A 66,542-nucleotide genomic window follows, 5' to 3' on the forward strand; every position below is an offset into this window, starting at 1 on the left:
CTCACCCCGTCCTCCACGAGCCTGAAGCCTGCTGCACAGCCACATCTCTGCATAGCAAACGCCAAACACAGGTCAATCAGAGGAGCAACATCTTCATTACACACTGATCAGTGGACAAGTTACTATACTAAGCTTGCCATGTTCATACTTGGAGCTGATCAGCACAACCTGTTTTTTATTTAGTTTAAAAATCACTAGATTGTTTATTCGTTTATTTCTAATCATGGTCGATTCTGTCCTCCACTGAGCAGCTCCACTGGAACAGTTGGGCGTTAAGTGCATTATCATGGGGACATTGACAATAGTTGAGGATGGGCAGTGCTTTACTCGTTCACTTTCACCGTCCAGGTTTTCCCAGTTCATCCGGTAACCTTTCATCACAAGCCTGCTTCTCTAACTCTAGGTTACCACCACCCTCAAGTCAACATCAAGGTAAGCAAGACTAGTGTGGAGCTGCAGGATCCTCACTGTTCCCTGTGGCGTGCTGTAGCAGCTCTGGGAGCAGCGGCTGCTCTCTGGACACTCGGTCTGGCAGCTCCCTCCCTCGTCGGAGCCGTCCGCACAGTTGGTGATCCCATTACACACCAGTGCCGGATCCAGGCACTCCTGACTGCCGCACTGGAACTGGTGAGGGAGGCAAGTCGACCCTCCACCTGGGTGCACACACACACACACTTTAACTCACCATTTTCATATCAAATTCAGAAATTTATCCCCATCAACTAAAAATATGTAGTGAATGTAAATTTCATTTGTAGGTACTGTGACCACATCAATTATCCAGAGTTTGTTTCATTGTGGACTGTGAAATAAGTTTTGTTTATTATGTAAATTGTGTTTGCCGTCAATTTATTTTCTTGAACTTTTACGATGTACACCAGTAACCAAGGTCAATTTTCAGTACATGCAAATGCAGCAGGCATTCCAGCAATTCCATTTGTATGACAATACAGTACATCATCTGAATTTGGTTGCAAAAGGATAAAAAAGATGAGATGATTTATTTTAGTTCTCTTACCATCTATGCATTGTCATTTTCCCCACTGTTGAGTTTTGTTTAGTTCATTTTTTGTCATTGTGAATGTCCAAATATGTTACTCACACTCATTCTCGTCACTGCCGTCGTCACAGTCCTTCATACCATCACACTTCCAGGCTGTGGGGATGCACTTGGTCTTGGAGGTACAGGACCACTGGAACGTCCCACAGCTCAGTGGAGTCACAGGACAGTCCTGGAAGAGTAATCAACGGGTCATCTTCAGTAATTAAGTTAAGATTATATGGAAGTACACATTATCTAAGTTACAGTTTCTGGTCAAGTTTATGCAGGCAATTAAAATTATTTTGCATTTCCTACTAAGAAACTGAATGGATGCCAACACCTTTCCCCCCCCCTCACTGTACCGAAAAAAATGTACCTCAGTAAATTAAAAACTGACAAATACATATGTACTGAATTGTGAGTTGCTCCACACCTGATTTGAATATCAGGGAATATGGCATGAATACGGTACTTCAACCATCTCAGGGATTTCAATTTGATGAGCTTATAGGATTGCAATTTCTGATCCTAACTCAAAACTTTTAAAACATTGAACTGGTGGGGACATGTTTATACTTTTTCCCAACCAAACCTTTGTTATTTTTGATGCAAATGCATCCCAACCCCCACCTTCTCATCAGAGCCATCTTTGCAGTCCTGGTCTCCATCGCAGATCCACTCCTGCACCAGACACTCCTTGCTCTGAGGGCAGAGAGGCTTGGTAGTGCAGACCGGCGGTTTGGTGCAGCGCTCCTCATCCGAGCGGTCCCAGCAGTCTGGGTGGCCGTCACAGCGCATAGTGGCCGACACACACTGGCCACTGGTACACTTAAACTCACTGTCACTGCAGTCCACATCAGCTACAGAGAGGGGGGGCAAGGGCAGCATTACACAGGGTTCCTATATAAGTAGGTCTGGAAAGCATGGACAGTGATTCCTGTGTAGTAACCCTGATGATATGTTCAATTTTGTCACTCACTGATCTTTGCCACATTGCCAAATAAATCTCTCAGTGAGTCTTAATCCAGTTAGTACATGTCTTTTTCCTAGTTCAACGTATGACAACGTACCGCAGTTTGCCTCGTCGCTGCCGTCCAAACAGTCCTTCTCCCCGTCACAGAGGAAGCTGTTCGGAAGGCAGCGGCTCTTGTTGTCACACTGGTGGGCACAGCCTTCCACGCGCTCGGCACACCCCACTTCATCAGAGAGGTCCTGACACTGGGGCACACCGTCACACACCTGGCCCAGGTCGATGCACTTCTTCCCGTGAGCACACTGGAACTGGCCTGAGGCACACATGGACTAGTTAGGACAGTGGCAGGGCTTTGCACATAGAAAACATTGATGACTATGGAGGCCATTTGTTGAGTCTACATGCTGTATGTCCTGCATTTGAGTCTGATGGGCTATAATTGAAATGGCAGTAAACAATAAAGCTCACCAGAGGGCAGTAAAGTCATGTTGACAACCCCTGCTAAATGTTCATGCGGTAAAAGATGAACCCGCTCATTCACCCGTTTGACATTCTGATGAGCATTCCCCCTCATCTGAGCCATCTCTGCAGTCTGCCTCTCCGTCACAGATGTGGTTGTAGAGGACGCACTCGGTGTTGTCTTTGCACAGCATGGAGCCCAGGGGACACTTGACGGGGCCGGCGGGCACAGAGGTTGTGCCGGTCCCTTCACCCCTCTCATCTTTGCTTGCTTCTGTGTCCTCTGATTCAGGAGCCATATGAGAAGGAGGATGAACATTAGGATTCAAAGCTTCATAATCAAAGAAGCATAAATGGTTGTAGCAGGGGGTTGATGGATAATCAAACTAAATACGATAATGATGATTTTTACAAGATGTGTAATGTTTTCCCCCTCCGTAACACACAATCTCTCTTCTCTTCCTCTCCTTCAAGAGACACCTCATTATCATTTCCCTTACATGTCAGTTATGTATTTTTTTTATACTCTTTTCGGCCTTGCTGGTATTTGTTGCCATTTGATTTGTTATCAGGGATTTAGTGGAGGGTAAACCCACCTAAACTCTACCTAGCTTTTTAGCCTGATAAATCTTTATGGTATAAATTCATAGCATACATCATCTAAGTAGTGTCAAAGTGATTTAAATTGCATGATGGGGTATTTTAAGGGGTAAAACCATTAATTAATGCTTTTGAAAATAATGGATTTTTGTTTGTATTGGTGCTTGTGTCAGCTTATGATGATCACTTACTAAAGGCCATAGTTAGCCAGCCTTTTTATTTACTAGTACATCACTTTTTGTTATCCAGTTGAGATGTCCGTCATCTTGAGTTTTTTTTCCTTTTGAGGCAATTTTACAAGCCTTTATGGTTCATCTTATCTGCACAGTATATTTTTTCCTGTGTTTTACCATTAGTATGTGCAAATGAGTTAAACAAAACTAAGGCTCTATCCTCAGATCGTTACAACCTACCACAGTTGGCCTCATCCGAGCCATCCAAACAGTCCTTCTCCCCGTCACAGAGGAAGTTGGCAGGTAGGCAGCGGCTCTTGTCATCACACTGGTGAACACAGCCCTCTGTTTTCTTCATACACTCCAGTTCATCAGAGCGGTCCTGACACTGGGGCACACCGTCACACACCTGGCTAAGGTCTATGCACTTCTTCCCGTGAGCACACTGGAACTGGCCTGTTGGGTTGGAGGGAACATTTAACATAAACAGACACGCAGTGGTTTCCACCTAGACAAAGGTTAATAGAGGTCAACTATGCTTGCATTCAAATCGTTATGTCATAGAAGTTACACAGAGCATTGAAACATAACATGAGGTAGGGATGGGCCAGAATAGTCGACTAGTCAGTCAGATTATTCGACTAGGCTTATTGAATGTTTCTTGTTTTGTTTCATTCTTGACATGGACCTAAGGTTTATTTTGACTAACAAAGTATATTGCACACTATGTTACTAGTGTTTTCATGTCTACTAATTTGATATAAATCAATATGGCCTAAATCTTAAAATTTTGAACCTGCGCATGGCGGCACTGCATGCTATACCCTATTCATCTTTTTTGTGACAATGCCAAAGTTGCCTAATCCCACCAGTTTTATAAAGGTTGTGGAAAGCCGTCTTAAATATGCCCTGTTAAAGTCTCATCATTCATCTAAAATATGTCATCACAGAGAAACTCTAAACTAGACCAAGGCTGCAGGTTTATGTTCAACAGGAGCACAAAGGAAGGAATAGACCAGGAATATCTTACTGCCTCTCCACAGTACAGCCCATTTTAAATATAAGCCTTTCTTGAGACTGACTAGTCGAGTAATTGTTCTGACAACCAACCGACTAGTTGACCTTGAAAAAAATGTTTTTACTTCTGCACATCCCTAATATGAGGACGTATTTTGCACAGTTACATCTGCCAGAAACCCACTTGTTTATTGTTTACAGCCCTTAGTATTTTTCTTATTTTAGAGAGTAGGAAGGCTGAGCGAGATCTATTGGGGAGACGCAGAAGAAAGGTTTCTAGCAGAATTTGTTAGGCTAGTGGGGGTACATGTGGTTCAAGAGTCAGGAGTGTGAACCAGACCTGGGTCAAATCATGTTTTGTTGCTGCCAGGAGAAAACCTTGTGTCACCCATCTGGCTGAGCAGGCTAAAACAAACCACAAGACGTATTTACAGATATTATTTGACCCAGCTCAGGTCACAACCATGCACCATCTGTGGACACCATCTAGTAGCCTACCTTGTTCGCATCCTAATGCACAGTCCTCTTCATCTGAACCGTCACTGCAGTCGGGCTCTCCATCACACACATGGCTGTAGAGTACACACTCTGAGCCATCCTTGCACAGCTTGGAGCCCAGGCCACACTTCAAGGGAGTGCTTCCAGCTGACACAACTGTTAGGATCAAGTGAGCAGAAAAATGACAAAATTTATTCAGTGTAATAGTGAAGATTTCAACTGCTGATATGCCCCTCATTTTATGTCTGAACTTGTAGAAATACTACTAATAGAATTACAGTCTAATCAGGTTATTTGTGTAGAAAGTAACCGTTTTTTCTACACCTGGCTCACCTTGCAAGGACCCTGATAACTGCAATATCACTACACAAAGAAGCAAACATACAGTCATGGCTACAGATAAAATAAAATTGACCAAATGTTACAAAGTGCTTACTGATGCATTTTATAATGCTGCCAGGTGAGGTCAATACAATCTAATTGAACGCCTGAATGGGGGGAGGAGCTATTGGTGCTTGCCGAATATTCAAGAGACCATCATGAACAACCAGTTTTTATGGGCAATACATTAATGTAAACTCGTGTTGGAGAACATAATCTTCAAACAATAAACATATTCGAGTGTAACAACCACAGTTCGTTTGTGTACTTGTAATCTAGGCTATAGTTCTGTTTTGCAGAATGCTGCAAGTATTGATTTATTGGCCTGTCAAAATGCTTTCTTTAGTAACAGAGAAAAAAATCCTACAGCAAATTGCTGTAGCTTCAAACCCTCTCCAATGACAGATAACAAACCATGCTGTCAAATAAACAATAAGGATTGTCACTGACACGAGCCAGTCTTGTGCATTATTGAGCCTATCTCTGCTTAAAATCCTCCAATCATTTTTAGGAGGCGGGATTAAGACTTCCGACGTAGCTAGCACGTATGTCTGAGCGTTTTGTTCCGGTCTACCTAACCGGGCTAACTAGCTTCAGTAGCACTAGTAGCAACTTGAGAAGAGCCAACAAGCCCCTTGTCAAAAAAATTAGCTGCAATAGAAAACAATTCAGGCACTTTCATGCCAGCAAGGTGTTTATTGAGCTGTGCACATCTTTTTCTACAAAAAGTGGAGGTTTGGAGTCTAATAACTGGGGTAACTACCAAAATACTTTTTGTTGTTTTGTCGACTTTGAAGCGTGTTGTGTTTTGTGTGAGCGACCTAGCTCCGTTAGCTAGCGGGAGCCAGGGTTCAGTTTGGAAGAGTTCCGTTCAAGATGCTAACTCGTTTTCTCTCCGGTTCGGTGCCGTGTCTCTATTTTAGTACAAGTTCCAAACATTCAATAGCTGCATTGAAATACAATGTTTAAATTGACAATAAGCTATTTTAACTTTCTATGATTAGTTAGACCTTTAATTTCTTTGACGAGCTAACGTTAGTGAGCAAAGTAGCGCGACTTGACTGTTGCGCACAGGAGGCTTTTTCGTGGATCACAACAAAAGGATTTTTGATAACAAGCTGGCAGCTAGCTTAGTTGAGCTAATGTTAGCTGGCCTAGCTAGATAAGGAAGCCTCCACAAATAGTGGAGGTATCTGTTTATGGCTTTTTCAACAGATTGTAAATTTAATTTTAATACAGAATTAAAATGTAAAACGCAATTTCAATGATATTCGTTCGCTAACTTTAAGTGCAACAGAAAGCTAACGCTAGTGAACTTATTGTTGTGATTTGACTCAAAGCTAGGCCCCCCCCCACCAGGTAGCTAGCAGCCGGCCTTGCAGCTAACTTGCCAAGCCAGTTGGTGCTAGCAATGGGGGGCCTGTCACAAATACTCTCCTTGTTTAAATTCATTTGATTGCGCATACTAGCCAGCGTTATTCATTATGTTAATAGCTGGTGGTGAATGCTTGCATCCACGGAATGCGACACATTCAGGCACACCCTGTTTGTTAACTTTGTAAGTTTGCAAGCTAGCTACATGTCCAGCCGTATTTGTGACAAGCTAACGTCAAGTGGACGGTCTGCTTGTCCAACTCGCTGAATGCTCCACTTTCCATAAGAGGCAAGAGGCTCTGTTATGTAACGTTACCAATGTTGCTGCCAAAACAATCTTATCTTATTTCTCTATTACAATTTCCATTCATTTAAAACATACCTCGTTCATGGCGTGCGCTTTTATTATTTGGATGTTAGCATGATCCTAGATATGGTTACTCTTAACTGTATTTTGGTTATAATGATATACTTTATGTTTGACTTTCTCCCAAGGTGTCCATCTTTTTTGAATATATCCAGCTAGCACTGGCTTCCGCCCTGTGACTCCTTGGTCAGTAGAGGGGCCACACCAGAGCAAGGGCCCAAACTGTGCCTCCAGGTCCCCTCTGCCTCTGTGTGTGACCGTGTGTTGAGTTCACTGGAGACTCTCGGGTAGCCCCACCAAGATGTCCTCCATCTTGCCGTTCACTCCTCCTGTGGTGAAGAGGCTGTTGGGCTGGAAGAAGTCAGCCAGTGGCCCTGGTGGAGCGGGCGGCGGAGAGCAGAACGGGCAAGAAGAGAAATGGTGCGAGAAGGCAGTGAAGAGCCTGGTGAAGAAGCTGAAGAAAACAGGCCAGCTGGACGAGCTGGAGAAAGCCATCACCACACAGAACTGCAACACCAAGTGTGTCACCATCCCCAGGTATACCGACTGACACCGACTACCGTCCAAGTTAGTGTCAGAGGAAAGGCTGCTATTGTGCTAGTTAGACACTTGTGTCCCATGTGTCTGCAAGCCTACCTGCTTAAGACCTCTGTCTAATGCAAAACATGGAACGTCATGTGAATAGATAGGGATCTTGCACTTAGATTTTTAAACTTTTATTTCCTTCTACGACTGTCGAGATTGTTAAACTCCCAAACATGTGAAAAGGTTTGTTCAGGGATGTGATTTGGGATACAAAAAAGTAAAACAAAATCCATTTCCCATTAGAAAGGAATGGGAGTTGGAATTCCAAAACATGAAGTCCTGGTACAGCCGGGAAAATCACATCCCTGTTTGTTTTTAACAGCGCTGACAGTGAGGCTGATGTGTATTGCTCTCATAGGGGGAGATGTTAAAAGGGGTGAGAGAGGATGTTCTCTTTATCAACCAGCCAGCCAGCCTTGATGGCCTCCCTAGACTCATGTTCACTGGGAACGCTGTGTTAACAGACTCATTCCTCACTGATGTGCCGCCAAGTACCACGTCAGATGTTTGTATGTCTATAGATAGCTGGACGGTCGTTATCGCCTGAGAATTGTTCTAGGCTGCACTGTTGTATTTTTGTAGAGATATAATGGCTGGTTTGATGTGAATGAAATTTATTGTAGATGTCTCTGGAGTAGTACAGGATTTCTGCATGACAGAGGGTGGGTTATGAACCCCAAATAATGCCAGGGTGGGAAATTTCCACCAGCCATATGTTTGTGAATTTTGGTTATCGCTGATGAGTTTGTCTACCCTGCCAGCCACTTTGGCAGGTAACCATTCATCATTTGGTCTTATTCTATTATAAACACCTTGTTTGCTGGTAACACAGTGAAAGTAGTTGTTTGTTTTTTTTTAAGATTTTAAGATGTACAAGTCACTATGGCTGGTGGACAAAAGTTGGTTTCCCGCCCTGTTATGAACCAGAATATTGTGGTTTTGAATGGTAGATGAGATCCCACTTGAATTAATTAGTACATGGTGTTGTGTTTTTAGCATTACACAGAGTCTGTTCTTGTCCTGTTATTCAGAAGCAACTACTCTGTCATTCTTCCTCATTCCATGTTTTTGATTTCTTACCATTTTCTTGTGAATGTTTTGAGAATGTCTGAAAATGGAAATGTACTCCTTTCCAAGGTTGCCTCCTCCGTTTTTCCCCCTTTTGTCCCATTGTGTGTCTTCAGTGTTTGTTTGAATGTCTCCAGATAAGTTCACTGCCTCTGACATAAACGGCTGTAGTGAAAAAGTTTGAGTTATTTTCAGTGTTTGATACAATGCCACAATTGTTTAAGAATGCTCTTTGTCTCACCAACAGTCTCATTGTGTGTTAGTGAATTCCATGTTATATTTTTTTTCCTTGATTCTGTCAAAAAGGCTTCTCTTATTTGAAGTTCCCATCTTTCATTTCCCCAGCTGAAAATGAATTTGATGTCTTTTTTTTCCCCATAAGACTCCAATAAAAGAGGCCTTTTAATGTTTACATTACCCATACTGATATTTCTGAATGATCCATGTCCCATGTTTATCATTTGTTTTTTGTTTTTGTTTTGTTGTTTTCTCTGTGCACAGCAATTGCTCTGAAATATGGGGACTGAGTACACCAAATACGATAGAACAGTGGGATACATCAGGCCTATACAGCTACCCTGACCAAACCAGGTGACTATCCTCAACTATTGTATGGTGTTGCATACAACTTTGATGTGGGAAAGTTGTCATTACAGTATTGGGGGGGGTGACGGACATTGAGAACATCTTTGCCTCTCGTTCTCGTGACTACCCCATTCGATCCATCTCCATTTCCCTCCCCTACCTGGCCATATTATGCATCATCCTCCCCTTTTCCCATCTCCCCTCCCCTGTGTACTTCCCACCTGTCTCACCATCATGTCCTGGTTGCTGTCCAATCAGATCCCTGGATGGACGCCTGCAGGTCTCCCACAGGAAGGGGCTTCCCCATGTTATCTACTGCCGCTTGTGGCGATGGCCGGACCTGCACAGCCACCACGAGCTGCGCGCCATCGAGGCCTGTGAGTATGCCTTCCACCTCAAGAAGGACGAGGTCTGCATCAACCCCTACCACTACCAGAGGGTGGAGACTCCAGGTGAGCTGGCACTGTCCGGGGGACATTTGTCTCCCAAGCATGAACCCTACCATAATTTTGTAGAGATGTTTTATGGAACCAGAGAAACATATTTCAATGCAGGGAAAACAACGTTTCTGGCTTTTTCAATTTCTTTTGCCTGATTGTTGCCTGAAGTACCCTAAAAATCCATTGGCCCCCATCGGGATTAGTAAAATTTAACTGAATGTTAGGTGTTAACATTCTAGATTCTTGTTCACTTCAGTGCCACTTTATTCAACAGCTTCAGGAATGGCAATCTGTAAAACCTTAAGTGAAACCTTAAGTAGATGTAAACCTAAGAAATTAATTAATATAGGTTTCAATAGAGTTTCAGTGTCCCGTGATAATCTTAATGCTGTTTCAGAGGCTTTTTCACTCGGGCAAGAATAAAATTCCATTCAAAACACAGAATCTTTTTAAAATTTTGCACAAAAATGGTCAAATTTAACAAGATTGATATTGACACAACATATTGGCTATTTACAGCTTCAATCCAAAAGTATTAGTATCAGCCTTCAAAAGCCTACATTGCTGTAACTGTAATCTCTACTGATACTTTTCTAGTGCTGCCTCCTGTTCTCGTGCCAAGACACTCGGAAATCCTGACAGAGCTGCCACCTCTGGATGACTATACTCATTCCATACCTGAGAACACAAACTTTCCTGCAGGAATCGAACCCCCAAACAACTATATACCAGGTTAGTCCATCTCAGGTTTGCATGGGAACAACTGTATGACTGATCCGTTATGTGATATTATTTGAGAGCTGAAACAGAAACAACTGCTTTTCCAGGGCTCATCTACTGTATGTTCTGTATCTGTATAGGTGAAATTATGATTTGCCTTTTTGACATTTTATCATTTTACAGTTTTTCTGAATCACTTAAAAGCAATCCTAAAATGACTAACTCCACAGCCCACAACACTATATAATTTCTCATTGCTTTCACACAAAATGCAAAACACACTGTAAACACATGTACAATTGACACAACATCAATAAAGTAAGTTTTACTAATCAAAATAGATTATATTGATTTCAGTCAAATTCTATCACCCTCACATGGATTCAGACGTGTTCATTATGTAAATCCGTACATACAAAATACTATGTACAGCATGCATTGTGTTTGTACAAAAGAAAAGGCCAGTGTGACGTGTGATTCCAGTGAGTCACTTCCCCACTGAGTTTCTGACAGTTAAGCAAAACCTGCCCTTTGAATGCTTCTTACAGTACTTGACTGTAATTATGGCAACATTGCATAGAAATGTGTTTTGTTTTCAGGACTGTAACAAGGCTTGCCTTTGTTTCATTTTGTCATTATCTGGAATTTTGGGATATATGAATACTGTATAAACATGTTCTTTTCATATTTGTGTGTGGGACAATCTTTTGAATTGTCAACACTTTACACAATCTGTCCAGTTTTGATGCGAATACTTTGCATTTTTGTGGCAGTTTTTACACAGTGATCAAAGGCTATCCATTAGTGTTGTAGTGATTGACCGACTTTATGTGTTTTGACATATGTGGTTACTGTTTTGAGTGTTTTAGGTTCTTTTGCACGAGTGGTATAGTGCTGTGAGAAACATTTTTACTGTTTTGGGAATTGCACTTAGAGTTTTGAGAATGAGGTTAGCGTTGGGGAAAATGCATCTAAGCGATTGAGGAAAACTGTAAACAAACCAGGGGAAAATTGTCATCCTCTATATCCTGGGTTGCACATGCGGTTGTATCTTTCTGGCACATGCAGCAAAAGAGATGAGACTTACCTCTGCATTTGTTATTATATTTAAGATTAGTAAGTCACTTCAGACCAATAGTTGATGATAAACCACAGCCAACAACTCATGTCCTTCTCCCCAACATCATTGCCATAGAAACTCCACCACCAGGCTACATCAGTGAAGATGGGGAGGCCAGCGATCAACAGATGAATCAAAGTATGGACACAGGTACCCTAGACTAGTGCCTCCCTCTGTGTTTCTCTTTCTCTCTTGTCTGTCTGCCTCACCACCCCAGCTGAGTCAAAGTCAAGTCTTTATTGTCCTTCAAGGAATAAATCTGTTTTCAGAAAATACAAAAAACGCATACATGATATATAAACATATTACAGTCAACAACACAGCAGTTGCTCGTTAAGAAACAAACCCTGTACAGGACTAATATATAACAAATAATAAAGCTACTATTCCTCCTGACTAGTAAAGCTATTCTAGTAAAGGAATGTACATAATTTTGTCCCAAAATCAGGAATCCATTTGGAAAAATTGCATCACATTATACAGTCCTGATTTTCCATCTGTTAACAAATCTAACTATATGACCTCCTGTTTTCTGTCCATGTCAGGTTCTCCTGCAGAGCTGTCCCCCAGCACTCTGTCCCCTGTCAATCACAGCATGGGTAAGGAAAAAAAAACATTAAACCCCACCCATCTGGTACTCTAGCCAGGTGAAATCAAGCAGAATTGTTGATACTACATCACTCAGGTCTGATCAACACTGTCAAATGCAAATATACCAAAGACTGAAACAAAACAAACAGCAACCACACACATTACGAGTTCCTACTCATGTCATCATTTTCTCAAGAGCATGAAGAATGTTGCTCCAAAATGAGATGGTTGTGATAACATTTACTGACCTGATCTTCTACCCTAGACCTGCAGCCGGTGACCTACTCTGAGCCAGCCTTCTGGTGCTCGATAGCCTACTATGAGCTGAACCAGCGTGTGGGCGAGACGTTCCACGCCTCTCAGCCCTCGCTGACAGTGGACGGCTTCACAGACCCATCCAACTCAGAGCGTTTCTGCCTGGGCCTGCTGTCTAATGTCAACAGGAATGCCACTGTGGAGATGACCCGGAGGCACATAGGTAGGCACAGTCTTCCCCAAGAGCATTAGATGTCTCTGGTACTCTATTGGTCAGATGGGTAAACCGTTGGTCTATTTCCATGTTGGGCTTTTAACTGAGGTTCTTTTCAACTTGACATCACTGCAAACAGAGCGGGGAACTTTAATCCACAGGCCACAATGACTGTTAAACTTTACCAGCCACTTTCACTATTTCATTAGCCAAATGATTTTTAGAAAATAACCTTACAGAGGGGTGCCCCGGTGGCTCACCGAGTAGAGCGCGTACCTTAAGGCTCAGTCCTTCCCGCAGCGACCCGGGTTGAAATCCTGCATGTCCTCCCCCTCTCTCTCCCATACCTTCCTGTCTCTCTCTAACTATCTCCCTATCAAATAAAGCATGAAAATGCCAAAAATAAATCTTTAAAATAAAAAAAATAACCTTACTGAAAACCCTTACGAGCTGCAGCCAAAAATCACCAGCATTTGGCCAATGGCCTGTGTTAATTTCCCACCTAGCACAACAGAGATCCTAGATCACCTGCATTTCTAGCAAGTAGGGATGTAACAATATTGCATAATTTTTTCACCTCCACGATGCATATTGTCAAACTTTTGTATCACAAAATTTCCCTTCACAAACTTTTGTTTCATCCCTACAAGCACATAAGGAGCGCAAAAGTCAAGGCCACAAGGCCTTCCCATGACCCAGAAATGCAGTAGGCACATAACACTGCTCTTTCCAATGGCCTAAGAATAAAAAAAGAGCAAAACTAATTTGCTTCACATCTTTAGCCATCCATTTACACTCTTAATCTTTCTATATTTTATAATAAATGTAAAGCTTGTATGTCGTGTTGGTTATCAAATCACAATGGTGTCATCAGTGTAGCTAAGATGTGAAAGCTCACACATCCTATTACTTCTTGTATGTTTATTGTACTTGGAAACTAAATGGAATGATTCTGATGTGTGTGTTGGTCTGTTTACAGGAAGAGGAGTTAGATTGTACTACATTGGAGGAGAGGTATTCGCTGAGTGTCTGAGTGATAGCGCCATCTTTGTCCAGAGTCCAAACTGCAACCAGCGGTATGGCTGGCACCCAGCAACGGTGTGCAAAATCCCTCCAGGTAAGGTGTTGAAAATGTTACTCGTATAGCAATCAGTCCGGACGATTAATTTAACGTCTAGCCAACTAGTGTAAAATTGTCTCAGTTCTTTCTGTGCCATTTTGGAAAGCCAACTGGTGAGTGGGCATGGCCAAACAATGCCCTGCAATGCAATACTTCCATGGTTTCAATCCCCTGACCAGCTGGGAAAGTCAGTGATGAACATTCTCCCCCTCAACCCTCAACTCCATCAACTGTTGGGAGTGATGTACCCTTGAGCAAGGCACCGAATACCCAACTGAGTGAAGTTGACCATTGGCTGAAAAGACTGTGATTGTACTAAGCAGCTCCTGGGTGTGAATATTTGATTGCTTCCATGTAAAGCAGAGCAGTGCTGAGCATGCTCAGCAGATCTACCCTAGATAAATAAAAGGTTTTTAAAAAGCCACTGGGACAACTGACACAAACTGCCTTCTGTCCTTCTTTGTCTCTCCAGGTTGTAACCTGAAAATCTTCAACAACCAGGAATTTGCAGCCCTGCTGGCCCAGTCAGTCAACCAGGGCTTCGAGGCTGTCTACCAGCTCACCAGGATGTGCACCATCCGCATGAGCTTTGTCAAAGGCTGGGGAGCCGAGTACAGGTGAGCACTGCAATGTCTTATGGAAGGAATGTGTGACACTGCCACTAAAACTATATTTGAAAATATCCCTTTATTTTTTTTACACAAGGGAAAGTTGATACTGTCTTTGCAAAATAGTTAGAACTCATGAACATTGTTTATTATAGTTTTTATCCATTGTAGCTCAAGAGATAGAACATGCACCTGAAACTGTCAGTTAAGGGTTTGACTCCCGCTGGGGCCTCACACACTGAACATAAATGCAGTTGTGGGACAGTAAGGTGCTTTAGATAAAAGTGTCTACCAAATGGCATATTTTCTCTCTGATCTGTGAATATTTGGGATGACTGAGGAATTGCACTGGTACACAGGACTGTCCACATCAGGGCTCCTTGCTACCGCCGAAGACATGGTCAAAATTAAGTCACGCTTTGCTTCCTTTACTTGAATTGTAATGTCAATCTTACATTTACATTTAAGGAGTTTAGCTGATGCTCTTATCCAGGGCAACTTACAATGAGTGTTTACAGTAGAACCTGCAGTAGAATAGGGTTAATTTCCTTCCAATGTTCCAAAGTAAATCAACAGAGCCCAGACATTAGATGTTTGTTTTTGTCTCCCAGGCGGCAGACTGTCACAAGCACTCCTTGCTGGATCGAGCTGCATTTGAACGGACCCCTGCAGTGGCTGGACAAGGTTCTGACCCAGATGGGTTCCCCGTCTGTGCGCTGCTCCAGTATGTCCTAAACAGCTAAGGAAACACCCAAAAACGTCAGCCCATTACAAAGATCATGAAATTCTAAACTTGTGAGTCCTATCATGAAAAAATAGAAACCCCACAGAATGAATTTCTGTAACATACTTCATAGTATTTGTGGCCCAGTTCCACGTCCCTCTTTTAACTTTACACACACACACATACACACACACACACACACACACACACACACACAAACAAACGCACCTACACTCGCACTCACACACATACAGACTTTTCAGTATAGAATTTGGCACTTTGTTACCCATCTATGTCATGCACCTTGTTAAATTGCTTTTCCCCAAATCCTTAATATTAGATCTATTTGTGGTACAAATAAAATGTATATTGGTTTTTAGTCCAGGAAGCAGGGGGAAATACCAAAAATATCTGTGAATAGTTTCTCAGTATTGAAGATTGCTTGTATGAGTAACACAAGCTTGAATGCTAAAATGATTTTTGGTCCAACCCACCCCAACCATTGTTCTGAACCTAAGTTTACTTTTCTCCGGGAAACTAGGACCCATCTTTTGTCAGGGGGAGTTGGCTTGGTTAAGAAACGATGGCCTTGGTGGCCGTTCTCCTGTGAGGGAAACGCCACATTGTGTTTATGAAATTTGATTGCTGAATTGACTTCACTCTTTGCCAGAATGGCCCTTTTTTAACTCTTGATGTGTGTCGTTATAAGACATACCTCTTAATGGACAAATAGGAATGTTAGTAAAAACTAAATCAAAAACCCAAAACAAACTGCAAACTCGGTCTGGCTGTAGTTTACTTCTTTGTCATTATATGGCACTCTTCCGTGTCCTTGGTTTAGTTGATTTGCACCCCCACTGAACAGCCTGGTATGGAAGCTAATGAGATCGTGGCCAGGGTTTGCCAGGTGCACTGGGCAGGGACCAGAGAATATCAGCTGTTAGCGAAAGCTTTTTTCTCTTCTTGACACGACACTGGGAGTCCTGGGGCTCTCCAAGGTGAAGCATTAAAAAAGTCTCTCACCAGGAGAATTTGAAGGTATCAATGAATTTCATTCTATGTTGTTTTTAGCCTATATCCCCTTTCTTTTGCTACTTTTTTTGTATTCTCATGTATTTTTATATATAAATATACTTAAAATTTTCTGTCGTTCACTTTTTATTAAAGTAATATTTTCAAGACCACAGCTGTTTTTAAAGTGACATGGAGAGCATGGATCATTCCTTCGTTTTACCCAAAAGGTTCAGCTTGAATCTATTTCCAATTGAAGCCCTTCGTCTTGGTAAGAAAATCACTGCCCCACATGATGTAGCTTGTTTTTATCTTTTGTTTTTCCAAAGAAAATCTGGTGCATTTAAAGTACACAAAACAATTGATTTGCCTGTAACCCAAATCTGCTTTCCTGTAATGGTTTTAATGATTCCAGAGGCATGTAAAACATATTAATGGACATTCATCTCTTCACCTTTTTGAAAACCTCACATTTGACCTCTTGAAGCCTTTTGGTGCTTAGTTAAGCGGGTAAAGGTCAACCAGATATAATTGGCTTTCAAAATGTTACAGAAACATGGCAGTATTCCAGTTTCTTACATCAGAAAGGAAGAGCGAATGAGCCTGCACACTGGGACATTCTGTGTTAATGTGTGTATTGTATTCGTTCCTGTCTATAAAATACAGTATGTACAACAAGACTTATTAGCTTGCACTCTGCCATTATTGTCATTATGTGGCTGTTGCGAGTTTAACATCTGTTTTTCCCCTTCCTTCTCCTTTTATTGATGTAAATGTGTTTACCTTACGGCACTAGTGATTGTACTTTAAGTGCACCTAGTGAGTTTGGATTTGGGGAACTGAACCATGTGTTAGGGTCCAGTGTTACATTGTTTTTATCTTTGGCCTACAACATATGAATGTGAAAAAATACATTACAAAACTGACGTGGACCAGACGTACATATACATAACAGTAGTACAGTATGTGTGTATTTAACAGTAATCTTTTGCAAAGCAGTCAGTACAGTAGATGTCGCAGTTGTTTTACCAGTAGAGGGCGGTATTGATAGAGCAGTTCTTTTTCTGACCATAAGCTTCTCAGGCGTGTGGCATATTATGCAGACTTCATAAAACACTAATAAAGATTTTTATTCTCATGATGATTCTGACTTTTGTGTGAGCCTTTTTTTATGTAGATTCACTCACTCATCACTACGGAAGCCGAGAACGGCCGTGCTTGCAATTATTTTTTTTAATGCCGTTATGTCGAGATCACGAGTCACTTATCTCGTTATCTCGAGATAACAAAGCTCGTTTTCTCGAGATAACGAGTTAATTATCTCGTTATCTCGAGAAAACAAAAGTCGTTTTCTCGAGTTAACGAGATAATTTATCACGAGAAAACGACTTTTGTTTTCTCGAGATCACGGGATAATATGGAGACCTCGAAAGAGTGTCTGATTCATTTGATCACACCTGATTTCAGCCTTCAAGATCACTGTCATGACTGTCGGGGAGGATTCATAACTGAACAGGAAGCATAAATGTGTAGTTTTGTTTGCTGCAGTTACATTTCTAGCTTAAAAATCAGTTGCTACAGTTGTCAAAACGCCCTATGCATGCTGGCATGACACTCCTGATCTCTGATAAACATTATAAGTAATAGAAGGAAACGACATTTTGTTTTCTCGTGATAACGGGTTGATTATCTCGTTACCTCGAGATAACAAAGCTCGTTTTCTCGAGATAACGAGATAATTAACTCGTGATCTCGAGATAACGGCATTAAAAAAATAATTGTAAGCACGGCCGTTCTCGGCTTCCGTACCCCTCATCAGTCACTTTGGCTACTGCAATTAGTGGAGGACAAGTAGTACTTGCTATTATAGAGTAGGGAAACACATGGTTAAAATCAACACTAATTGGCCAACTGCCTCTGCTGAACCACAATAATATCATTTCTTGCTTTAACCGCTCTGTCAATTTCAAATTACATTGTAACGAGGCCATGTTGCTTTTTGCAAACTGATGAAATGTTACTTTTGCAATGCTGCCAGTTTAGCTGAAATTAGTTATAAACTTTGGAGAAGAGTTCAGTCATTACTTTTATTTGGTGCCCACATTGTTGTGAGAAGACAATTACATATTCATTCGAATACATTATTAGACATTAATTGCGCCGTTTGAAATGTTAGCCTATTACTGTAACAAATCCTCAAGTCAGCGTGCCTCTAAAGTTCTCTCGTAGGGTTTGTCCTTTATCAACCACCGTAGGCTACGTCAGAAGTAAATACTGCTAAAGCAAGCTAGCTAACGTTACCTGAAGAGACAAGATGGCTTTTACTTTGTATTCCCTCATTCAAGCAGCAATTTTGTGCATAAATGCCGTCGCTGTATTGCACGAAGAAAGATTTCTAAGTAAAAGTAAGTGACTCGTTTGAATTGGATTTGTCTGGTGTGCCATAGGAGAAATTTGATGCGAAATCAGGTAAATTGGCTAATGCTAACTAGCAACCTGACAGCTCTAGGTTAATCCTAGAAGCAAAGTAAACAAACAAGGATGTAACAGTGAAGAGTAAACCTACCTTAACTTTGTTTACTAATTTAACGAACAGCTGAAATCGAGATTACCCACCTTTTAAAGCTGATAGAGCTGAATCTTTGTTTTAACTTCAGTTTAAGCTAATGTCAGATTGGTGTATGTTACACGAAAAGTCACACGGTGGTTTTGATAAAAATGAGTAAACCGTGTAGAAACTATTCTGAATACGTATTTTCTGATTGGATTGTTGGTGTTTGCCTTACCGTATTCACTGACTGGCGTTTATATACCCTTACATTACTGACCACACACTGACACTGACCACGGCTAAGAGGCTAAGTTGACTTGTGACGGTGTTTAGTACTGTCATTATGTAGTTACATTTTGTACAGATAATGTGTGTATTATATTCCACTGTTAGTTGGCTGGGGAGTGGACCAAAGTGTCGGAGGGTTTGGTGATGAACCGGGCATCAAAGTGCAGCTCATGACCCTTATCCGCTCTGTGAGGACAGTGATGAGAGGTATGGTGTCCAACACACACACACACACACACACACACACACACACACACACACACACACAGAGACCCTTTCTATGAGGGTGAGAAAGACAGAGAAAGTGGCACTTTATAACATCCGTGTTCTGACTCATGATCTGTGTCTCTTGCTCTGCAGTGCCCTTGATAGCAGTGAATTCTGTCTGCATTGTGCTGCTGCTGCTGTTTGGATGAAGAGAAGTGACTGAAGACAGGACAAAACAAGCCGCTGTCAGGAGAACCTCTCCATCACCTCAGGAACCCTTCTGAAGAATCTCTCTCTCCCTCTCTCTCTCTCCCTCCTTCCCCCCTTCCCTCTCTCTCTCTCTCTCTCTCTCTCTCTCTCTCTCTCTCTCTCTCTCTCTCTCTCTCTCTCTCTCTCTCTCTCACACACACACAAACAAACACTGTTTCAAGTCAGCCTGAACAGGATTGTTGTCTTGTGATATTCCAAATCACTCCATGGGAACTTGGCCTGTTTTTCAACAGCAAAACCCAGTAATTCAGTAATAAGTGCCTATGGCAAATTAGAATGGTTACATTTGCTGGTCCTTTGAATAGTACAATAAATTGGTTAATAGTTTACACGTCCATTTACGCTAGTCGAGTCGAGAATAGATATGCAACAGTTCTGAAACAATATAACTATTAAAAATGCAACTTGAACTATGATGGCTGTGAATTATTTGAGATTTATCATATTTGTCTCTGAAGACAATTAATTAAAATTGGTGTTTGGAATATGGATGTTGATCTGTTTGAGAAATAAAGTGTTTTTAAACTTTCACTAAGTGTGCTAACGTTTTGTTATGGACTGGATGTTTCCATATTTGGGAATAGTCGATAGTACTCTGATTGTCCCAGTGCGGACTCCGTACTTTCAGTTGCACACGGTTGTGTTGGAATGGAAATGCACATCGCTCTACGTCCCGACTAAAGTTGTGCATATGAAATGAAATACAATATAATAGCCTATTTGTGGAGTTAGTAGGCCCACCACTTGCCTAGTTATTTTACACTGTAATTAATCACTTTATTAGAGCGACAATGGGAAATGCGCAGAGTTGCATTATTGCATCGCTCTCTGTATGTTCCGTGTATTTGTTTTATGCTCATATTTACCGCTCTCATAGTCTGTTACAAACTAATGTGATCTGCAGCGAGAGGCTGCCAAGCTTCGGGTATCTCTTCGGCAAATATTTGATCAAAGCTCTTACTAGGCGACCAGGCGACTTGTACACAACAACTACGAAGGAGAAGTGTGAAGTTGCCTACACCGTCCTCAACTGTAGGTGAGCCATGTCCACTTCCGTGTAGTTTAACTACACGGACTAGACTTTCTCGATTACACCTGGATGACGGTGACTCTCCACGATCCCTCACATAGTCAATATCCTCCTTTCCAAGGCTGGAGACCCCGCTGTTGAGGAGGTTCTGCAGTGCTTCCGGTTATGGTTGGGACTACCCGGACAGTGAATACAGAGACATCCCGCTGTGCTTCCCAGAGCTTCTCTGCCTTAGACTGATGCTCATGGTCCTTTCTGCTGACAGCTTCAGGTTGAGCCCAGCAGGTAAGGCATCCAATCAGCACCCTGTCTCTTTCACCCAACAGATTTGTTAAACAGACTGGCCTGTATTTCTTGAACACACATCTTGAATATATTAGTTTTATTCTAATCCACTGAGCTCAGGCTGTCATTGTTATTCATTGGGATGCCTAGATAAATAAAGGTTATAGATGTTAAATAAAATGAAAGAGTCATCACAAATGTCTGATACCTTCGCAGTGCAACTAACCCTGGTGATGATGATAGTAGTGATCATATTGATGATGACCACGTGCGATCGTGCATTGATTGTCCAGGTCTGGTCCGTGTGCGGCAGAGTTTGAAAACACTGCAGCCAATCGATGAGCTGAAGAAGGGTCCGTTCACGCTACATGCCCGAGTCCTGGAGTACCGGCCAGTCGATGCCGGGGTGGAGGTGGACATCCGGCTCTCTGCCACGTCCCGTTCCAGCTGTCCGGTATGGGAGAGCGTCCTGACACTGCTGTCCAAGAACAAGTTCCACAAAGCGGCCAGACCCGAGGATGAAAACAAGTGTGAGAAGTGTTATGAAGTTTGCTGCACAGAATGTATTCAGCCTTTACTACGTTGTTTAAAGGAGAATTCATACTTTTCTTTACTGAGAGATTATGGCAGATGCGAGGGAAACAGAGTAGGAAAACCAGCAGAGGCATATGGAGGGGTCAAAGTCTTTTCTTGCTGCTCATATTCATATTCCTTTCGTTTTAACAGGCCAACCAGATGGGCCTGTGCCAGCCGATGTGAAGAGGGTAGAGATCAGAGTTCCCTGGAGCAGCGGTCTGCGGTGTGCCTGGTCCTTCTCTGACTACTCCCCACATCAGCTCCTCTCTCTACCAGCCAGGCTGTTTGGCTGCAGAGCCCAGACCTCCCCCAGTCTCTGGATGCTGTCTGTTTGCCTGGCTGAGATAGAAAAGCACAAAGGTACGTGATCTTATGCCTCACTCACCTCATTCACAATTTGCAGCAGCAACAGTGGTTTGTTTGGAATCAATAGAAGAGGAACTGGGTAGTTAGCATGATCAGTGACAGCCACCTACAGAAACTCAAACTTAATCAACAGAGATGATTATGCATTTTTAGAAATTACACAACGTTTTGAACGGCATTCATGACCCCAAGGATCATGAAATGTACTCAGACCATGAAAATGTATAATTTTAGCCAAAATTGCAGTGAGTGTTACAAAAGATGTCCACCCAAAGAACTTACCTATAGCAGTATACCAACCATATACATTATATGTGCAGGAGACACACACACACACACACGTTAAACTGAACTGAGAAAGCGTAGCAATAATATTGAAATTCCCTTCTCTCTTACATGATATGAGATTGTTTTGAAGGAATTCTTTTAAGATGTCAGCATTTGTTTGCTAGCAACTATCACTTTGAATTTAATTTTATCACTTTCAAAATAATAGATGATATTGAACTGGTAGATATATCGTATAGTGTGAAAGCCTCATTAAATAATAATAATAAGTATTGCCCTCAGGTGGCTCCATTAAGTGCCTTTGTAAATTGATTTCCTCTCAGCACTCAGCAGCATTACCAGCACGGCACAACTTCTTATAGGTGGATTGTGTGTTGGTGGATCGTATTATCGGCTGTTATTGGCCTTTTGCAGACATATTCCAGTAATAGTGAACTGATGAAACCTATTTTGGCACCATCATTCTTAGTGAATCTCACTTGTTTCCAATGCAAATCAACTTGTTTCAAGAATTATTTTGAATTAAGTTAACATAGTTTTGATGCTAGTGGAGTGACCCACCTTATTTCAAGATGTTGTCACTTGAAACTGCATTGGAAATATGTGAAATTATCTAATTTCATTGTCATATTTTTTCACCTGTTTTTAAAAAAAATCTGATTTTAAGGCTCAGTAGTACGTGAGTTTCTGTGTATTCCGGACTGGGGAAAGTCAGGGAATTCGATTGAATTCTCTGGGGAAGTCAGGGAATATCAGGGAATTTTACAAATGGGTCACAACAAACGGAAGCACTCTTCATAGAAAAGTCATGGAATTGAACATCAGGGCCACGGTGGAAACCCTGCATACCAAAGGACTTGTTAAAATGGACATTTTTTACCGTGTAATTCTTCTTCCTCTCATATCGTATCGGTCTTGGACCCATAAATCCTGTACTGGTCTGGCCCTACTTCTCATCATTCTGTTGTTTCATCAGGGGTTAAATCCATCACAGCTCCCATCAACGTGGCCGTCCAATTTAAGGAGCCTCTGTCTGCACCGGGCAAGGTGGTGATCACGTTCTGGGAGACCCCAGCAGAGAAGGATCAGTCTTCTGCACAGAGCATCAGCTTCCACATGGAGCAACATGGCTCCAGAGTCGCTCACATGGTGGGATTCATCTGTAGGACTTGAATAATGTGTACGTTTGTTATTCGTATTTCTATCAAAGCACAATAAATGCTGTCCCTTGCTATTATTGCAAATACTTCTTGAGGTAAAAAGACATGATTTGGTCTCATATTCCAGGTTTCCCCCAAGTGCTGAAACGGTTTGAGTTTGTTTTATTAGCAGTCCATACATCTATATGAGCACTTTGTCAGATGTCATGTCAACCAGGTTATTAATGCAGACATCGTCCCCACAGGGATTACAGACTTTTGAATATTTGATCCCTCTGATATTCCTGTTGGCTGCTTTCATGTATGTGAAAGTCTGTCCTCCTGTATTATTCATTGTAACACATTCAGGGCATGGCTCTAAGAGAAAGAAGGGGCTCTTCATGCTTCCCTGCACCAGCACGACGGTTCGCAGAGGAACCAGGCCGATGGTCTCTAGCAGGTTCCCACAGGTACGAGTAGCGAGGGAAAGACTGAAGGATGCGAACGGGAATCTCTGTGGTTTTCTCAGGTGCCTGGGAGTGAAAACCACGGATAGGGTTATGTTTTATTGTCAAGGGTTTCTTACAACACAAAATGATTAAAGCTCAGGTTCCTCAAGAGCAGCCCCCCTAGTTTCCTTGTCTTTCAAATGATAGGCAGTGGTATTGAAAGATTAAAGATTAAGATTGGGATTTTTAACAATAATTTCATGAAATAAAGATGGAAAATTTCTCTGAACTATTTAGTCACTGTGTACCAGCAACATTTATACATTTAAAACGTTTTTGTTTTTTTGTTTTTTTTTGACATATAAAGCATTCATTTCCAAAAGGCTATATATCCATTAAAAATCATTATCTGAAGTCAATCATTCTATATCTTAAAATTTTGGAGGATCCAGTCTGTGAAAGTGTTTTTTGTCATCTTTTTGTCAGTGAAGAACTTGAATTACCTAGTGCTGTCCTATAACTGGTTCTCACTCATTTTGTAAGATCAGGTGTCACATTTTTCCAAACACTGGAATCTCATTTTGGAATTAAACTTTTCAAATATTGTTGCCGTTTTGAAGCGTCACTGATCATTTTCCTGATCCTGTGATGATGAAGAAAAAAAAAGACTGATAAATGATGGAGCTCCTCAGTGACCAACAGTAGATAACTGGTTGTGTGTAACTGTATTAAATGTGACACTGGGTTTTATTGAGAAACCACGCAACCTCGGCAAAACCATAAATAAAGGTTGGGGGGAAAAAATCAGTATTGGCGGTGTGAGTGTAATCAGTGGAGAATCCCATGACTGCCTCCCTGCACACTGGGGGGTGGAGTGTGTGTGTGTGTGTGTGTGTGTGTGTGTGTGTGTGTGTGTAGAGTCTCTGTTTATAGGCCTCCACATCTCAGGAGAAGTCAGCAGAGTTTCACCGACGGCTCTGCTGATCAGAGGGAAGCGTGCTGGATCGCCCCACCTTTGCCATGTGATTTCCATTACTGCAACTTCTTCCATTCTGAGGAACGATTCATCTGTGGAAGACTTTTGGTGAGGGCATTTTCTTGGATTTGATTTATTCTCAGATTTTAATTGGAAATATTATGAAAATTGAGATTCATATTTGTCTTGTTATATCAGTTGTGTTGTTGAGATATGGCAGTGTAGATGGGTATGATAGATAACTCCTGTGATGATGTTGCTGTGTTAGCAATAACCCAGATGTAACTACATTTCTTGCCAAATGAAGCCAGCTAAATCTTGCTTTGTCTGTCATGCTCAAAGCAATTGCCTCTAAATGAAGTGCTTGATTAGTGCAGATTATGATTTGCTAGAAAGTTATTAGTACTAACTTGGGTGCTGTTCAAGATTATTGAATCAATACATCATCATAGTTGAACGGCCCACCAAGTAGCGCCCATTCGCATTCTTGTTACCAATAATTATATTTCTCTTGATTTAGAGCTGGATGACAGAATCCTGGGATGGTTGGAGATGTGGGTGTGAAGAAAGACTGTGTTGAAGTTAGTAAGGTAAACTATAATAACTACTATTTTTTATTTTTTTATGTAGAATGCATAACTCAGTGATAAAGCCAACATGCATGTTATATTTAACATGTAAGAGAGCTTGAACCAAAATTCTCTATGAAATACAGCTGGCTCCTTCTTGTTAAGTTGCCATACCAACATGACTTCCCTCTGCCACAGTGAAAGCTGCTGTCAAGCCTCTAAACATGTTTGCAAAGACAAAAACCAGCAAGCAAGAGCAAGCTAAAGTAGCAGCCTAATGCAATGACTGTGTTTTATATCATATCTATTTTTCATCTATTGTTCCTCAGTCACCACCACAAGCTGGAGCGGAGCATGTTGACGGTTGCTTGAACATGTACATCGGTGTTATTATTCATTTATAGAGTCCCGATTCTGTCATGCATATGAGTCAGTCAAGTGTAACAAGGCCAATCTGTGAAGCTGCTGTATGGAATGCATTGCATTTAGGATGGAGAGCTGTGCAATGGAAAGTCTCCTTTGTAAAGAAATCATTTAATCTTGTATTCAGTCTAAAAATCTTATTTTTCTTAAAGTAATTGAGAGTATCTGCTAGTGGGCTTAACTAATTTGACTTATTTCATGTTATTCAATTTGATTTTCTTCAACTAATTGACATCTTTAAACAAGTGGAGTGATACTGTATGCTTTGTTTCAAACTCTCATCTCCCCACAGCTAGCAGTTTGTATTCCACATTTCAAGAAGATTAGGACTGTAAAACCAAATTTAAAATGAAATCTCTTGTTAAGATGAAGCTTTTCAAAGAGCCCCAATCAAAGCTTCTGCTGCAGTCGGTCTGTACCATCAAAACATCTGATGTTCCGGCTAAATTTAGATGAACATCCTGAGAGCCGCTGATAGATGTTTTGATTGATTCTGATTTTACTACAACATTCAGCAGCATTTATACACCTCATTTAAAATGTTTTTGTTTCTGTGTGGGTTTGGAGTGGTGGGAGGGAGGGAGGGTGTGTGTGTGTGTGTGTGTGTGTGTGTGTGTGTGTGTGTGTGTGTGTGTGTGTGTGTGTGTGTGTGTGTTAGAGACAGTGAGCGGATTAGGATGGGTGGAAGAGAGAGAAAGAGTAGTAGCAATAGCTCCTTCCCTCCCTCCCTCCCTTCCTCTTTGGTTACAGCACTTTAGAGGATTTCATCTGTCTCTTCTCTCTTCAAAGGGCTGATCCTCTGGGAATTTCAGTTATTTTTTGCTTCTTTTAAAAGTACCCACTTCATTTATTTATTCTGAAAGGCCAGTACTAAATGACAGCATGTTCTCTGTATCGTTCTGCAGTCTAAAATTGTCATAAAACGAACTCCACTGCACTCAGTATTACCTGCCCCAATTGCTTTGTTGGTATAATATGTGAAGAAATATTAATACTAAACAATGCCAACAAGTATAGCAAAGTCTCTGATCCCGGCAGTTTGACTGAAGGTTCTGAAAGCTCTTTCTTACACACTATATATCCAATTCATCAGTCAATATTTCAAAAACACAAGTGATTCTATCCTCAAAAACAACTATTTTAGAAGCAAACAACACATAACTTCAGCAGCAACCTGTGCTTTGCTATCATGCCAGCAATCATTTTGTCAATTTTTCCAAAATGTGGATGTCTTATCTTTGAATGAAACTGTGTCTGTTTTTGTTATTCACAGGCATTTTCATAAAGCCTTGGTATGGTGTCTGAAGGAAACAATTGCGACATCAGAGCAGGTAGATGCCAGAAAGTAACCTCCATTACTTTGATAGTATCATGCATATTATAAACTTATATCAAGGATTTGTATCAGTTTAAAAAGTTGATTTTATGCAGGTTTACCCTGCAGTGCATCCCTGTGTGACACAGTAGAGAGAGCAAGTCTTTCATTTCCTATTTTGGTTTCAGCGCAGCAGAGAGAAGTATATGAAGAAGCAAGGAAAAGGCGAGGCCGCCACCACCGTCCTCCTCTCTTCCCCAACAGAGAGCAGCAGCGTGCAGGTCTATGATGACTGCCAGAGGGTGGCTTATAACAAGATGCATCCTGGGAACGTCCGCACCATGGAGAACGGTTCCCACGCCATGAGAGACGGGCTGCAGCAGGTCACCGGCCGGGACGGCAGAGGCAAGTCGTCCTCTGCAGCGGACGCCGACGGCCTGAAAGACCAGAGCGCTCTGAGGGACTCCATGTGGACGATGGACTCCAGCAGCCAGGCCTACTCAGGGCCAGAGGACAACTCCACAGACGCACACGAGACCCTGACGGAGACCTCAACTTTGACCTTTGTGGACGCCCACACCATCGATGAGTCGGGAGAGAGCCACAGCCTCCAGGGGCTCGGGGCGGGCTTGGTTTACATCAAGGAGTTTGTGCTGATAGATGACGATGACGATGGAGACATGTCATTAAGGGAGAAAACAGTGACAGACATGTCCGTCATGGACGGGAACGCCGCTGACCTAGTGTGCGGGAGGCTGCTGTCCATCTCCAGCGGCTCGCTGTCAGAGTGTAAGGGGGAATCTCCAGGTCCCGAGGCTCCTCCCCCCGAGGAGGCTGAGCCCCCGACCCAAAAGCAGCGCTGCTGTTTCTGCACCATCCTATGACCCAGCAGGATGCCTGGAAGGAAGGAAGGTCACAGGTTAGATCCCTGTCAAAGTGTCATGGTCAAGACACTGAAGCCTTACTGGCTGCTTCTGTGCTCTGACCACTCTGTTTGTCTCAGAGGGATTTGCATTGTGTGTAACATTGCAACTGAAGAGCTCTATATTCCTAAGAATATGCTTTCTGTTAGAGACCTTTTTCAGCAGAGTGTACATCTAGAGGCATGGAGGTGTTTCATTTTGTTTTTTAATGCAACATTTTCTCGTTTGAATATTCCATCACTGATGTACAATGCCATTTTGTTTGACATAAACCATGTGAAACCACATTCTCTAAATCAGCTGCCAACAACAATACTTTTTGTTTGTTTTAGATATCAGCCTCTCTTTTGTTTCAGTAAGACTCATAACTCTGAATATGAAATGTGTGTATGCTGACCGGTGTTGTGCTTTCTGAATGTGGTTTTGAATTGTGTTAGTCTTAATGCTGTAATATCATCACTAAACTTATCAACCAGACCCTGTGGTATAAAGTTCATCTTGCCTTGTTTAAGTTATAATACATTTAAGTGATTCTTTGGGTTAAGATCGTCATCTTTCAAGATTAACAACCTTCTAAACTGCACAGTTATACAGTCTCTTACAAAGTTTTGATACTTTTTTAATAACTGCATGTCCCTATAACACTCTTTGATCTGAATGATAGGCTTTGTGGTAACTACACATAGGCTCTGGAAAGATCTGGTGCTGATATCAAATAAAGAAAACAAGCTTCAGTAGCCACTTCATGTACTCTATGTCTTCTCTATGTACTCCTAACTACTCAGAAACAGCATTTATAACAGATAACCTCACCCATAACAGTACTGTACATTAATAAAGAATGCAATATGATTGAATTAATACAGAATAGTTGTATATTTAAGTACAATTTTGAAATAAATATAATGCAACCAGATGTTTGCTTTTCAATTTCAGCTTGATTATTTTTTTGTGTGCCAATGTAATTCTGTATGCTACTCTTTATGTCACTATTGGTGCTTTATAATTAACTGTACTGTACGTGGGCATTTATGCCCACACATATTGGACCAACTGAACCCAATTGACTTGTTTGAGTTGCACTGAATTCTACACTTAAAGTTACAATCTGTGACATTTTCAGACAAATAATGTCTGTTTTGCTACTATATATCACAGAGTAATCTAGTACAACAGAGATTCAACACTTGGCTCTGGACTTGGGTTTGGACAGAAATACAAGGACTCAAACCTTCAGGCCCGAGTCACGACTGAGGTCTGGCTGCTTTGAGGGACAGACTGGTTTTAATCAGTCGAGTCCAGCAGGCCGCGGGGCTGAGGTGGGGGCTCACTGCTTTGACTGACAGAGAGACCCCAGTCAGGGTGCTGGTGGCCAGAGAGATAGCAGCCCACCAGACTTATCTCCCCCTCCCACACCACCCCAACGTATCACCACCATCCCCCTCCCACCCCCCTCCAGGACCAACTAGAAACTCCATGGTAGGATGTGGAGGGGTGCTGGTCCTCTTAAGCGAGTAGTTCAGTGCTGTGGCTCTGAGCCAATTTGACTGGCTTGTGTCAGTTTTATGGAACATGACAAGACGTGTTGAAAATGTCACATCGTTTTCTAAGAGGGCACCCAGGCAGGTTCGTGGGGCCAAATATAGTCCTTATCAGCCAGCGCAGCATGAGTGTGCAGTTCACCAGCGTGAGTACGGAGCGTATCATCAGCACATGTGAAGTATAACTGAATGTGTCAGAGAATGACTGATGAAGCCACAAAACCACCAGCTCCAAGGAGACCATTGAGAAAAGGGAGAGTTTTTCTGGGTGACCTCAGCTCACCCACGCACAGCCTCCTCTCCGTCCTGGTTATCAAACCGGCTCAGCAGCATCACGGCCCACAAGACGGAAACTTGAGAAAACGATGGGGATGAGGAGGTGGTGCGTCTGATGAAGTGAAGAGAGGGAGAGGGAGACACTCGGAGAGGATGGACAGGAGAAAAGTAACCATGATCGTGTTGTTTCTGCTCTGTGCCATTGCAGGTGAGACTATCACATAATTCTTTGTCAAATGACAATTTTTGATGAGCTTGGTTTGATTAAGATTAGCAGTTTCATCTATAAAAATGTTCTCTGACTTGAACACTAGACTTAAAAAATCATTTCAAAGTATATTTTAAAAATATTTCAAAAACATATTTTGGAAAAATTAAAATTGAATATATAATTGAGTTTTCATCCTTTGGGTGATTATGGAAATTATTTGATACATCACACATAATTGGAGAAAATCAATGTAACCTCATACTTTTGGTACCAATATCAAGTTCACAAATCACTACTTTGTTTGAGTGACAGTGTTTCATAGGTGATGTCTTACAGTAGTTACATTAGGCATTTCACTCAACAAAAACATTAAAAAAAATAAAATTCCACCACATACATGTATCAAGCTGTACCCATACTGGCACAATATGGTATGTCTTTCAATTATGTTATGTTCACAGTTTATTTTGACTACAATAGACACCAAACTGCGACTTTCTAAGGGTTCTGGCAGGTTTACATGCTGCTTTCTGCATGCTGCTCTCCTATATAAAACAGCATCACATCTGCTTTGTATTCCAATGGAAAACCAAAGGTTGCTGATACTGAACCATACCCAAAGTACAGCCAGTATGGGTACTGATACTGTACCAAAACTACAGTAGGTTCAAGCACAAGTACAGAACGGTACTGCTGCAATGGAAAAACCCTTGAAGATACTGACTGATGGATGCTCTGTCTGTCCTCTCAGACATGCAGGCAGCGGGCCAGACTCTGGATGTGTGTGCCACCTGCCACACTAACGCCATATGTGACGACAAGACTGACGGCTCTGGGAAAGTGTGTAACTGCATGTACGGCTTCGTTGGAAATGGAAGAACCTTCTGCCAAGGTCAGGGTTTGTTTCCTGGACTGATGTTGGACTGTTTTTCAAATTAGAAAACAGTGGGATTTTTGTCATATAAACTCAAATAATGTCAAATATGTCTCTGCACCGAGACACTAATTGGTGATTGAAGTGATTCTGATTCTGATAAACTATTAAGAATGGAGGCTGTGTCATTATGTGAATAGCAGTTTCAATTAACATGTTGAATTGAATGTATTAAAAGGGAATTACTCCAGTACTACTCTAGACATCCTACATTTCAACGCATTCTCTTCTATGTCAAAGTGTAAACATAAGTGCTAATTCCTTCTTCCAGACAAAGATGAGTGTCAGATAGGAGCCAAAAGGATCTGTGGGCAGCACACCTCCTGCCACAACACCTATGGCAGCTACTACTGCACCTGCCTGTCTGGCTACAGCCCCTCCAACAACATGGCCACCTTCATCCCAAACGATGGAACCCACTGCCAGGGTAAGTTTAGTCTGCGGACTCTGAAACCTTCACTGGAGACACAACAGCAGAAACCTGGGTCCTGTACAAAGGCTGAGGGCAGAACAAATGGTCAGCTAAAAAGTGGCATATAAAGGCTATAAAAATGAAATATACAAAAGATTGGTATGTAAAAAGTTGCATAAATGAGTTCAGAAAGTAACACATAAGATACAAAAAGTGTGGGTTGAGATAAAAAGAATACACTGAAAGAGATACAAAGGATGAAAATATAAAATGAAAACATAAATGAATAAATTATTAACAAAATAATACAAAAGACATTACTACAAGGGATGCAAGGAAAGCATTGCACGACTCAAGAAACTGACCCAGCGTCAGTATCTTGAATGAATAAGAGTTGTGAATGAGTCTTGGACTGCTGATCATCTAACAAGACTAAAGACTAACATCCTGCTAAATAATCATCCATAATACTACATTTTAAAAAACATAATCTGGAAATTGTTTGACCATGTAGATGGAAAAAAGAAATTTTTAAACTTTTTTTGGCTCATCACAATTCAAAATACAGGACTGCTTTACTACAGTCTTTTCAAGCAGTTACCTTTTACAGCCTCAAACTATACAGTATGTTAAAGTAATGTAGAGTGGAGATGTTGTTTCAACAGGAGACACCATACTGACATTACATCTTTGGGCTTTATGTGAAATAAGTGTTACAAAGCGTTATCCTTATTTCACCTGATTTTATCCTTATTTCACACGCCCGCCCTGCTCTCATGTTGGTTGTGTAGACATTGATGAGTGCAGGGTCCCAGGGCTCTGTGGAGTGGGAGGTCACTGTAGGAACCTGGAGGGGAGTTTCGAATGCAGTTGCACGATGGGATACCGGGTTCAGGGAGTCGAGCCCTTTCACCCTCAGAGAGACAAGGCCTCCTGCGAAGGTAAAACAACCTTTTGATTTTACTTCTGTATAAACTTTATATAATCAGGTAGTCCCATTGAAATGAAAAATCATTCAGAAGTCCTGCTCTATATTGCTACAATCATATTTGGCTGGTAAACTAGTGAAAGCGTCTTATGAATTTTGTTATGTGGCCAGTAGGAAAAGATTAGAGCGTTGTGTTTTCCTCCTCCCTCTCCCTGTCAGTCGTTGAGTGCGGCCAGCCTCCCTCAGTGCGGGACGCGGTGCTGCTGTCGGCCACAGGGACCAGGTACGGCAGTGTGGCCATGTTTGACTGTGATGAAGGCTTCCTGTGGAGGAGAGGAGACAACGCCTCTGTGTGTGGAGCTGATGGAGCATGGGAAGGGCCAAACATGGTCTGTGAAGGTAACGTAACGTAACCAAAAAATCCTTTCTACCTCTCTCCTCAGCTTGTATTCCCTTTCCTACAATCTGTCATACATTATCTTGCCAGGGTCACAGGAACGTTGCTTTAATGTGGCTTTAACCTTTTTATTCCTTACTATTGACTGCTTGTAACATTGGTGATTTAGGAATTTAAGCTCATTCTATTGTTTGATTACAAGTCACTTTGAATATGAGTGTCAGCTAAATGTCTAAAAGTGTCCAAATCTTTTTTGCTTTCTTTCAAAGCGCTTTACAGCACGAGTGCTTACACTTTTAGTATATATGGTCCCAGGGGGAATAAAAACTTCTCACCCTGGCATTATTAGTGCCACGCGTGTGCCACAGGAGAACCAGGAGAGGTAAAGGTTCTCCCTTCGTCGTTCTCTCATCTCTTATGTGTGATTTAACCTTTTCTATTGTGAAGAATAGTATTAGTATTAGAATTAGTATTAGTATTGGTATTAGTATTAGTAGTATTAGTAGTAGTAGTAGTAGTAGTAGTGTTACTAGTAGTAGTGTTAGTGTTGATGTTATTATTAGTAGTGTAATAGTAGTAGTAGCATTGGTAATATAATAATATAATAATAAACGTATGAAGCACTTGAAGCACTATATTTACAAAGTGCGTCACAACCAATAAAAATAAAAACTGAAACTAGTAGTAGTATCAGTAATAGTAGTAGTTCTAGTAATAGTAGTACGAATAATACTAGTATCTTTGACAACTCATTTTTTGAAATTATACAATGAGCTTTCAACCAGTTTCAGGGGCCTGGGGGTCATGAAACCCACTCACATAAATAATAATAATAATACATGACATTTATATAGCGCTTTTCTCGGTGCTCAAAGACGCTTTACAAACACAGGATAAAACAAATTTAATAGAGATATATATAAAAGATAGAAATAGATGAGAAAAGGACGTATACATAGGGAGGAACGGGGGAGGGGGGAGGGGAAGAAGATTAGGGGTCAAAAGCAAGAGTGAATAGGTGGGTTTTGAGGGCTTTTTTGAAAGATGACAGAGTGTTGGCCTTTCGGATGTGGCTGGGGAGGGCGTTCCAGAGGGAGGGGGCGGCTGCAGCGAAGGCCCTGTCGCCCCAGGTCCGGTGCTTTGTCCTGATGGTTTGGAGTAGGTTAGCGTCTGCGGACCTGAGGTGACGGGTAGGGGTGTGGTGGTGGAGGAGGTCAGAGAGGTAGGGGGGGGCCAGGTTGTTGATGGCTTTGAAGGTGGTGAGTAATATTTTGAAGTGAATCCTGTATTTGATCGGGAGCCAGTGAAGGTCATGGAGGACAGGGGTGATGTGATCCATGCGGCGGGTGGAGGTGAGCAAGCAGGCAGCAGAGTTTTGGACATATTGGAGTTTATTGAGGACATTGTTTGATGAGCCATATAGGATGCTGTTGCAGTAGTCGAGCCTGGATGTTATGAATGCATGTATGAGTGTTTCAGCGGCGGAGAAGGATAGAGAGGGTCGGAGACGGGCAATGTTCCTAAGGTGGAAAAAAGCTGTTTTTGTGATTTGGTTTACATGAGGGAGGAATGAGAGGGTGGGGTCAAGGATGATTCCAAGGTTGCGGACGTGAGTGGAGGGGGTGACAATGGAGCCATCGATGTTGAGTGAGAAATCCTGGGTGGAGCGGGTGAGGGAGTTTGGGCCGATGATGAGGACTTCAGACTTGTTGCAGTTGAGTTTCAGGAAGTTCTTTTGCATTCATGTTTTGATGTCAGTGAGGCAGGTGGTGAGGGTGGAATGGGTGGCTACGGAAATGGTCTTGGTGGAGAGGTAGAGCTGGGTGTCGTCTGCATAGCAATGAAACTGGAGGCCATGATGGCGGAGGATCTGTCCAAGTGGTAGGATGTAGAGGATGAAGAGCAGGGGACCAAGTACTGAGCCCTGGGGGACACCATGAGTGACTGGGGCAGTGGTGGATTTACAATTGTTGATGGAGATGAATTGATGTCTGTCGGAGAGATAAGATTTAAGCCAGGAGAGGGCAGTGCCGGTTATGCCAAGGGAGAACTGGAGGCGAGTGATGAGGATGGAGTGGTTGATGGTGTCGAAGGCAGCGCTGAGGTCAAGGAGGATGAGGATGGAGAGGGAACCAGAGTCGGCAGAGAGGAGAATGTCGTTGGTGACCTTTAATAGAGCAGTTTCGGTGCTGTGTCTTGAGCGGAAACCGGATTGAAATGGTTCATAGAGGTTATTGGAGTCCAGGTGAGATTTTAATTGGGAGGCAACAGCTCGCTCTAAGATTTTTGAGAGGAAGGGGAGGTTGGAGATGGGCCGGTAGTTGTCGAAGCTGTCAGGGTTGAGTCCTGTTTTTTTTAATAAGGGGGTGACAGCAGCGAGTTTGAGGACGGGGGGGACGAGACCAGTGGACAAAGAGGAGTTTATAACTTTAGTGATCAAAGGAGAGAGTGAGGGGAGACAGGTCTTGACTAAATAACCATGAAAACTTCCAGTTCCAGTAAAAAACCAAAACACCACACTTGGAGCTGCATGAATACAGTTTCATGCTGTCTGTCCCTGCTTTGGCCCGTAGAGGTTGACTGTGGCTCCCCCACTGCCCTCCCTCACTCACATATGCTGTGGAGTAAGACCTCAAGGATGGGCTCTGAGGTGCTTTATCAGTGTAACTCTGGATATCACAATGTTGGCCAGGGCAACGTCTCCATCTGTGCTCCCAGTGGACAGTGGGAGGAGGCGGCTGTGCTCTGCCAAGGTACAGTCATGGTTTCATCAAACTATCTGTATCTCACCTCAAAATGTCACCTGAAAATGCAACTGACCTGTTTGGTTTTAAAAGTTTGTTCAATTTGAATAAGATGGCAATGAATAGATCTGTGATTATATGTGATTACATTGTTGTGGTGCATGTTATTCCTTGTAGAGATCTTGTGTGGGAGTCCTCCTCTAATCAGATCCACTGAGCAGGTGTGGAACGGTAGCTCCACCCCTGGCAGTACTGCGGTCTATTCCTGTAAAGAGGGGTTTTATAACAAAGGAGGAAATAATTTAGCGCTCTGTAATGAAAACGGTCATTGGACACACCCAACCCTCTCATGCCAAGGTAATTCCAACAATGAGTGAAACCCTTGAAATGGTTTTGTCTCTAAATACTGAAAGGGTATAGTGTGTCATTTTAACATGTTAAATTCTGTAGCTGGTTTGAAGCTGATTTTCCCAGTATTCTCAGTATTTGAAAAACATAGATGATGTAGGAAACAGTCTTGAAATAACCAACAATTCAATGTTGTAATTTGATGTCAGAAACCCTTATATCCTTATCTCATTTTTAAACCATGCTTTTAATTTATGTATCTGAAATGCATTAGAACATTTTGATATTAATTGAAATCCTATATAATTCCACTTGTATGTCATTTCCTACCCCAGAGATATTATGCGGGGATCCCCCTGTACTGCCCCACACTGGGCAAGTGTGGAACGGCAGCTCCACCCCTGGAACCACAGTGTTCTACTACTGTAAAATAGGATTTTATGAGGAAGCAAATAATATCTCGTTGTGTACAATTAATGGCTACTGGACGAAACCAAACATCTCATGCAAAGGTAACAACTAACTCTGATATGTTGATATGGTGCTGTTTTCTACTTTTGTCTCTGGTTTATTTGAACTGCAGGAAGAATAGCTGCTGCTGGGAGAGCCAAATATTCATAAAATGTTGTCATTAAATTTGACAATATAATTTCCATCTCCCTGTAGAAGTTGACTGCGGCGTTCCCCCGGCCTTCCCTCATTCAGTCATGCTGTGGGAGAAAAGCTCCACCATGGGCTCTCAGGTTGTTTATCAGTGTAAATCTGGATATCACAATGTTGGAGAGGGAAATGTGTCAGTTTGTACTGCCAGTGGAGAGTGGGATGTGGCCTCTGTCCTCTGTCAAGGTGATAATGACCTTCATCCAGCCATCATAATATAGGGTTAGGAAGGACACTTTCAAAACCTAATCCACCACAGATTACTGGGGTGTTACTGTCATCCTCCATAGCCATTATTGTTTAAAAAAGTGGGAAATCTTACAATCTAAGTGCCTAATTTCCCTTCACATTGGTGTCACAGTAATCTATTAAATAATCACTGAATTCTTTAAAATTGTCTGTAATCTGATTGCTGTGTTTTGGTCAGTAACTAACAGAATGTAGTGTACACTGTAGTGTACACCGTAGTGCACTGTAGCCTTTATAGCCAAAGTATCTGACTACCAATGATCTAAAATGACTTGTCACCGTTTTTGTTGTAGAAATTAAATGTGGGGAGCCTGTTTTCAAACCACATACTAAAGTGCTATGGGACGGCTCATCACACATCGGTAGTGTGGTGTTTTACCAGTGTGATGAAGGACATCACACCCGGAGCCTGAGAAACTACTCAGTGTGTGGAGAGAACGGACTGTGGGAGGATATTGACCTATGGTGTGAAGGTGCAGCTTTTGATCACCACTAAATGGACAAACTGTAGTTACACTTTATTTTTTTGTACATTTTCAGCAATTTCCTCAAATGAATTCAAAATATCTGTATATATCAGATACTGAGTCTTTCTAAATGTCTCACAGTTGTGGCATGAAGAAGCAGTAGAGCCCCCCACTATATTTTGTTCCCAACATCTATACATTTATTAACATATAAAACATTAATAAGTATATACAAGTTTGAGCTCTTCACTGGTGTAATCATGACATCTTTTTCTTTGCATATCCCTCTGCGACACACATATATGTACACATGTCACCAGAGGGGTCAGAGGTGGCTAGAAGTGGCATCCTGGGGAGCAAAGTATAGTGAGCAAGAGCTATTTCTTCATATAGTGATAGATCCTGTTCACCACCTATCATTGAGGACTGGGATGTGCACATGTCTGTCAATGATACATAACCTGAGCTAATTGATTTCTATGTGCAGAAATAAGCTGTGGCCCTCCACAAACCCTCCCCCATACTAACCTCCTGTGGGGGCGCACCAGTAGACCAGGCAGTGTGGTGCTGTATGTGTGTATGGATGGATTTTACCAGGAGAAAGGGAATGGTAACTCAACATGTTCAATATCAGGAGAGTGGGGGAAAGTATCTATAAAATGCAAAGGTAGAGTAACAATCTCTATACATGGACCTGAAATTATTCAACTTTGGGACCCGCATACGAGATTATTGATGTACATTAAAATGTGTTTTTGTTGATACTTTGATCTCCCAAGTGACTGATGGATGCTCAGTATTGCCTCTGTATTGTTGCAGTGGCACTGAATGAATGTTGAAGAAATACTGAATGCTGCTGTTTATTTTGATAGACATGTTGTGATTTTAATTTAATCAGCAATGGTTTTTACAGTTTCATAACAACTGTTACATTGGAGGGGATTGGGAACCAAACCATAATAGACATGGATATGTAGAGTATATAATATATATAGTCATCCTTACAAAGCCTCACAATTTAATGCTTATAGAGTTTTATTATTCCCTGAAGCGTTTTTGCTTGTTGTTATTTCTTTCTTTTTTTTGGTGTTCCATTTGGGGTTAAAAACAAAGGACATCACTTGAATATTTTAGCACATGGGATGGATGTTCATTTCAGTCAATCAATCAATCAATCAGTCCCACTGTTTTCCCAGCTAAATGTGGCCCAGTCCCACTCCTGGCCAACTCGGAGGTGGTGTGGAATGACAGAAGTGTTGTGATCCATCGCTGTGTGGACGGATTTCACAGCTGGAGGGGGAGCAACGCCTCTGTGTGTGGCAACACTGGGATGTGGCACAGAGCCACACTGACATGCATAGGTGAGTAAGAACATGGCATGTTGGAGAAAAAAACATTAATAATACCATAGTGTGTTTTTTTCTACGTAGTCTAGGTATTGTTAAGGGAATGGGTAAGTAGTTGGAGCAGAATATTGCACAATAATCAAACGTGAAAACAAGAGTAGTTCCTGCTGATCAATAATCAGTGGCTTCTATTTAAAAAAAAAAAAAATCAAAACAGAAACAAAACACATGAGGGACTTGCAGCGTCGCGCCCATTCAATTGTTGCATGTGCCTCCTCAAACATTTCTCAGATGTAAAATAAACAGGGTTCCTTGTTGCTTTTCTTTTGTTATATTTAATCACAAAGATTGTAATATTGTGTGATACATCACACCTCAGTCATCCAGCTCCTGCTTCTTCAAGTTTCAGAAATGAGATGACGCCACCAGAGATAGCTGTATTTGAAAATGTAACTATTGTCCAGCTGGTAGTAACTGTGTTGATAGCTCTGTATTGTATTGATTTGCATTGTGGACATACTGTATTTGCTTGAATTTGTGCTCCTGCCTGTGTATCTCCCAGGTAGCCCTCCATCTCAGTGCCCATCAGCCGCTTACAATAGATTTTGTAAAGACAAATGAAAGGTATAGCATCAGGTTTGACATCACTCTCTTTTTATTCCCACATCTCTTACAGAAATCAAGCCAGCTATTAATGACTTGATTGTTTTTAATGAAAAATGTCTGCAATGGAAAGCAGAAAAGTATGAAGAGGATACAGAAGTTTACAAGGTAAGACAGAACTTCATCTGGCTTAACCCACTGTAGTTGTTACTTCTCATCTTTGTGCAGTGTTCATCTACTCGATCCATTATGTATTATTTGTTTAACAGCAACCACACAATATACTTTCTAAAGCTTATATTCAATACTTTGTTAAGCTTATATTTCGATATTCTTAAGCCACAAAACAAGAGCAATGAAGAGAAAGTGAATATTTAAGTGATTCCTGATACCAGAATACCGTTTTTTTTTTTCAACCATCACATAACCACGGAAGGTTTTGCTGAACATATTTCTTTCAACACTCGCACTTAACCTTAATACAGATACACACATTCACACTGGGAGCTGCCCAGGATAAACACAGTCCCCTACTGTAGGCCACAACTGGGGGGGAATTAAGTTCCTTAACTAAAGCGGAGGGAAAAGAGTTCCTCATTCCTCATTGTGCAGAACCTCCCTAGGTGATGTACATTGGATCCAGAGAGTACCAGAGGGCATTTCATGATAAAAGGAGGCGGTTTCTCAGCTCCAGAGCCGACCGCCTGCAGCTCTGTCTCAACCTGCTGCCTGTCACCAACTACAGCATCTCCATCACTGCAGTGTCTGCCAGGTTCACAGCTACAGTCACCACCAACACCAGCTTACAAGGTATCACTGCACAGGCAGCCCCGCTTACACTCTGATGATCAAAGTTGGAGAGTAACAGGATTACATGTAATAGGATTATAGTAATCTGATTGCAAAAAGACAGTAACTGCAAACAAAAACCATAGTAATTGGATTATCAGATATTCACAGAGAGGGAGTAGGTGATTACTTTTTACATCTTTTTAGATGTGGGATTGTAAAAAAAAAAAAAAAAAATGTAAACAACTTGAAACAAAATGATGGTTGATATTGGTATGGTATTGGTACTATTCATGTTACAGTCTGTAAACTGGAATAAATTGAAATTTGAATTGAATTTTCTTGGTAAAGTAATCCAAAAATTAGTAATAACAGTGGATTATGGTGCAAATTACAATTGCCAGTAGGTAATTTGTTATTACATTATTATTACGTTATTACATTTTGAAAGTAATGTTGCCATATGAGTGATAATGAGTAGAAACTGATAGATTTCAATCTAAGGCATCATCTGAGGTATCATTTTTTTTTTATTAAAAAAAAACCACACACCTGCTCTGACAAAATAATTTCTTGCATGAATGTAAAACTCGCTGTTATTGGGTAACTTGAGACATTGAGCATTGAGATATTTAGTTGATATATATAAACAGAGGTCTACTATTGTGGAATGAAACCCTTTAAATGTCTAAAACCGGTATCATGTGAAAACAAACAACAACCAACATACTGTATATTGATGTTGTTCTTTTTTACAGTACCTGAAGCACCAGTTGTCCACTACAGAGAATTTGAGACTCCATTGCCTACACTGAGGCTACGCAGATCAGTCAACACTCTGGACCCAATAAGGTAACAACCAAGATGGAGAGGGGCAAGACTTCTGACTTGACTGGAAAACGTTAGGAGGCGATATGAACTGGTGTACTCAGTCTACATGATATTATATTAAATATTCCTGATTGGTGGCGGGTCTACAGGCTGATGTGGGCTGTGATCAGTTCAACTCAGACCAAGACAGGACGATTATAAACATGCATAGAGCACACAGAGAAAATCAATTCATGAGATAACGTATGGCCTCTGGATAGTCACAGACATTCAACTACAAACAGAACTACAAATGTTCCCAAGGCTTATAATGTTAAAATGCTACACATCACACCTTTAAAATAAAAGCCTTCAAATACTGAAACATTTTTTCCTTGTTTTGGCAGTTTGTACCAAGTGTTTGTGCTGCCGGTCGAGGGGATCATGATATTTGACTGTACCTCTCCTGGGAGCGCAGACTTCTCCAGCAGAAGGACGTCCCAAGGAGAGTACATCACCGCCCAGATCCATGTCACACATGTGGGGACAGAGATGAACTTCACTGTCGGGGATGGACTCTACTATGGAGGCTTCTTGAACGCAGCACTGGAGAATGGCAGGAACTACTACATCATCCTGCGAGCTGTCAGTCAGTGGAGAGGGGTGGGTGCAGCTGTTGTACAGTGCAGTACGAAAAAAGGTCTCACTCTGAGAGATTCAGTCACTGTGTCATCAAATCTGAGAGAAACTGTATCACTCAAGACTTTACAGTTTATTGATTTGCACAAAGTAAAAACCTGCATGGTTTATAAAAACATCTAAAAAAACCAAAACAAAAACAAAACAAAACATTTTAATGTAATTATATTAATAGGACAGATACAGAGCTTGTTTTACTTATACCATGATTAGTGAAATGACCTGACTGTTTTCTCTTAACTCTTTCCTAGGCTTTTAAAAGTTCCTGTGTTCTGTGGGCAAACGTAAGAGGTAAACAATGTTGATATGGTTACTCTCAAAATATAATCCAATACAAATGACCGATTATCTGTTTATAATTGTAATCACTAATTTAACTCACCATAATACTCAAATGTAGTAATGTAATCTTCAGGTTGCTTTGCCTAAAATCTATAGAATCTGCAGTTAAACAATTTATGTTGTTTGTGTTCAGACTGAATTTTAGTAATGTTATCACCTACAACCAGTATTAACTATTATTTTTAAGATGTTAAAAATAATGTGATGGTGTGGTCAGTTGCTGTTTGTTTTGGAAATGCCTTTTTTATTCAGTTACAACCTTATGAAAGTGTGACACAAAATGGCATAAAGTATTTCAATTTGTTACAAATCTCAATGCGTAACAAACACACCAAGTGTTTTGTCACACACACACACACACACGCAGTTTTTGGAAGCTGATGCTGGTCTCCCTGCTGCAGGTACCTCCTATGTCATGAGGGTGTCATCGCTGTCAGCTGGTGCCTCAATAGGACTGGTTGCCTTGGTCATTTTGGGCGGATACTGTTGCACCTGGTAAGGAGCAAATACACACTCTGTTTATCTTCCTTTTCATGCTACTTTAATATCTTCACGATCTAAAGGCATAGTTTATGTTATAGTAAAAAGATTTAGTATTTAGAAGAAAATTAAATATTTTTATGATCACAAAATAAAACAGAACTTTGGTTTTGTTGACAGTGGAGGATGTTTGCCTTGTGGTGAACACTGACTAATATTCATACAGTTGTTTACACAGTTTTTATTTATAACACCTCCATCATTACAAAAGTGGAAAATGTAATCTATTACACCTGATGGCTTATTGGATTTCTCTGAAATAGATTTGAAGTGTGTAATATAAATGACTATTTTTTGCACAACTTTAAATAATTGATAATACTTATATAATAACAGTCTGCAAACTGAATATACATTTTTCATTTAATTGCATATTCTGTGGATTTTTACAACAAAATAATCCAACATAAAGCGAAACTAATCACATTTCATTACTGAACTTGAGTATTCCAATGGATTAGGTTACTGATTACAATTTTAGCAGGTCACCAATAAGTCCTCTCTTCCTAACCACAGATACATACATGCATGCATACATGTTTTTCACAAGTATGCAATGTGCAATGTTATGTCCTGATTACCTTTTTTTCTTCTTCCTCCAGGTTTTTCAAGAAGACATGACACGCCTTCCATCGCTTTGTACTGATGCTCTGTAATTTCATCTGTCAGTATGAGTCTGAATTCAATGTCCGACATGTCATTTTGTACATTTTGTAAAAAAAAAAACTAAAAAAAAAACCTTTATGTTTTTGCTTTTTTTCTATTATCACTGACTGTTTATTGGCTGCTTATTGGATGTGAATGCTTATTAGTTTTTGTACAATTGTAGATAATTAATTTAATAAATAGGCTACATACAATTTGTGGCATTTATGATCACCTGTGTGTAATATTTTATTTTTTATTATAATGTTCTGTGCATATTGTGCCTATGCTGTACTATTATAAGTTGTAAAGTTGCAATATAATTTACTAATAACACCGTGAAAATAAATTATTTGCTGCTCTTGAAATTTAAACAATTTGTCAAATTAAATATGTACATTCTCATTATGATCAACGCCAACAAATTAACTTATTTCATAATCATTTTTGGATTATTTTTGGTAAACTGAGATACTCAGATCATAAGGGACAAGCGTGACCAGCAAATAAAGTAAAAATTGATTGTGTTTATCTAATTGGGATTATTTACGTTGACGTTTTTGATTATTAAAGTATACTTTATTCTTTGGGGATTGTGTTAAAAACAATACGTTTGCACCGGTTTGCACTGGGCCTTTAAATGGCCTTTCGCTTCCGGAGCAGCTCCGTCCATTTCTCCAGACAGACGGAGGCAAATCTCGACGAGAGAAACCAGCCTAAACAGGTTCGTTTACAAGAGGACAGCAGGTAAACCGACTTTTTTAATTGCCAAACCGATAGAAAATATTGCATTATAGGTTGGTGTTATCAATTAGCCCGAGTCGTGAACATAACAGTCGAGCAGTGACGTTAGGCCAAACCGGAGACGGTTTATGTTCTGGTTGTTGACAAAAAGCCTGGGAGAGTCACGTTTTTCTAAAATCACTATATTTTTTTATCTTGTAGTAAACAAATAAGTTGAAACTGGTCTATCTGGCTTATGCAAAAATAAGTAGCTCATATAATTGTGCTGGTGGTGCTAATGTTGATGTTGTACCTATACGTTCCGTTCACTTGAATGGAGAGAACGACACGCCAATCTTCATTTAAAAATCTGGCAATGTAATATTGCCTTGCTTATCTGCAAACGGTACATACCTCGAAGAACATAATTTAAGACGTTTTGCGATTTATGAGGAGCACCTATTTAATTCGGCATACATGTAACCCACCAAGCGGCATTTATCAAGTAAAATTTCAACTTTTATTATAGTATTGGTATTATAGTATTGGTATAGCAACGCTGCTCGCTACCACCCACTACTGTGTATTATGGGTGGTGGAAGAATTTACGAATGACAGGCGAATCAGTTATAAAAGTTGATACTGTAATGAAAGAATTGCTGCTTGCTTTATTGAATGTATGCATGAATTCAGAAGCGGCTCAGAAAACGTATTTAATTATATTTTATGAGGTAGGCCTATGTACTACTGCTGATAAGCAACGTCACATTAAATTGACAGGTTTCTGAATGGAGTTTGGCGTAATGCCTTCTCCATGCAAGAGAACAGGACGCATGGGGTTGATGATGATGATGACAACGATGATGATGGTGGCGACGGAGGTGATGATGATTATGATTTGAGGGAGGTGGTAATGACAGAACTGAGTCTTTCTGAAGCTGTATATCTCATATTGTAAGAGATCATTAGTTTCCATGTCTATGAGACAGATCTTAACATCAGACTTAAAAACTGAAACATTGCCTTCTCATGAGCCACAGTCATGTTTTATATGCAAAATCTTTATAAGCAGGTAAGCAGTGAGTTAGCTCAGCATCAATTTGCCTGCTGTAGTCTACTATTGAAAAATAGTAACTTTTAAAAGCATCCAATTCATACAGCTTACAATGTTTGTTAGTTCAGGAGAGATGATACAGTCTCTGTATTTGTACTGAACAGGTGCACCGCTGCTACTGGCCCTAGTCCACCATGGCCCAGAACCAGGTGATCCTGCAGTTCCGCTTCGCCACGTTCGGGGACTCCATGCTGCAGAAGATGAACCTCCTGCGTCACCAGCGGCGCTTCTGCGACGTCACTGTGCGCATCAACCAGCTGGAGGTCCCCGGCCACAAGGTGGTGTTTGCTGCCGGATCCTCTTTCTTGAGGGACCAGTTTATCCTTCAGCAGGACTCCGGGGAGGTCCAGATCTCCATGATCCAGGAGGCAGAGGTGGGCCGGCAGCTGCTGCTGTCCTGCTACACGGGCCAGCTGGAGTTCCCCGAGCTGGAGCTGGTCCACTACCTGACCGTGGCCAGCTTCCTGCAGATGGGCCACATCGTGGAGCAGTGCACTCAGGCCCTCAGCAAGTTCATCAAGCCTCAGCCTCCACGCCCGCTGGAGGTGGAGGCGGACATGAGGAGGGAGAGGAGGGAGGAGGGCTTATCGTCTCAGGCCCAGAGAGAGCAGGAGCGCTCTGTCCATCAGGAGGAGGGGCTGGTGGAGCAGGTGGAGGACGATAATGATGATGATGAAGAGGAGGAGGACGACGACGATGATGATGACGATGTGATTATACAGCCCAAGAGCCCTCTGCAGACCCTGGGCAGACGAGCTCGGCAGGGTGCGGTGGAGAGTGACATCACCATAGTGAAGGTGGAGTCCGTGTCTGACGGAGCAGAAAACTCCATCGCTGGTCACTTCCCCTCCAGCCCCCCCGCTGCGCTGCACTCTCCTGAGCCCCAGCACTCGCTCATCAATTCCACCGTGGACAGCCGTGGCGGGGAGCTGGCGGCGCCGGCTCTGCCGGGTTACCCTCTCAGCCCGCCGCCCCCGTCCCCCCCGGCCGAGAAGCACGTCACCCAGGGCAGCGGGCACCAGAGGAACTACGACAAGCCTTTGCAGTGGTACCACCAGTGTCCCAAGTGCGCCCGGGTCTTCCGCCAGCTGGAGAACTACGCCAACCACCTGAAAATGCACAAGCTGTTCATGTGCCTACTGTGCGGCAAGACCTTCACACAGAAGGGCAACCTGCACCGGCACATGCGCGTCCACGCCGGCATCAAGCCCTTCCAGTGTAAAATCTGCGGTAAGACCTTCACCCAGAAGTGCTCGTTGCTGGACCACCTAAACCTACACAGCGGGGACAAGCCGCACCGCTGTAACTACTGTGACATGGTGTTTGCTCACAAGCCCGTCCTCCGCAAGCACCTCAAACAGATCCACGGGAAGAACAGCTTCGACAACGCCAACGAGCGCAGCCTGCACGACGGAGGGCTCGACTTTGACTTCGGACGAATATGAGACCTGTGGACCTTTTTTTAGATCGGTTATATGTATCAGTCACTGCAGTAGGCCAAAATATTATGACGTACTTTTCAACCAGGGGAGACATTGTTCAAATGAATTGTTGTAAACTTAATTGAATTCATTCTCCAAAAAATTGAGGTGGTTTATATCAATGGCACATCTGTATGTGAGGAGAAGACAACAATTGGAGCGGCAGAAAAGGAGACAAGCAGGTGACTGTAGTGAACATGACTGTTTTCCAGAAAAGTGTAAGAATGTCAGCCTTATCCTGAGTGGTTCAACTGGAGGACAAAAAGGGAACGTGAAAGAAGGGAGTTTTCCCGGTTGAGGTTTCACCGTAGCTTCATTATCGTGGACCATTTTTGGTTGAATCGTTTTGTATAGACTAATAATTTTAGCTGCAATATTGGATGCCTTCATATCATACTTGAAAGTTCAGCACTGAAACACAAAAGAATAATCACTGTATATTCTTAGTTTTATTGATGAGTTAACATAATCTGTTCTTGTATACTTTGTCCAATGAAAAAATGAAAAACCATCCATTTGTATATTATGGATACAGTCTACTGTAGGCCTTTCTAGGATTACCTTTTGTGAATATGAATGACGTGGATTTTTCAAAGAAAAGAAACTTGAAAGAGGGTGCGTGGACTCAGATTTTAATGAAGGCAAGCTACACCAAGTTCTCCTTAGTGAAAATGGAATGCCAAAGTATCTATATGAGCTGAAATAGATCTTTTTTTTATAGACTCAATACTATATGGCCGAGGTACTATTGGACCAAAGTGACATTGTGTCTGTCCTGTGTTCAGTCAATGCGTGTTATGAATAAAAGGTTGACTCTAAACTAATGTTGGTTTCATGGTGTTCTTATCTTTACACGCGTCTCTTCACCATTCATGCACTTTACAATTTAGTATGTTGTAAATACAGTATGTAAAAAATATTAAGAGCACCTTTCTTATATTGAGTTGTACCTCCTCTTTTACAATCCATGTCTCAAGGCTTACAAATTCCAACCTGTCTCTTCCTCTGCATCTCCCCTTCATGACTGGCATAGATTTAATGGTAGGATTTTCATTAGGTCCTTGCTGGACTGCGTATGTCTGCGATGCCTGTGGCAGTTCAGTGCAGTTTAAATGGAAGATTGTCTTTTCCATTTCACATTTCTCTACGATTCAAATTGTTTGTGAAAGTGTTTGGCTAGCTAGTGGAAGATTCATTTCAACTTCCCTGGTTTCCTGGAAGTAAGTTGTGCCATTTTTTTTAGATTGTGTAAGTTTGCTGGACTTCTTCGTTGTAAGTGGCTTAATCTTCACTATCATGAAACCCCTTCAAGACCCATTGTACAGTTTCCAAAGTGTGTGTTTGTCAGTGTAATAATAAGGCTGTTTTTTTAAAGCTGGCAGCAGCACTACACAGAATTTAGTAGCAGAATGAAAAATGATAAATATAACTTTTCCACATGCTACTGTGTTTACGGAGCAGCTGACTGGAGCCAACTGCTACTCATGAAGGCCAGGGGAAAATACTGGCAAAAGAAGGTGGAGTCACTCTCAAGATGAGCAGCAGGTAGCAATAAAGATAATCAAGTTTATTTTAGAGGAGCGTGACCTGTTATCTACATTACTGCTCAGGTATGCTGTAGTGAAAGAGAAATACTGCACTAAAGGAAAGATACTCTTATACAGAATTTTACAACCTCTATAACCAGTTAAGAATTTGCACTCACATGAATATCTGAACAGTGGATGTAAATGTGTGGTAAGTTGTTAAACAAAGGCTTCACTCTCTGTTCCTGAACACTTTCTCTGTATCTTTAGACTGGTGAATAGATCATGAAAGAAGACATCAAGCCTGGGTCGACACAGCCATGCAATGTGAGCATGTTGGAATTGTTTTCTGAAAGTGACAAATTCACTCAATTATTGTGCACACTTCACATAGTGCCACCATAAACCTTAGTCTGTCTTATTTAAATTGTGATGTGCTGTGGGAAATTATGAAGCTAAGTAGATACCCCACGCTGCATCAATCAACAAATCTTAAAGGACTAATTTCCCTCATTGCTGTAAAAAAAATAGAAATGTGTGCAGAAGACATTTACTTTACATTATCACATTATGTTATTGAAGTCTCAGGTTCTAAGACTTTCATTGGGCCAAATGCTGTTCTTAAATGTGACTAATGTACTTTGGGTTTTCTAAACTTGTGAATCAAAAGTTTTTCTAAAATTCACCCTATATTTTAAGAAATGAAGAAATTGACTCGGTGCTATTCTCCAGCATATATTTGTCCAATATACAGTATGCAGTATGTTTAAACCTGCTATATTTCCAACAGAGGTCCACCACTTGTAACATGGAGAAAGGCCAATGACGTGTTAATGCAGTGAATGTGATTTGAATACTCCCTGACTGACCTGACATTCTTACTGAACATTATTGCACAGTGCCTGCTGGTGTGTAGTGCAGCTATGACTCAGGACACAAACTGCTGCCAAAGCTGTCTGCACTATGTCTTTGATTATGAAACACCCAAAACACTGGTTATTCCAAGCAAAGGAATAGGATGTGTCTTCAGATTCACCCAGCTTCTGGTCCTTGTATATGTGATTGGGTAAGTAAGGCTTTACAAATGAATTCTGAGAATAAAGTCCGAATTCTGACTTTAAAGTCCGAATTCTGAATCTCAGAAGTATTCTTTAAGTTTTATTTAAGTCTTTAAAGAATTCTGAGAATAAAGTCAGAATTCTGAGTTGTGGTTTGATCTGCATTTCTAAACCGTCACACTGCCTACTGTACACCTGCCAGGTATGTATGTGTGGTTCAGAAGGCCTACCAGGAGACGGACTCCGTCATCAGCACTGTCAGCACTAAAGTGAAAGGCTTTGCCCTCACTAACAGTTCTGACCAGGAGCCCCGTTTCTGGGACGTGGCTGATTATGTTATTCCCCCTCAGGTATTTGAACTTGTAATTCATCCTCCATGATATAAATGCACACACACACACAGACACACACTTGATAATCCTTCTGCATCCTGTCTCATCATGCATGGATTATATTGTTTTTAAAGATATACAGTGAAGCATGTTATGTCAAAAACCTATTTTGTAAGGCAAGATGATCTACATCTTATAGGATGACTGTGAGGAAAAATACTTTGTTGCCTTGTGAAATGTATCCTTGTCTTTTGTCTACCAGGGTGAACATTCATTCTTTGTGTTGACAAATATCATTGTCACCGCCAATCAAACTCAGGCTAGCTGTCCTGAGGTGAGTCACTGATGGCATGTATACTTCTGCTCAGATTCATGATCCTAGCAATATATTAAATGTGAACATGATATAATGTCGTTAAACACAGAGTTCTCATATCGTTGGCACAGAGCTAGTGCCATAAGGCTCCAATACAAACTGTTAACTTTTCCAGTTGGACCAGTACACCAGAAATCCAGAGTGAGACAAAAAACGCAAATCATTTATTTACTGTATTTATTTTAGGCTTCACACAATTCAATTAGAAATTTTAGCACCTGCAATATTTGCTGTGGCATAACAGCCCAAGTCTCCAAGCTAAACACATGGGTCATTAAGTGGTTTGATTATATTCTGAGCTATTGAGCACTAAGAGCTGAACTACCTGCCAAAATAATTATAAAAACTGCTGACTAAGCCCTACAGTGTTGCTTAACTGCTGAACAGTGTTATCTCTCCTCCAGCTTCCAAACCCATCCACCATTTGCATCGATGACTGTGACTGTATCGAGGGACACAGTGATCCTCGGAGCAATGGTAGGTCTTTCCACACAAGGTGACATCAGACTGATGTGATCTCACTTTCACAGCCAGAGTAAATGCGCTCTTTAATGGATCTGCTGTAAAGATGAATCAAGTAATTTTATATAATACCATATGACAAACAGTTGCCACTTTTTTTCCATTCAGGTATTCAGACCGGATTCTGTGTGAACTATTCAAACACTGTGCAGACCTGTGAGGTGCTGTCATGGTGTCCTCTCGAAATAGACACTAAGCTGCCTGAGTAAGAATATGTGTAATCTTATATTATTCATTGGTGTACAGTATAATGTATTTTCAGTGTTTGCTCTAACTGTGTAAAGACATATTGTTACTCACAGACCTGCGCTGCTGGGTGCAGCAGAGGACTTCACTGTGTTGATCAAAAACAGCATGACATACCCAAAGTTCAACTTTCACAGGTTGGTGTTTCTGAATGTAAATGAAACATGGGAAGGATCACAGGAGGTGCACAGTACATGCTCTTGCTTTTATATGTCCATTGCGCTCAGTATTATTTCCTACAGTATTGTCTTATTGTGTGCTATTACATCAGATATACGTCTTTCTTCCCCACTCCAGAAGAAACATCCTGCCCCACATTAACTCCTCATACTTGAAGAAGTGTGAATTCAATCGTGCCACAGATCCTGACTGTCCCATATTCCGCCTCAAACACATGGTTTCAGAGGCTGGAGAGGACTTTCAAACCATGGCTGTTAAGGTGGGCCCAGAGTTAAAGATGGGGTCATAGTTGTATACCATGGAGTTGAATGATCCAAAATAATGAGTTTAGTTTTTGATCTTGATTATGTTTGTACAGGGTGGCATCCTTGGTATTTTTATTGACTGGAGCTGTGACCTGGATTGGTGGGCAGGTAAATGTTACCCTAAGTACAGCTTCCGAAGGCTGGACAACAAAAATCCTGACAACAATGTGGCCCCTGGATACAACTTCAGGTCAGATTGCTTTAGATACAGAATTATTAATAATTGCAGTGGTGGCTGAAACTGACAAAATGCGTTGCTTATGCAGGTTTGCAAAATACTACAAAACCGCACATGGTGAGGAAATGAGAACCTTGATTAAAGGATATGGGATCCGGTTTGACGTCATTGTTTTTGGAACTGTGAGGCCAGAATAAATCTTGTCATTGTAGCTACTTACACATTTATCCAAACCACATTGTCAATGTTCCCCTTGAGATCAAATTCACAGTAGCTGGACTTTTTAATTTTACCTTGCAGGCAGGTAAATTCGGCATTGTACCAACCATAGTGAACTTGGGTGCAGCACTTACATTCCTCAGTTTGGTAAGTAGATCTATGTTTCTTAACATATTCACTCCTGCATTTCATTCTATATTTATCATAAAACACGATGAAAATGCACTTTTCTGGAAAATGTGACAAAACACAGAATTGCATTTGAGTCAAAATATTTTCCCTCAGGTGCCTGCAGTAACTGACTGGTTTCTGATGACTTGCACAAGGAAAAGAGAACTTTACAGTAAACACAAAGTCACATATTTGCGTGACGATGACGACACTGAATCAGTAAGTGGTTGATTCCGCTATCTTTTGTTTTAAATTCCTCATTCGTTATTTGACGCACTCATTCATGTTGAATGAAATACATGACCTACTTTGGGGTTAATCATTATTTGACAGTATGTATTTATTTATTTATTTTTTTACATATTCTTCATAATACAGATGGCCATAGGCACCAGCTATGGCACCCAATAGGAAGGTCACTGCAACTGGGAACCCTCTCTGCTCTGGAAAGTTGCCATAAACGTTGCCATAAAAACACAGATGTTGAAAATGAAGAGAACCCTTCAATAAAATGACTTTTTAATGAAAGAACATAAGCATTGTGTGAAATATCTGTCTAGTCTCCATCATCCTAGGGTTGACAGATGCTGACTCCCCCGCACCACATGGGGGCAACATAACTTTAGCTCACAATACTTAGTTACCCAAACACCAGCAGCTTCTCATAGCATGCTAGCTAATGAGCTAGCATAGCAAAACAACAGAGAAGCCGTTGAACAAGTGAGGCAACGATTTTAGGTATAGGTGCGAAAACTGACTAAAATTGAATTGTTAACTTCCACTGCTAATTTGGTTTGGTCAGTGAATCAATATCGCTAGCAATGGTATCAATTAATGTGCTAACCTCACCCTACTAGCAGGCAGCCAGTAGAGTTAGCTAACGTTAGCTAAAGTCGTAACTATGACAGCTGGTTTCTTCTAGTTAGCATCGATGAGGAAATCCAACCCCGGATTATCAACTGTAAACAAGTGTTACTACCTTGTATTCAGTTAGTTGGCTGCCTGTCTAACTGAGAAGAATACCCCAGAATGACAGGTGAGTGAGATTACTTGTTCTGCTGCCAACAACACAAACGAAAAAATCGAGCAAGCTACTGATGTCCGAACGTGCTTTACTTTCTTACAACTTTAACGCGACAATTAAATAAATTACAGTGTAATATCACGCCTTTTCACAGATGATGTCGTTCTGTTGAATGTACCTGTCATTCGGCAGCTGTACCACTGGGACTGTGGGTTAGCCTGCTCCAGAATGGTGTTGAAGTAAGTGCACATTGAACTGTCTAAGTTAGTCATAAATGCTAAGTAAATCATAAAATCTCTTTAATATTATGTAGTCAGCCAACAATAAAGTTGTACTTAACAACTTAGACCCGATACTTGCGGCTCTCTCTTGTATGGAGAGAAAATCACGCCAAACTCTTCTGGTAAAGTCAGCAGATCATCTATCAAGCAGCACTTCAGTTCAGTAAAATCTCAATTTTTAGAAATTGGTTCATGGTGCTTGCTACCATCCTCCCCGGTGTATTTTGGTTTGAGAGGATTGTGAACAAGTTGAAGTTGGACATCTGATTGGTGGATGTGGTGTATAACATTGAATTGGGAGATTTTTTTTTTTTTAACGGACTTTGGTGTGACATTCTCTCCATACATGAGAAAGTCCTCATAATGTCCTGGGCCTAGAGTTGACCCTTACAGGGATCAGTAGTCTCTAACTGCCACACTTTGCAGATACCTCCACCCAGTCAGCGATGAGGAGTTTCAGAGTGCTTGCTGGGAGCTGAAGCTGACAGAGAGTGTGTGGACTATTGACCTGGCCTACCTCATGTGCCATCTGGGGATCAAACACCGCTTTTGCACTCAGACTCTGGGTGTTGACAAGGGCTTTAGGAATCAGGTATTTTGCTGAGTCAGGGATATTTTATCAATGTTGTACACAGCAGTGTTTGACTTTGATGTTATTCTTATGTTGTCTTTCTGTACGGTTTGCAGTCCTTCTACAAGAAACATTTTGATACAGAAGAAGACAGAGTGAATGAGCTCTTCCTTAAGGCAGAGAGCAAGGGTGTGGTGGTGAAGAAATGGTGAGTTAATTGTTGTTAAATTGGACAAACCCACATCATTTGACTTGAACCTAAGTAAAACTAACACCTGGAAATGTCTCTGTGGATGTCTTCCATAGCTCTGTGACCAATCAGGAAATCCAGGCTCATCTGGATCAGGGCCACGTTGCCATAGTGCTGGTCAACGCTGTCGTCTTGACATGTGAGCTGTGTTCTTCGCCTGTCAAATACTGCTGCTTCCTCCCTGTGGGCCAGAAGTGTTTCTGCAGGAAGCCGGAGTACCAAGGTCACTTTGTGGTTGTGTGTGGTTTCAACAGGAGCACCGGCTGCATATTCTACAACAACCCTGCGTACTCTGACCGTGAGTAATCTCTCTTCCCCAAAGCCCGAGGGCAAAGCAGAATGTGACCTACCTGTGGGTGGGGATGCACAAATATTTATAACCCATATCAGGGTTCTGTCAAGTCATTTGTCTAACCCTTGGTCACAGTTACCAAGAGCTTCACAATTACTTTAGTATAAGTTAAGGATCAATGCTTTGTAATATCCACTACCTAAAATTTCAGTACTCACAATCAGTGACAGAGTTGATAAAGTGGTATTGGTGCATCCACACCTGTAGGAAACTTCTTGTCATCTTTAATTTGACCCTCATCTTAATAAAATTTGATGTAATCCAGTTTGACTCTACTGACTGGATTTTTATCGGATTAATAACTCAAAATATTTGGAAAAGTCTAATGTTGTCCTCATAATTTTGTTTCAAGTGGTCAAATATGGAATGGCAGGCCTGACACCAGCTAAATCTAGGTGTCTCTGATGGACTAGTGATTCAAATTTCAAAACTCTTGGCTACATGTGTGACACGTTGAGTTGACGCTATTCAGACAAGACAGCTCCTGTATATATGTACCAAATGAACACAGAGATGCATACATAATGGTGATGTAATGTCACTCTGTTGACTAGGTTTGTTTTTGTTTTATCGGGTCTTTTTAATGTTATTGTATTGCATGTTATTTCCAAGGAAATTCAATTTAGAAATAAATTGCAGTCTTGAAAACTAGATTTTAAATTGCTATTATACATTATTGCATTCATTTGCATCGGCAATTTGCTGATTATTAAATTGTTTGATTAGGCATAAATCCTATGACTATTAGTTATAACAATGAATGTGTTAAGTTGGGAACTGACACGTTTGTGTGTGTTTGTGTGTGTGTGTGTGTGTGTTATTCAGGCGTGTGTTGCACCAGCATAAGTAACTTTGAGGAGGCTCGGCGGAGCTATGGGACAGATGAGGATATCCTGTTCATCTTCAAGGAGAGCTGATGGACAGCGTTGATGGATTTGGTTCCACTCTTCCCAGCCCATCTACATCATAGTGACATCACGGTGCTGCAGGTCCCCAGTCTGGGGCCGGCGGCTCCAGCTCTAGCCATCCGCCGCAGATTCCCCCAGGCCGTCCTCTCCGGTGCTAATATGGCCGACCGCACACTTCACTGCAGACTCACCGCCCTCGTTGCCCCTCGCGTACCAACACCACTCACCCTGTGAACCTGTGAAGGATTAACAGCTGGAAGGTTCCACAACACAAGCTGCGTTTGGTGTTTTTTTGTTTTTTATTTGTTGGAGACGAGCAGATAGTTAAAATGAATTTTTACCATGTCTTTCTTCGTAAAATTTTAATGTAGTAGCTCATAGATTTGACCTATTGACATCTCAAACTGTGAGCAGATTATGTCAAACTTGAGAAACTAGACTGGATGAAATGTTAAGAGGTATGAACTAAAACAGGAATGGAAGGCAGATAGTGTGCACATTAAAGGGCTGATGGCAACATTTAGCATATTTTACCAGGAATTTTGTTGTGTGTCTAAGTCTAAGGCTCATCTGTAGCCAAACCTCACCTTCACTAGCCTTTTCATAAAATCTCTGCAAGTCCTTTGACGCTTCTCGGTGTTCTGTCACTTCTTGTTCAGATAATTCTATCAACAGGGAATAGAGGGAGTAAATGTGTTTTGAAAGTCTCAGGTAATTAATGCCCTTGAAGTGTGACGTACGCATGAAATGACAAAACTTGTCATGTGCTAATTCAATGCAATACTCCATAGTCTGTCTATGGAACCAAATCAGCCTGGCAAAGCAACCTGGACAACACTGACAGCCGGCCTGCTGCTGTGGATGCACGTGGTGACTGTTTTTCAAATGTGAGTTCATCTGTTTCATTCACATCATTGGAAGAGAAGCTCAGCCTCAGATGGACTAAGTTTATGTGCAACATGGGGAATAGTGAATACATGGATGCGTTGCAGGTTTCATTTGATCATGTTACAGAAATTGTGGCGCGGACATGTTTTCTGTTGAAAGCAGTGATTATTGGAGACTAGAAAAAATTATCTTAATTTCCTCATTGTCACTCAGTTTTACCTTTTTGTTTTATTTTGGTATCGTGGATGAAGTTATTGCACTATGCTTTTCATACCAGACATAATTATGTGTTATTTAAATTATCCGTTTTACCATGAAATGGCTTTTCTAAATCTATATGAAAAGTCAGATTTATTCCTGGTTGTGCGTTTTTGGTATGGACAAATGACACGTGTGAAACCACAAACTTTATTTTTTATGAAACATGCAGTTGCATTTATTATGTGCTATAATCAATAAAGGATTTTGAACACATGCTCCATCCTTGTCTGTTATATGAGTGTTTAATGAGGCATTTATATAGTATGATGCATTAAACATTCACATTTTGCATTAGGATGTTAAGTGTACATTTCTACCAGATCTAGTTTGAGTTGGAATTTATTTTCGGCCATCAGTAGTGACACAATGGAACCAATCAGACTGTACTTTGGTATGAAAGTATGATAAACATAAACATTCCAATGTTCAAATGAAAAGATAACTGAGCTTGGTTTGATCCATACTGAAATAGGCCATACCAAATACACAGTACGCAAGTGCACTATTGTCTACTCCTTTACTATGTTGGGTTTGAAGTCATGTCTGACAGCCTGGGACAGTTCCTCTGCATACTCAGCATACCGCCCAGTCATCTGCAAGTAGAGACACAGTGAGGAAGTAGAAGACAAAACAGCGTGATAAGTTTAGGAGGAGAGACTGTCATATTCTACCGATCCACTTCTACCCACAGTGGTGTGTACTTAAACAGACAAAGTTTGCCCCACTCTAGAGGAAAAAATGTATCATAGCCAATGTACAACCACCAAATCATTATAGCTATAAAAAACTACACAACCTCTCCATCTCAGTTCACTTGTGTCCCACCACTTGATTCTCTTCCTAAGGTTTCTCTTCCCTGTCCCATGGGAGTATTTCAGCATAAACTGACTTCACTGAAGTTGAATTTACCTTAAAACTCCATCTGTCGCTGATCTGTCGGTTCATGTTGAGATCCATTTCCACCACCAGCAGTCCGTCGCGGATCCTGGAGAGCCCAGGGGAGCGGCTGCCGTCAGGGGCGGCCACATAACTCGATCCATAGAAGTGTCCGAAGTCGTGGTGAGCTGCAAAGCCAAGGAGAACTGTCTGTAACTGGCATCAAATATACATTGGCGTATATTTGGTTTTAGCGTGTACAGCAAGGAGGTTTTATGTGTACAGTAGTTGAATGAGGATGACACACTTAACGTCTCTTACCTTTTTTTCCATCACCAGATGTGAACTCGCTTTTGAAGTGTTCCTGGGTAAAAGGAGAAGGTGCAGGTGAAGCCAGCAGTCATTCAACAGCACAGATTTACGACAGTGCTGTTATTCCAGACAGACTTACCGTCCCGACGCGGTTGATGGCACAGGTGAAGCAGTGGTTTGCTATTGCTGCATTCCTGGCCTCAATAGACCACATGGGCTCACTGTAGAAAAGATAAATAATATTGTTCTTGAAATCATACCAACAGCAACAATTGTGCTAATACTGATAAAACTACTTGTCTAAGCAGGCGTTTCCAGGTGACTGGTTTAGTCTCCTACCTGAGCGCTCCGACAGTAGCTGAGGGGTTGAAGATGATCTCAGCTCCATTCATGCTGTACATGAACCAGTTGAGAGGGTGATGGCGCCCATAGCAAATATTCACAGCTATCTTCCCAAACTGTGTCTGGAACACTGAGTGGCCAGTGTTACCCTCCATGTAATATGTAGACTAAGTGAAAAGGTAAGACAAAGGTAAAGACTAAATATGGCAGATTTCCTAAGTCTAATTCTAAATCTAGTCTATGGTGCCAAAAGAGAAAATGATGAGGTGCTACGACTACACATCAGTGTGCAGGTGAACTTTTCAAAATAAAGGTTTCATGATATGTGTATGTCAAAAAGGAAGAAATCACAAACGAACCTCATTGAAGTCTCCAATCCTGGGAATATGGTTCTTCCTGGTCTTTCCCAGCACATTCCCTGAGTTGGAGATCACCACTGCTGTGTTCCACAGAGTGCTGTGCAGCTCATCCCGCTCCAGAATGGGGGAAACAACCACCATGTTGTATTTCTTGGCCAGCTAAGAACGGAATTCATGTTTCAAATGAGTTTGCTCTTACAGACTGATTTTGTTTTAATCCAAGTTGTATTTGCCTGTTTTACTCTTATGTAGCCCTGTTTTTGATTAACGACTGCCATTTTTATGGTTAAACTTTTATTGTTTCATTAATTTGTTTTTAAACTGCTTTGTGACTTTATAAAGTATTATATAGGTGTATTAATATTGTCGTTATTAGTTGTTAATATTGGTATCATTAGTGGTGATATTGTTATTATTAGAGGTTCAAGTCCGTCGCTGAAACCCCCATCATTATCATCAGCAGCATTATTATCATTACTATAATTAATGCTGTAACTCATTGATTAACATTACTAATAAGCAATTCAGGAAAAGCGAATGACTTGAGGAAATGTTGCCTTTGCTCTTACTGTTGCACTGGTTGTGGACTGCAGCAAAGCCTGTCTGGACTGTGGCAGACCTCTGTAATCTCACCTCTTGGCAGAAGCGTGTGGTGTTTCCTTCCTCCGCAGACTCTGCAAACTCCGTCCACGGCTCTTTCTCACGGGTGCAGAAAGCGAAGGGCATGGCTGTAGACGCCAAGAGCAGGTCAGTCTGTCATGCTAGCTAAGCTGTAATGTGTGTGTGATTCTTGACTCGTGATAGCACTCACTCCAGGTCTCCTGAAAGCAGACGATGTTAACGCCGCACATGGCTGCTACCTCGACCATTTCACCAATCCGGTTATGCATGGCACTGATCTGTGGGGACAAACAGAGGAATTACTCAACTGACTGACTGTCTATCAAATATCTTGCAATGTCCCGTTTGTCTCTACACCAGTGCCACCACCGCAAGTTCCAGTACATGTGCTGTACTGGCAAATAGTGTGCCTGGCTCTGATTGGAGCAGTTAGTTGACCTGGTCCATGATGGGGGCATCGGTGGGCAGAACGACACGGTTCTGAATGAGTCCCACCCGGATCTTCCTGGACGGCCTCAGTTGTTCCTGGGTGGCTTCAAACCTGTAGCCCTTCAGCTCAAAGTCCCGCTCTGAGGCAGCACCCACAGCACATGTTGGGAGGTCCAACGTCCTACAGTGAAGCAGACAGGTGTTCACAGACTGCACATTCTGGATATACGTAGGTAATGGTAGAGCAGATTTATTTAAGTAAAGCTGCACTAGGCAATTTTGTACGCTGGTCGTTGGTGGCAGAATTTCATTTGGGAAAATAGGGCGAATCTACAAGTCTCAATTAGTGGGGATGGGACGCTCTTCTCTATTGTAGTCCCACTTTTTGCTTTAGGCTGAAAGACAGGCCTTTTTTTCCCCATCTGAGCACCTGCCTCATTAAAAGCCTGTGCACTGGCCTGCTATAGAGTACCAAAGACACAGTAGTTACTAGTTTACTTTGACTTAAGTTCAGCATAGCCTAATATGCGATGGATATGTGATAGGCATGATAAAAATAATGAACTCTAACTTCAAACTATATAAGCGATAAGTGTTACATGACCTTTGACACTGAGGTTAAATGGAGATGCAGACAATTCACATGTTCTTCTCAGACAGTTGAATCAGTAGGCTATCTACCCAAAGCTAGAAACACACATTTACACACATAAACTTTGTACTACAGTAGAATTTTCAGTCCCAAGCCAGAGAATAAACCACATAGCCCATAAAATCATTCTGTTGTCTGTTCTCTCATTTCTCATTGGAGCGGCATATTCCAGTGAGATCACAGCAGGGAGGAGGGATCTTATCTTTAGTTTCTTCCTGTGTTTTTATGGGAGACTGTGGTGAATGCTACTTTTACAAACACACACCAAAGCGTCCTGGGCATAGGACTAACTTTTAATAACTGTTGTATTTCCTCTTAGTCATTCCCACTGTGTTTTGACATTACACTGAACATGAACCTACAGTATCTGCTGATTTTGACCTTTGTAGTTTATAGCAAATATGCTACTTTGACTACTTTGAATAGAAATTTGAGCTGTATTTTAATTGGACTGAGTTACCATTCTCGAAATGTATTTCTATGTTTCTTTAGGCAGGCTAAATGTGGTGTAGCAAAGTCCACTCAGCATAATACTAATTTACTACGCAGAGAACACCGGAGGGAAACAAGGTAAAGGGAAAATATAGGCTAAGTTTGGTTTATATATTGGTCTCCGACAAAGAGACTAGCTTGATTAAGTTTGGTTGACGTTTGTTTGGTAAGTTTGGTTTCATACAGAGCTCCAGGCCAGACACTGGGCAGTTGTCAGCCACATGCACACAGCCAGCACTCTCACAACAACTCACTTAGTTTCCTGTCCGAATAAAATGCGCTTGACGTGTCTCAGCTCGTCCTCTGGAAGGTGAGTCTCCAGTGACTTCTCCAAGGACTCAAACTCGCACGCGGACATTTCTGCGGCTCTTCTCTCTCAGGTGCGGGTTCCTGCGGGTCCCTGCGGGTCTGCTCTTGCGCGCAGCAGCACAGCGGGTCGATATCTGCCGGTTAAAGAGAAACTTATTCACTTTTTACCCTTTTCACAGGTTGCGTAACCAGCCGCCTCTTCGCATATTGTCGCAATCCAGTTTGGAGAGAGGAGCCTCTCTCCTAGCTGTTCGCTGAAGTTGGTCATTAATTAGCCCTATGTCTCTTTTCTTTTTTCTTCCTGTCAAGAACAACATGCTATGGCCCCACTCACACCCTGAATTATTGACAGCTTTGATGCTTCCTTCTGTTATAGGTTCCTTGCCCTTATCCTGGAGCATGAAGCTTTTAAATTCCCTCTACCATGTGTGTCATAAAAGTGTGTTTCTAAATGACACAGGATGGTGCGAACATAGAAACTCTCCAGTTACCTGTCCACAGCAGTGATGTAATTTCACATAGAGCCCAACCTGAGGAAGCTCTCCTTTTGTTAAAAACCATTTGTTGCGATAAAGAATTTACTGAATGCAATGTGTGTCCCCACTCTTATCACTGCAAGGTACTTATACTGTACTCATATATCAGTCATTTGGTGTTGTATTATGTTTGTAATAATTATAATTAGGTTATTGTGTTTCATCTGTCTTTGTATAGCACAACATACAGCTTTACCAGAACACAGATAAAAGCCAAAAGGCTGGATGTCAAGTGTTGGCATTTTGTCATATGGGCACGACCATATTAAAGTGCATTCTAGCCGATGTCCCACAGTGATTACAGATAACTTGAGCCAGGAGTCAGTGAAAGAAAACTCAACACGACCTAAAAATCCAGGTTGCTCAGCAGCGTGAGAATCAAAAGTTTTATCTATGGACCATGGTGTTAGCGGTGAGCACCTGAAGTAGTGTGAGTGTATTGTCCAGGGATGCCTTCACAGTTTCTCATATGAAGCCAAAACAGTGTTTGTTACCAGTCTTGGACTTTACCTCTGTTGGGATGCTCTTCCACCATAAGTCCATGCTCACTTATCTTATCTGACTCTGACCTCAGCCAGTGCCCTATGGCCCTGTGTGTGAAATAAAAATGACTGTTTCTGTTTGTGAACTGTGTCTTTTTGTATGGGAGGACAGTATTTCCTCCTCCCAGCTTGATAGCAGCTGTCAGTGCAGTGAGTGGCAGAGAGCAAGACAACTGAATGGACACAGTGGCAGGGACAGAGACTTAGACACACACACACACACACACACACACACACACACACACACAAAGTGGGCTAGGTGTGTTGATGATAAGCAATAATCTGTCCCAAAGGTAAGATACATGGCTGGCATGGGCAATGATGGAGGTTTAAAATGACAACCTGCCCTGTGGATTTGACTCACTCCCATAGATAAGAGGCTGGATAGACTGATAGGTGTGTTTCAGCTCTCTGGACCTGAGAGACAGAGGGAGAGGGAGAGAGACAGAGAGAGAGAGAGCTGGGACAGATGTTCAGGTGGTGTGTTTTATCTGCCTCTTTGCAGCAGTCTTAAAGACAACTTGTAGTCATGCTGTAATCACTGTCATCCATTTTGCTATTCTGCTCTGATATCCCTCTGGCATCGTTCCTGGAAGCAGTAAGCTGTTAGAGGAATATTGATCCTCCCAGTGACATCGCCTGGGAGATTTGAGCAGAAGTCTGAAGGCTGAACCTTTGTGGTCGAAGCAGTTCTCTAACTTTATAAGTCTGTTGGGCAACTGTGAGCTAGGAGCGATGATAAAACTGATGCTTCTCTTTGTTAGACTAAACAAAATTTTTTATTTTAGGCACTGTGTCATTCTAGGGAGACATAAGAACAGTTTTAAATGGGGAATAGAGAGAAGTGAATGATTTGGGAAAGCAGCCTTCAGTCTCATCACATTCTACTAGCAACAACACATCATGTAAAAGTGCACAGCAAGCATAAAATGTAAAATTCAAATATAGCACTTCAAATATAACAATTGTTTTTATGTTTTTTTATGGTCTGATAACAGTTTCAGAGATGTGTCGATGTGGCCACAACTTTTAATTTGTCACGATATCATGCTTTATAGCACAAAGTTCTTCATCAGCCATTTCACAACGGGTACTTCTCTTTTGTGCCACAGCCATTGTGTGGCCGAGTTAACACTGCAGGTTCTGACTTGTAGACTAGATATTATTTAATTTGATGGCTCTTCTTGTTTTTGCTGCGGGTCTGGCTGGCAGAACTGTCCCTCTGTGTCCATCCTCTCCTCTGGGACCCGGCCTTTCGTTCTCGCTCTCTATCGGGGTTTGATATTTTTCTCAGCATATCTGCAACAGAAAATTGGACAAAATAGACCAGCCATTCAGTCAAAGAAATTGTTACCTGAAGCTTGTCATTCAGTGACTACTATATAGATGATCCAGTGTGTCAAAGTGTTATAATTTTTTCACAGAAATCTTTTCAGTTGCAGACATTCATCTGACCAGCAGGAGGCCACAGAGAACCGTTTCAAGCCCGCTGGTCAGTCCAGTACAGTCTGGTGTCAGTAATCCAGTGATGATATTCTGGTGATGTGGATATACTGTATGTTTGTTATTACCTGTTAACTCAGGATGGCTCTGGCTGAGGTTATTTAGGAGGGACACATACTTCTGGCCTTCATTATTATCTCCTCCTGAAGGGAAACAAAAGGCATGAACTACACTGTGTAATGAAACAGGTTCCAGATACACAACCAGCCATCACTTCAGCAGCTTTTTGAAATGTGTTGATGAATGAACTTGATTAACGTACTTAACTTTCCATTCAACACAGTCACAGTCCCCCATAACCTCCCATGCCAGGTTTACCCTTGCATCCAAGTCCAAGTCCCTCTGTACACAATACACTATCAATCTAAATTTATGTAATTTAATAAATTATGTATACATTTTTGTCTAGCACTTTTGGAATCAAATGTTTGGTGCAGCAAATCAAGAGTTCAAAAACACTATATATATCACTATATACACTGTATACTCATATTTGGTGCTGCAACATGCTTAGGTAAGCAGCATATCAAGAGTTCAAAAAATATTCAGAAACACTGTATATTATATCCGTTTTGGGGAAAAATTTATTTAGTTCGATACACATTCATCATTCAACATCTCTCAAATATAGGGGATTCAGTAAGCTTAATCAAATGTGCCCTTCTCATATGAACAAGTGTTGTTGTGTGAGACTCACGGCAGACTCGTAGCAGGACGTAGTGTTGCCTCTCTCCCAGCAGGCTGCTGGCCAGATCCACGCTGTGCTGCTTCTCCTCCAGGTTCATCACTGTGCCACTGCTGTCCATCAAGTCCACACAGTCTGCAGGAGGCATTTCCACAAGGACATCTTTTAGAAAAGTTCCTTACGCATCATTTTTGTGCTTCCAACCAAATCCAGGTTAAAGCAGTGACTTAAAAAAAAGTAATTTTGGTGTCACAATCAGTACATGTAGATTTGTCAGATGTATCAAAAGCTTTAAGTAATTTACATCATTATTCAAGGGATGAAAATATTAATGTAATTTTCATTTGGTGTTCATCATATTCTTTGAAATTATCACAGTATGGGAGTTATAATTAAGTCAAAGTATATCTTTAGAACTGTAGAGAAATTCTTTTCATTTTCCCTTTCTACAGGGAGGTCAGAGGTCAGGCTCAGCTACAGAGCAACAGCTCTGGAGCTGGTAGGGATTCAGTGTTTTGCTCAAGGACACTTCAGCAGGACAGATGCTTGCCAACAAGGGGGTTTGAACCCAACCTCTGGTGTGAAGACTCACTACACCACCCTGCTGCCCCAAGCAGAGGTTCACTCCTGAATGATACAATGATACAGCTTCTACAATTTCTTTGAGCTGAGAGTTAATGAGTACCTTTAACGTCCAGACCGCACCTCTCCTTTAAACTATGGATGAAGTTTATCAGCTTGCAGTTGAGATTGAACAGTTCCATTCTGCTGTCTGTCAAGAAATACGACACTGTAACGGCCATTAAGATTACAGCATGGTAAAAGAAAACAACTTTGATTGATTCAATGGAAGCGTACGTTCTCCCCATACTCATAACAACTAGGTCGATATCATACAATGTGTTTTTTAAAGCAAAGAAACAGTTATGACAGCATGTCACTGTATTAAATGCGTGTTGCAAACTTTCCATTACACTACTGTAATGGAATAACTTTAGTTAATGTGTAACTTTACATTACATTACACATGCCAACTTTCTGTATCAGCAGTCTCAATCTGTTTAAAATGCCTTTGTACTTTAAACACAGGGAGAACAGAAGCATGCCCAGTAAATTCACTAACCTCCAAACAGCACAGTGACAAACATTTCTCCTTCTGATGTCAAATGAACGGTCCTCTGCTCCTCTGCTGCCTCTACCAGCCTGAAGCGCCTGTCTCCTCCATGGAGCCACAGGAGTAATGAGTTTGGGCCAGGCACACAGTGCCACAATGGAGGGTGTTAAACCGGTGTTGTTGACTACAGTCAATACTTGGAGACAAAGCCTCAGTTCTGAGGCAGAGGCTCTTACTGTATGATCCGGCCTGCAGCTGGTCTGAGCAGGCAAACGGTTGGCAGCGTACTTTACATGAGCCAGACTTGTGAAGAGCTGTGAACCAATACAGAGAGGGTAAAAATATTGATCATGTGCACATATTTCAACAATACACCCCCCCTCCTCCTCCACATTTGACACCACCTCTGCCATGCATCCTCCTCCTCCTCCTCCTCATCCTCCTTCCCTGTAAAAAGCCTGGAGCCTTTTTAATGTGAGGCGAAGGCACTGCTGTTGTTTGTATCCATGGAGTTTATACACACAGACAGACAGGCTTCTTGTTGAAGAGTGAATTCAGTCTCAGCTGCCGGGTGAATGATAAAGAAGCTTTGTTGTTTTCCCACCACAGACTGGGACTGTTAACCAGACTGGCCTGGCTTCAAACTCTTCTGTTACTGCTTTTAATGTACATGCTGTAATTCATGTGGGAGAGTTTTGTTCCAGAATGAGAATCCAGCATTGAAAAAAGTAGTTCTAAAACTGAAGGGGGTTCCTCAGTGTCACCAGAAAAATTAGAAATAGTTTAATTTCACTATAATTTTCAATTCACTAGAAAATATTCCAACTAGGGAATGTACAGCATAAGAATGGCAACTGTAATCACTATTATCTCCCCATGCACAGTGTAGATAGTTATAGAATTAAACACTAAACCAACAACAACAAAAGCTTTTCCATGGGACCCTGGGACAAACTCTTATCAGATGGAGGTCTGCAGCCTCATGTGTGTCTATTTGGGGGTGACATGAAAATGACATGAAAACAAATTACAAATAATAACACTTTTACTGACTGGATCCTCTATAGGCCTATTTTAGCCTATAGAATATTGAATATTGAACTTCAGGTAATGATTTTTAACTCTGCAAATGAGGTGATGTCTGTCTGTCTGTCAGCAGGATATCTCAAAAATGTATTAAATTTGATTAACAGATTGGGCATGGGCCAAGGAACAATCGAATTGTATTTAACTTAAAAGTTAAGCAAGAAATGTTCAGCGATGGCGGAGGTTTGCGCTCTCTGTGTGTCTGCTAGTCTTCCCAAATGGATATACAGCACTTTGAAATCTTAAAATAAACGTCTATTTGATAAGAACCGTGAAGCAAGAAGAACACCACCTTTTATCCTGCAGTACCTCAGGAATAAGATAAGGGAAAAGAATCAAGATTATGCCACACAGGATAGTAGCAGAGAATGAGGACTTGGGAGGTCTCTCTGGTGGATCTTTAAAAAGCACTAAAGACCCCTGGGGAAGCTATCAAAAAGTAGGCTATGAGCCCTGTAACCTGAACTCAATGGGGAATTAGGATAAAAGCTGGGAAAATAAGGAGCTCCAAAGATGGTTTGACTGCTTAACTAACCGTTTCCCAGAGTGAGCAACCCAGATCTCTGGTTCGGTCCTGTAGACTGATATGAAACCTGACCTTGCTGGTGGAAAGCCAATGGGAACCCTGGAGCTTTTCCTGCAGCCACTGAATAATGATTGGGAACATTGCATGGTCGTACTTTTTAGCATCAAGTGCCACAGAGCAATGCAAACAAATACACTTTGCAGTGAAAATGTAAAGGGATTTATTTTAAGACAAGACTTCATGCCAACCTACATTGCATTCTACTTGTGAGAACACATAGAAGGCAATGGCTGCATTGGATTGAGAACATATTTATTAGGAAAGAAAATATAAACATCTCCCATGATTTTGATTTTGGTTGTGTCGCTAAAATATACTAATGCATTTATCAAATGACCCCAAAAGTCAACATGTACATCAATTTAACTTAAACAAGCACACTGTCAAGTCCCATAATCACATCGCAAACACACTGTTACATTTCAGCTTTTATAAAAGTGAAACACTACATAGTCATTAACACACAAAAATAAAGCAATCACTCACTGGTGTAAAGTACTGTCCTTGTGTTGGTGCTTGTTATTAAAGTCATTTTTTTTAACCTGTGAACACATTTTCTCATGGCAAGTGGAATTAAGTTATCTGAGTAACATGATACCATTTAACATTTG

At 41.4% G+C, this 66,542-nt stretch overlaps 12 protein-coding genes across 17 annotated transcripts in view; 8 read left to right on the plus strand and 4 right to left on the minus strand.

Moving 5' to 3' along the window:
• Positions 1-5: 5 nt before the first annotated feature.
• lrp13 (low-density lipoprotein receptor related-protein 13) lies at positions 6-5,612 on the minus strand (the record flags this gene model as incomplete). The annotated part of the gene is made up of 9 exons (XM_071522089.1): positions 5,594-5,612; positions 4,763-4,918; positions 3,488-3,703; positions 2,557-2,757; positions 2,113-2,328; positions 1,673-1,902; positions 1,103-1,232; positions 469-653; positions 6-47 (listed from the first exon to the last, which is right to left on the minus strand). Coding segments are annotated over exons 1-9 (1,395 nt in total), but the record flags the coding sequence as incomplete, so codon positions are not given.
• Positions 5,613-5,754: 142 nt separating this feature from the next.
• On the plus strand, positions 5,755-17,069 carry LOC139646125 (mothers against decapentaplegic homolog 2). Of its 2 annotated transcripts, none has more exons than XM_071522035.1 (11): positions 5,755-5,898; positions 7,013-7,421; positions 9,039-9,128; positions 9,381-9,574; positions 10,160-10,294; positions 11,478-11,552; positions 11,948-12,001; positions 12,259-12,471; positions 13,442-13,579; positions 14,055-14,199; positions 14,802-17,069. In XM_071522035.1, exons 2-11 carry the CDS (start codon positions 7,186-7,188, stop codon positions 14,923-14,925), a joined length of 1,404 nt encoding a protein of 467 aa, XP_071378136.1. In that variant the 5' UTR covers positions 5,755-5,898; positions 7,013-7,185; the 3' UTR covers positions 14,926-17,069. The 2 variants fall into 2 exon arrangements, with proteins under 2 accessions (XP_071378136.1, XP_071378137.1); XM_071522036.1 differs by having other exon boundaries at positions 11,478-11,540.
• A 1,120-nt stretch (positions 17,070-18,189) lies between these two features.
• Positions 18,190-19,392, plus strand: LOC139646149 (immediate early response 3-interacting protein 1-like). The gene is made up of 3 exons (XM_071522077.1): positions 18,190-18,330; positions 18,870-18,971; positions 19,125-19,392. The coding sequence occupies exons 1-3, from the start codon at positions 18,240-18,242 to the stop codon at positions 19,178-19,180; spliced, it is 249 nt and encodes an 82-aa protein (XP_071378178.1). The 5' UTR covers positions 18,190-18,239; the 3' UTR covers positions 19,181-19,392.
• Positions 19,393-19,876: 484 nt separating this feature from the next.
• On the plus strand, positions 19,877-24,168 carry LOC139646147 (uncharacterized). Of its 2 annotated transcripts, none has more exons than XM_071522073.1 (5): positions 19,877-20,277; positions 20,393-20,556; positions 20,850-21,086; positions 21,283-21,492; positions 22,763-24,168. In XM_071522073.1, the coding sequence occupies exons 1-5, from the start codon at positions 20,033-20,035 to the stop codon at positions 22,957-22,959; spliced, it is 1,053 nt and encodes a 350-aa protein (XP_071378174.1). In that variant the 5' UTR covers positions 19,877-20,032; the 3' UTR covers positions 22,960-24,168. The 2 variants fall into 2 exon arrangements, with proteins under 2 accessions (XP_071378174.1, XP_071378175.1); XM_071522074.1 differs by having other exon boundaries at positions 20,184-20,273.
• Positions 24,169-24,435: 267 nt separating this feature from the next.
• Positions 24,436-28,419, plus strand: LOC139646148 (uncharacterized). 2 transcript variants are annotated; one of them, XM_071522076.1, is made up of 4 exons: positions 24,436-24,458; positions 24,871-24,935; positions 26,616-26,673; positions 26,846-28,419. In XM_071522076.1, exon 4 carries the CDS (start codon positions 26,864-26,866, stop codon positions 27,539-27,541), a length of 678 nt encoding a protein of 225 aa, XP_071378177.1. In that variant the 5' UTR covers positions 24,436-24,458; positions 24,871-24,935; positions 26,616-26,673; positions 26,846-26,863; the 3' UTR covers positions 27,542-28,419. The 2 variants fall into 2 exon arrangements, with proteins under 2 accessions (XP_071378177.1, XP_071378176.1); XM_071522075.1 differs by having other exon boundaries at positions 24,447-24,458; positions 24,871-24,940.
• A 905-nt stretch (positions 28,420-29,324) lies between these two features.
• On the plus strand, positions 29,325-42,816 carry susd1 (sushi domain containing 1). 2 transcript variants are annotated; one of them, XM_071522078.1, is made up of 18 exons: positions 29,325-29,605; positions 30,360-30,500; positions 30,814-30,969; positions 31,746-31,895; positions 32,102-32,281; positions 34,853-35,032; positions 35,707-35,883; positions 36,038-36,217; positions 36,574-36,753; positions 37,235-37,414; positions 37,944-38,108; positions 38,770-38,864; positions 39,320-39,506; positions 40,244-40,337; positions 40,703-40,958; positions 41,246-41,285; positions 41,738-41,831; positions 42,479-42,816. In XM_071522078.1, exons 1-18 carry the CDS (start codon positions 29,551-29,553, stop codon positions 42,495-42,497), a joined length of 2,529 nt encoding a protein of 842 aa, XP_071378179.1. In that variant the 5' UTR covers positions 29,325-29,550; the 3' UTR covers positions 42,498-42,816. The 2 variants fall into 2 exon arrangements, with proteins under 2 accessions (XP_071378179.1, XP_071378180.1); XM_071522079.1 differs by lacking the exons at positions 34,853-35,032; positions 35,707-35,883; positions 36,038-36,217; positions 36,574-36,753; positions 37,235-37,414.
• Positions 42,817-43,204: 388 nt separating this feature from the next.
• Positions 43,205-46,641, plus strand: zbtb26 (zinc finger and BTB domain containing 26). Of its 2 annotated transcripts, none has more exons than XM_071522086.1 (2): positions 43,205-43,268; positions 44,463-46,641. In XM_071522086.1, the coding sequence occupies exon 2, from the start codon at positions 44,493-44,495 to the stop codon at positions 45,801-45,803; it is 1,311 nt and encodes a 436-aa protein (XP_071378187.1). In that variant the 5' UTR covers positions 43,205-43,268; positions 44,463-44,492; the 3' UTR covers positions 45,804-46,641. The 2 variants fall into 2 exon arrangements, with proteins under 2 accessions (XP_071378187.1, XP_071378188.1); XM_071522087.1 differs by lacking the exon at positions 43,205-43,268 and adding an exon at positions 43,963-44,125.
• A 1,647-nt stretch (positions 46,642-48,288) lies between these two features.
• Positions 48,289-51,465, plus strand: p2rx4b (purinergic receptor P2X, ligand-gated ion channel, 4b). The gene is made up of 12 exons (XM_071522038.1): positions 48,289-48,431; positions 48,626-48,773; positions 49,018-49,089; positions 49,536-49,608; positions 49,762-49,858; positions 49,956-50,036; positions 50,197-50,338; positions 50,438-50,574; positions 50,651-50,744; positions 50,863-50,928; positions 51,067-51,171; positions 51,331-51,465. Exons 1-12 carry the CDS (start codon positions 48,289-48,291, stop codon positions 51,361-51,363), a joined length of 1,191 nt encoding a protein of 396 aa, XP_071378139.1. The 3' UTR covers positions 51,364-51,465.
• Positions 51,466-51,604: 139 nt separating this feature from the next.
• gucd1 (guanylyl cyclase domain containing 1) lies at positions 51,605-54,395 on the plus strand. Its single transcript, XM_071522040.1, has 6 exons — positions 51,605-51,988; positions 52,131-52,215; positions 52,684-52,849; positions 52,945-53,036; positions 53,135-53,376; positions 54,256-54,395. The coding sequence occupies exons 1-6, from the start codon at positions 51,982-51,984 to the stop codon at positions 54,345-54,347; spliced, it is 684 nt and encodes a 227-aa protein (XP_071378141.1). The 5' UTR covers positions 51,605-51,981; the 3' UTR covers positions 54,348-54,395.
• Positions 54,396-55,941: 1,546 nt separating this feature from the next.
• On the minus strand, positions 55,942-60,026 carry upb1 (ureidopropionase, beta). The gene is made up of 10 exons (XM_071522039.1): positions 59,825-60,026; positions 58,436-58,607; positions 58,188-58,275; positions 58,010-58,104; positions 57,377-57,535; positions 57,015-57,184; positions 56,815-56,896; positions 56,685-56,727; positions 56,397-56,551; positions 55,942-56,080 (listed from the first exon to the last, which is right to left on the minus strand). The coding sequence occupies exons 1-10, from the start codon at positions 59,926-59,928 to the stop codon at positions 55,997-55,999; spliced, it is 1,152 nt and encodes a 383-aa protein (XP_071378140.1). The 5' UTR covers positions 59,929-60,026; the 3' UTR covers positions 55,942-55,996.
• Positions 60,027-62,119: 2,093 nt separating this feature from the next.
• LOC139646140 (uncharacterized protein C22orf15) lies at positions 62,120-64,293 on the minus strand. The gene is made up of 5 exons (XM_071522060.1): positions 64,269-64,293; positions 63,831-63,917; positions 63,158-63,280; positions 62,529-62,603; positions 62,120-62,256 (listed from the first exon to the last, which is right to left on the minus strand). The coding sequence occupies exons 1-5, from the start codon at positions 64,291-64,293 to the stop codon at positions 62,120-62,122; spliced, it is 447 nt and encodes a 148-aa protein (XP_071378161.1).
• A 1,819-nt stretch (positions 64,294-66,112) lies between these two features.
• The window catches only part of adora2aa (adenosine A2a receptor a), a 3,530-nt gene continuing 3,100 nt past the window's right edge, over positions 66,113-66,542 (minus strand). The window contains exon 2 of the mRNA XM_071522037.1: positions 66,113-66,542. This exon is cut by the window's right edge and continues 1,082 nt beyond it. The gene's annotated coding sequence lies outside the window, so the exon portion shown is untranslated.

This window comes from Centroberyx affinis, unplaced genomic scaffold, assembly GCF_046629955.1.
Source record: "Centroberyx affinis isolate AG114_WGS23_722 - 3 ecotype Tasmania unplaced genomic scaffold, CSIRO-AGI_Caff_v1 ptg000950l_1, whole genome shotgun sequence".
Taxonomy (NCBI): domain Eukaryota; kingdom Metazoa; phylum Chordata; class Actinopteri; order Beryciformes; family Berycidae; genus Centroberyx; species Centroberyx affinis.

What these genes read in the sequence shown, in the direction of transcription:
- LOC139646125 (XM_071522035.1), top strand. Translation starts at nt 7,186, where the DNA reads ATGTCCTCCATCTTGCCGTTCACTCCTCCTGTGGTGAAGAGGCTGTTG. An exon ending in CCAGAGGGTGGAGACTCCAG is followed by an intron (nt 9,575 to 10,159) that starts GTGAGCTGGCAC and finishes ATACTTTTCTAG; the next exon opens with TGCTGCCTCCTGTTCTCGTG. An exon ending in CCCTGTCAATCACAGCATGG is followed by an intron (nt 12,002 to 12,258) that starts GTAAGGAAAAAA and finishes CTTCTACCCTAG; the next exon opens with ACCTGCAGCCGGTGACCTAC.
- LOC139646149 (XM_071522077.1), top strand. Translation starts at nt 18,240, where the DNA reads ATGGCTTTTACTTTGTATTCCCTCATTCAAGCAGCAATTTTGTGCATA. An exon ending in AGAAAGATTTCTAAGTAAAA is followed by an intron (nt 18,331 to 18,869) that starts GTAAGTGACTCG and finishes TTCCACTGTTAG; the next exon opens with TTGGCTGGGGAGTGGACCAA. An exon ending in TGTGAGGACAGTGATGAGAG is followed by an intron (nt 18,972 to 19,124) that starts GTATGGTGTCCA and finishes CTTGCTCTGCAG; the next exon opens with TGCCCTTGATAGCAGTGAAT.
- LOC139646147 (XM_071522073.1), top strand. Translation starts at nt 20,033, where the DNA reads ATGGGAAATGCGCAGAGTTGCATTATTGCATCGCTCTCTGTATGTTCC. An exon ending in CTTCAGGTTGAGCCCAGCAG is followed by an intron (nt 20,557 to 20,849) that starts GTAAGGCATCCA and finishes TTGATTGTCCAG; the next exon opens with GTCTGGTCCGTGTGCGGCAG. An exon ending in ACCCGAGGATGAAAACAAGT is followed by an intron (nt 21,087 to 21,282) that starts GTGAGAAGTGTT and finishes TCGTTTTAACAG; the next exon opens with GCCAACCAGATGGGCCTGTG.
- LOC139646148 (XM_071522076.1), top strand. Translation starts at nt 26,864, where the DNA reads ATGAAGAAGCAAGGAAAAGGCGAGGCCGCCACCACCGTCCTCCTCTCT.
- susd1 (XM_071522078.1), top strand. Translation starts at nt 29,551, where the DNA reads ATGGACAGGAGAAAAGTAACCATGATCGTGTTGTTTCTGCTCTGTGCC. An exon ending in GCCAAACATGGTCTGTGAAG is followed by an intron (nt 32,282 to 34,852) that starts GTAACGTAACGT and finishes TTTGGCCCGTAG; the next exon opens with AGGTTGACTGTGGCTCCCCC. An exon ending in ACCAAACATCTCATGCAAAG is followed by an intron (nt 35,884 to 36,037) that starts GTAACAACTAAC and finishes ATCTCCCTGTAG; the next exon opens with AAGTTGACTGCGGCGTTCCC.
- zbtb26 (XM_071522086.1), top strand. Translation starts at nt 44,493, where the DNA reads ATGGCCCAGAACCAGGTGATCCTGCAGTTCCGCTTCGCCACGTTCGGG.
- p2rx4b (XM_071522038.1), top strand. Translation starts at nt 48,289, where the DNA reads ATGACTCAGGACACAAACTGCTGCCAAAGCTGTCTGCACTATGTCTTT. An exon ending in ATTATGTTATTCCCCCTCAG is followed by an intron (nt 48,774 to 49,017) that starts GTATTTGAACTT and finishes TTTGTCTACCAG; the next exon opens with GGTGAACATTCATTCTTTGT. An exon ending in CACTTACATTCCTCAGTTTG is followed by an intron (nt 50,929 to 51,066) that starts GTAAGTAGATCT and finishes ATTTTCCCTCAG; the next exon opens with GTGCCTGCAGTAACTGACTG.
- gucd1 (XM_071522040.1), top strand. An exon ending in ACAAGGGCTTTAGGAATCAG is followed by an intron (nt 52,850 to 52,944) that starts GTATTTTGCTGA and finishes TACGGTTTGCAG; the next exon opens with TCCTTCTACAAGAAACATTT. An exon ending in GGTGTGGTGGTGAAGAAATG is followed by an intron (nt 53,037 to 53,134) that starts GTGAGTTAATTG and finishes TGTCTTCCATAG; the next exon opens with CTCTGTGACCAATCAGGAAA.
- upb1 (XM_071522039.1), bottom strand. Translation starts at nt 59,928, where the DNA reads ATGTCCGCGTGCGAGTTTGAGTCCTTGGAGAAGTCACTGGAGACTCAC. An exon ending in ATCTGGTGATGGAAAAAAAG is followed by an intron (nt 56,552 to 56,684) that starts GTAAGAGACGTT and finishes TTGGCTTTGCAG; the next exon opens with CTCACCACGACTTCGGACAC. An exon ending in GCGACAGATGGAGTTTTAAG is followed by an intron (nt 56,081 to 56,396) that starts GTAAATTCAACT and finishes CTCTACTTGCAG; the next exon opens with ATGACTGGGCGGTATGCTGA.
- LOC139646140 (XM_071522060.1), bottom strand. Translation starts at nt 64,293, where the DNA reads ATGTTTGTCACTGTGCTGTTTGGAG. An exon ending in GTGCGGTCTGGACGTTAAAG is followed by an intron (nt 63,281 to 63,830) that starts GTACTCATTAAC and finishes TGCCTCCTGCAG; the next exon opens with ACTGTGTGGACTTGATGGAC. An exon ending in GAGCCATCCTGAGTTAACAG is followed by an intron (nt 62,257 to 62,528) that starts GTAATAACAAAC and finishes TTTCTGTTGCAG; the next exon opens with ATATGCTGAGAAAAATATCA.